The sequence below is a fragment of the Myotis lucifugus genome, unplaced genomic scaffold (genome assembly GCF_000147115.1).
Source record: "Myotis lucifugus unplaced genomic scaffold, Myoluc2.0 scaffold_113, whole genome shotgun sequence".
Classification (NCBI taxonomy): Eukaryota; Metazoa; Chordata; class Mammalia; order Chiroptera; family Vespertilionidae; genus Myotis; species Myotis lucifugus.
In genome coordinates, this window is record NW_005871161.1 from 3,291,811 (window position 1) to 3,350,665 (window position 58,855).

Genomic DNA, 58,855 nt, shown 5'->3' on the forward strand with positions numbered 1-58,855 from the left:
GACGTAACATAAAATAAATGGCGAGATATTAATCTTGAGACCATTTACATAGGTGTTAAGTGCCCCCGTTGGCATTAAGAGCAATGAGCTTCGAATATCACTTGTACAGCAAGCTGCTTAGCTCTGCAGATAACAAGTCACAGCAGGCCTTCTTGGGTTGCAAATGTAGTCACTCCGTTTGCCAATTAACTCTTTCCCACATTGCTTTTTATATAACCAGCCAGGAGGCTCTGCTGAGACAGCACGATCTGCTAGCAAGCAGCGCTGGCCTGGGAGTTGGAAGCGATGGTGCGTTAGACACTGTGTGGTGGGAGCAACAGACCGTATTAATAACAGTAGCGGAACAGCCATGAGTAAGGCAGGGCCCTTGGAGACCCTCTATTTTCTGAACTAAATGTCCATGTTTTCTGAGCTTAATATCAGTCAATGTCATAGGCAAGACATTGCTCTTTCACCCCAAATTTCAATTTGTCCAAGTTGTTCTGAGCTTGCTGGGGTCTTTCCAAGTACACTTCCAATGGTTCTTAGACCATTTTGTAAGCCTAGACTAGATTTCCCCAGGAGCAGGTGGCTTTGTGTCCTAGAGAGAATTATCTCATCCACCGGAACAATGACTTCCAGCAGGTGACCTATAAGGATCTCATGGATGTTCTTTGCGTGCTTGACCTTCTAGCAACATTGGTCATGACTGACCATCTCACTTTCAGCAAACATGTTTTCTTTTGTCTTCATGACACCACTATTTCCTACCTGTGATTATTCTTTCTCAGTTGCTTAGGTTGACTCCTCTCCTTTCCCTCAAACTATAAATGTTGATTCATCCTGGGGCCTTTCTTAAACTCTCTTTACTTTTCTATTTCTTTTCTCTCTATGGAAGGTGCTGATAAAATTGATCATATGAAACAGGACTATCTTGAGAGATTTAAGATGAAAACCAGACAATAAGAACTACAGGACGACAGAAATGTTTCTAGGTGACCACAACCTCTACAGGGCAACGATGCTTTAATCTCTCCAAAGACTCTGTCTCACATACTCAGTGGTCAACTTGTCATTTCTACTTAGCTTCAAACAGGCCCCTCAATTATAACAGGCAAAACAGAATTCTTGAGTTTAGTCTTAATAAAGCTTTTTCATCTTCTCCATTCTAGTAAACAGCTCCGTCATTCATTAAAACCAGGCATTATCTTTGGCTTCTCTTTCCTTTTTCCTCATATCCAATTCGGCAGCAAGTCCCACTGACTCGGCTACCATCTTGGATAAAGTCACCACGATCTCACCGCTGGACACTGCGCTCCATCTTAGCTGGTCTTCCTTCTTACTCATTATTGGCTTTCTAGAAACGATTCCCCACTCTTGGAATAAAATACATGCTCCTAACTTGGATGTACAAGATTCTCCCTGTGTTGGCCCTGTCCTCTCTCCTCTCCTCGCCCCGCCTCTCCCTTGCCCTGCTCTAGTCTTGCTGGCCTTCTCTGGGCTTTGCAGCACCCTTCTTCCTACCTTGCGAGCTCTGATTCTTGCTGGTGAGCTTCCTCTTGACATCCAGAGGCCTGATTACACGATACCTCCTGAGAGAGCCTTTCTCAACTGGGCTTCCTCATCTGAACCACAGAAACAGCAAACGATTTCCGTACCTCCCCCCATCCACTCACTTTTCCTTAGGATTAGTATGATGCTAAATACATAGAAGAGAAGCGAGTTATTCTATCCAATGATATGCCTTGGGACTGTTGGGCTTAATTCTCTAGGGAACCCCTATTGAAAAGGCAAAACATGATCTTTCATCATCTGTTACTCTCATTCTAAAAGGCTTATTACATGCTGGCTTTTTTTCCTCATTTATTTATTTCCTATCTCTTCTCCTAGACCAGTGATGGCGAACCTTTTGAGCTCGGCATGTCAACATTTTGAAAAACCCTAACTTAACTCTGGTGCCGTGTCACATATAGAAATTTTTTGATATTTGCAACCATAGTAAAACAAAGACTTACATTTTTTATATTTATTTTATATATTTAGATGCCATTTAACAAAGAAAAATCAACCAAAAAAATGAGTTCGCGTGTCAGAGGTTTGCCATCACTGTCCTAAGTGTTAAACTCCTTAACAGCAGTGACTGTGTCCACTGTCTTTGCTGGTACACCACACACATTCAGTATTTGTTGGAGGCAAATAATGGAGGGTAAGGAACCAAGATGGAGATCCCAAGAGGATGAGGACTCTCCCAAAGCCTGTCTAAGGTTGACCTTCCCTCCAATTGTATTATTTTTTATGATACCATGCTCTGCAGTTCTTTTATAGTCCTCCTCACAGCCTGCAATTATTTCCTAGTTATATGTGCTTGTTGTCTCTCCCCTCTTCCTAGAATACCAGCTCCATATAATAAGAAACCTTACCTGGTTTGCTGTCCTGTGTGTCCCCAGTGTCTTACCCAATGCCTGGCACATAGCAGTTTTATTGCCTAAATAAATGAGGGGAAAAATGGGGGGCAAAGAGACTTTGGTCCAGGTTGAGCTTAGATCAACCCTGGTTAGGGACCCTTGAGCTTGCCACTAAGCCTGTTTATATGTCAGATTTCCCCATCTGTGAAATGAATATCCATTAAGGTTAGACCCACATTAGCATCATAAGGAATAGATGATCACTTACACCTCAAACATTAAGTTTGAGTCCCCCAGAGGCAGTCTCAGAAACGAGGATTCCAGCGCCAGCTGATTGATTTGACAAAGACAAGAACACTGGTGAGGAGTCAGAAAAGAAGATAGCCACCAGCGTGGGCAACTGAGCTGAATCCCAGTGAGCAAACTGCAAGAGGATCTAGAGCAAATGCCTTGGATTGGCCCCACCAGAGGGAAGGGAGCTGGGGTAGCTACACTCCTCTCAGTCTTTGATCAAGGGCTGTTCCCAGGGGGCATGCATTTCCTGGCTCTTCAGGATGCCTCTAGGGGGTTGAGTCCAGCTCTAAGAGAAAGGCTGAGGTGCAGAAAGGCAGGAACTACAGCGGGCAGTGGGGCTGGTCTGCATGGCAGTGGTGAGGGCAATGGGATGTGGCCTGGCACAGGGAGGGCAGCGTCCAGAAGCATCTGCTCCATCTATATGCTATGCCAGCAACAGTATAGTAACCTACACTTAGCAGGTACTTGCTCTTGTTCATGAATCCTCTGACTTGCTCTACAAACTGTGGATAATTTTACATTTTGTGGGGAGAGGATGCTAAACTGTAATCCAGCACCCAAAAGGATTTGGGACCCCAAGAGTAAGAGTCACTGGTCTATAAATCTATCTGACTCAAGGCTTGTCCCTTTCCTAACCTTCCATTCACAGATATTGTGGAGTGGACCACAGAGTAAGCAGGAGGCTGGACCACTGACAGCCTCACAGCCATGAGGGCTGGGATTTGACCCTCCAAGGGCACCCATCTTCTTCCATGTGAAATGGAGATCATCATCTCTACCCTCTAAGGCTGTTGGGGGAATTAAATGGCAAACATATGTAACAAGTTTAAGCATCGAACAAAGGCCCTGACACCGCAACCCCTAGAGGGCAAGTGCACAGACCACATTCTGACTCTTCATTTAAAACCTAGAATCGTTGGACACCAGACTACACGTTGGACTGCTTTTAGCACAAGAGAAGTGAGTAACGGGGTGAGCAACATCTGGACCAGAGGGATATTTCCAGGGAGGCCATTGATGACACACAGAGGGTGCACTGCATTTCGCAGAGTGGCCACTGGGACTGGATTATCTGAGTGCTTCGCGGGCCCTGGGCTAATAACAACACAGCTGGGAGGTCGAGGATAAGGAGGCGCTTCCGAGGCATTTCCAAATATTTCCTTGATGCAGGAGGCGGGGTCCGATAGAAATTGGTCTCCTGGCATTTGACTACAGGATGCCAAGTCAACATGCTCCGCTGAATATATTTCAATCTCAAGTACATTACCTTTCTTTTAAAAAAAAAAATGGCCTGGCTGGTACATGTTTGCACTGTCTACATGTTGGGCAAAAAGCCACATGGAAAAAGTAAAGGGAATCATAGTCCCATGGCTGTGGGGGTTCGAAGTATTTTCAAACAATTGCTTAGAAGCACAGGTACCGCCTAGAAAAGCATCTGAGCTTTAATTACTAGAAGGCCGGGTGCAAATTCCCACCTACTTGTGACACAGGAGGCGTGAGATCAAATTGTCCCGAGATGCACTGTGCTCACCCAGAAACCAAATCCAGGTTGGGGAGATGAGCAGCGTGTGCGCATGTGTGTGCATGCGTGTGGATGTGCATGTGTGTGTTCAGAGAGCCAAAATATGGTAGCTGTCCTGGGCCAGCCCTGACTTTGAGATTTTACAGATGAATTCAATGAGGATAAAGAAGGAGTTTAGCTAATGGCCTGTCATGCTTGTAAGTAAGCACAACAGAGCCGAGTTCTGCAAACTACTACCCACGGGCCCCATCCGGCCCGCCTGCCTGCTTCTCTAAAGGACGGTTATTAGATGGCAGGCACGCCCGAGCGTTTCTGGGGTGTCTTGTGACTGCGTTTAGGCTGCACCCACGGAGCTGGGTCGTTGTGACAGACACCAGATGGGCCAGAAGCCTGCAACGTTTACCTTCTGAGCCTTTACAGAAACTGTTTGTTGACCGCGAAAGCGAAGGTAAGCGAGCTCCTGTCCCTGCGCCAGTCTTTCCTGCCTGCATCTTCCAGAGCTAAGAACTTCCCCTTCCCATCTGGTGGGAGATGAGATCCTAACAGAACTGACCTTGAAGGAGCCTCGACTCCCATCCCTCCTCCGCACCCCATCCTCCCTTTCCACCCACGGCACCCCCCTCACAGGGACCCCCAGGTCTCCGTGGTCCATTTAGGGAGGTGGAGTGTAGTCCAGGGCGGAGTTGCTCAAACCAGACTGCAACCCCCCTGCAACCACGGTGGGGTGTGAACCCCATTTTGTCTTCCTGAAGTTTCCGTTTTATAGAAAATTATGTAAAACCTGATCATTTTATAATAAACACAAAGAAGGCATTTTGAGGAGGAACCATGGGGTTGCGAAGAAAATTCCCCTGCGCTGTTGGCCCCCTAATAGCCTCTCCCCTGAGAACACGCCTGCCTCCTCTGTGCTGGGTTTTCGGGAGGAATTCTGCAAGAATTCTGTGTTGGCCAAAACCGGTTTGGCTCAGTGGATAGAGCGTCGGCCTGCGGACTGAAGGGTCCCGGGTTCGATTCCGGTCAAGGGCATGTACCTGGGTTGCGGGCACATCCCCAGTGGGAGATGTGCAGGAGGCGGCTGATCGATGTTTCTCTCTCATCGATGTTTCTAACTCTCTGTCTCTCTCCCTTCCTCTCTGTAAAAAATCAATAAAATATATATTAAAAAAAAAAAAAGAATTCTGTGTTGGAGCCTGATGTTTCAGAGGCGGGCAGACCTGCATTCGCCTCTTTGGTCCATTGCTAACCAGCTGTGTCCTCAGTGCTCCAACGCACTCACTGCTTCCCATTCAACAAAGTGGGGGGTGGAGGGGAGGGGGCGAATATCTTCCTGGGAAGGTCAGGGTGAGAGTGAAAAGAGACAATTAGCATCCATGGCTCTCAAACCTGACTGCACAGGAAAGCTGACCCAGGAACTTTCTAGATGCCCAAGCCCCGCCCTGCGACCCAGGAAACGGAATGGAGAGTGGGGACTAGCACTGGCACCGTCCACGTTGCTCCCGGTGCTTCTGGGTTAGGACAAGGCTGATGGGCATCGCAGTGTTTGCGTGACGATGACTCATCACTGATCATCAGTAAGCGGCAGCTTCCAGTGGGGGTGGGACAGGGCGCTCACCGAGGACCGCCTCCTCGCAGCAAGCTCCGACTCACCCTGGCGTGGCAGACAGCCCGAGGCTAGCGTGTCACCCGCCCATGTCATGTATTTGCATTGCAGGGCCTAATGGCGCCCTTAAATCACAGCGCGGAGACAGCTGCTGGCTCCGCCTGATGCGGGCCCAGGTCTCCGGTGGTGGCTGCTGTCAGGGCGCCTGGGCCGACTGCTCAGTGCCCATCGTGCCCAGCAGCCCGTGTCCATGTCCGTTAGAGGCCCGGAGAACACACACTTTCTGCTCTTTGGGGCCCTCCCCACCCCAACAATTTAGGAGATGCTCTGCAACCACTCCAGCGCTCCCCCCCCCTGCTCGGACATGGACATGGACCAAAGCATGTGCATGTGCGTGTGCATGCATGTGCGTGTGCATGTGTGTGTCTATTAACCGAAGCACTCCTGACCTCCAGTCAGCATTCCGGCTTCTTCCCCATCTTGTCCCAGCCTGGGCTCCCAAATGAAACCCCTGAGTCAGAGCTTGTACCAGAGTAGCCTATTGGGGAGGTGATCCCAGGGACCATGAGCAAAACAGGGAGGAAGAACAGGAACGTAAAACTATGCTCCCCATTCGGTCGCAAGTGGTTGTGGCTCACTCTCCCCCGTATGTGTAACATGTCTCAGAACCATTCCCATGGGGGAGCGAAAGGGGGCAGCATTTACCCAGCAGCCCCGGTCCCCTTTGGGGCAGGAGTGCCCCTCCAGCATGAACCCCTCAGATAACCCACCCCCAAAAGCTGAGGGAGTTTCTACAGCGTGAAGAGTCACCCGGACAGGGAGACCAGCCGGGCGCAAACGCTGGAGAAGCTGCCTGGAGCCCTCTGCAGGGATTTGGGGCGGGGAGGGGCGGACACGGGGTGAAAAGGTGCTTGATCCACAGCTCCCCACTGACTCCCGACGCAGCAGGTGTCCCTGGCATCACCGCATCGGGTCCTCTCCCACCCCCCGAGGCCGCAGGTGAGGAGCCTGGACCTCAGACACCTCGGGTGATGACAGCGGCTGGAGGGACATCCAACCCGGGTGTCCCACCTCGGAGCCCCCTGCTCCTCACCGCTGAGCTGGGAACGGGGGTCCTGACACGTCGGTGCCTCTTTCTGATCCTCGGTGTCCCTGTGTGTCACATCACTCACTAGCCGCTGCCTCCTCATCGAGCTGTGATGAAGCCAAGATGAAAACTGCCTATAAACTGTCCAGAAAAGCGCAGGGGCAAGGAACGGGTTTGGGTTTTTCAAAAGGCAAAGAGAACAAAGCAGAGCCGCCCATCCCAGCGGCTGCGATGGGAAGAACAGGTTTCAAAGCCCCTTCCGTGACCAGGGCGGCTCTGCTGCGTGAACAGACAGGCTGCCTCGGGGTTCTTCCTGGTGTGGGGACAGCCTCTCTCTGGGGTTCAAAGAAACCTCTAAGTGACTGGGGGCAGGAGGACAGTTGCTGGGTGTGCCTCTGCTTGTCCTGCAGAAACAAAGGCTCAGAAACACACACAGGTCCTCTCCTAGGAGGTGAAGCGGCTTTGCAATTGAAAGGCAGAGAGCGATCCGCCCGGAGCAATTATGTTTTCATTATTATTCCCAAGCTGCTGTGTCACAAATCACACTTTCCATCGGGGCATGTTGCTGCACAGCCGCCGGTTGCCCTTCGCTCGTTCCCAGCATCCCGCCAGCTGACTGCTGCAGCCTGGCCCTGGGAGCAGCCAGCCGGTGGCTCATTACCTGCAATACCTGCCCACGGCTGCAGACCGGCCGCTGAGCCGAGGCGGTGTGTCTAAGGAAATTCTCCCCACCTGAAAATGACTACCAAGTCCTTTGGACGATCAAACTGTTGGGATTTTTTTTTTTTTCTAGAAAGAAAAACCGTGAAACCCTTGAAGGTTCCCGTGTTCGCCTGCATTACAACTCAGCTGACAGAGCTGAAGCTGGGCAAAGCTTTGACTCACAGGCACAAAACACAACACACCCAGGCGCCCCGGGCTTCAAAGGAAGGGCATTTAAAGGGACAGGCTGGCGAGCGCCTGAGCGCGGCAATGCTCATGCCGCCATCATGTGGCCGCAGGTGGTACTGCACCAGGAATGGGTTCTGCCGGATTTGTCTTTTCTTCCCCCTTTCTCTCCCTCCTTTCTTCCTCCTCACCCTTCCTTATTCCCTCCGTTCCTTCCTCCTTTCTTACACTGTGACAAACACTGGGATACAAAAAGGCTTTGGAGAAAGAGAAGAAGAAACACGGGATGCAAATAATTAAGTTCCACTGTTTGCACCCCCTTCCTGGCTCCTGGGACTCTGCCTGTACAGAATTGTCACACTAATTCTCACCTCCACCCCTGGGAGAAGGTGCTACTGACGAATAGTCTGGAATGAATGTGAGTGGTCATTCAACACATCCTTGAAAACACTGTTGTTAAAAAATATATAGGTTAGGTGACTTCAATGTCAAAACTGTAGCTTATCTATCTCTCTATATAAAAGCCTAGTATGCAAATTGTCCCCTCAGGAGTTCAACCGGGAGACTGGGAGTTGGATTGCTCACTATGACGTGCGCTGACCACCAGGGTGTGGCGTGGAACAAAGGAAGGCCGGCCAGGCCTAGGGACACTACCCGTGCAAGAATTTCATGCACCAGGCCTCTAGTCCTATATAATAAAGAGGTAATATGCAAATTAACACTCACGCCCTCACAAGATGGCTGCCTACAACCAGGCCGGCAGGGGGGTTAGTGAGGAACGACCAAACGACTGAACAAGCAGGCTGCGTGGGGCGACCAGGCTGACGGGGGGACAGTTGGGGGCAACCAGGCCAGCAGGGGGGGCAGTTAGGGGTGACCAGGCAGGTAGGCAAGTGAGCAATTAGGAGCCAGTGGTCCAGGATTGTGGATCGGGCCTAAACCGGCAGTCAGATATCCCCCAAGGGGTCCTGGATTGGAGAGGGTGCAGGCTGGGCTGAGGGGACACCCTCCCCATGCACAAATTTTGTGTACCAGGCCGCTAGTATATATATAAAAGGCTAATATGCTAAGTGTCCAACCGGTCTCTATGACATGCACTGACCACCAGGGTGCAGATGCTCAACGCAAGAGCTGCCGAGCTGCAGTGACTTGGCAGTGGTGGTTCTCGGGGTGATGCACCCCAAAGCAGAGAGAAGGGAGCCCAATTCCTCACGGGGCCATGCAATTCCACCTTCGGCCGTGGGTTATATGTTGCTGGGGCACTGTTGGCCCCAAGTCTGGTTTACTGCACACTTACATTTGTGTTCCACACCCTGTACGACAGCAACTTTGCAGAGTGCCCTCTCACACTCCAGGACCACTCGGGGATGTTGGAGAGCCGGGTTTGGTCCAATCCCTGCTGGCCAAGCTGAGGGACCCCACCTGCTGAAGGGACTCCGCTCCATCCGCAGACGCCAGGGAGGGACTGTGGGAGGTTGGCTCCAGAGCGTGTCCGGCCCATTTCACCCAGTCCCTCCCCAATGGGCACCTTTTAATTATATTTCCTTCCATGTGCACGAATCCATGCACCGGGTCACTAGTATTTAAGAAAAGCGGATTCCCACAGAAGGATTTAGGAAGCAAGGAGCTCAGGCACAACCATTGCTTCCATCTCCCCTCCCCTTTTGCTTACCTACTGCTTTGGGGGAAAATTATAGTATTTAAAAAAATCCTTAAGACTATGCCCTTACCCTTTGTTTTGTAAGAGTGTTTGTCTTCCAATTCCTAATGTGCAGATGCTGCTTGTACCCTGGAGTTCTTATCCTTTTGTGTGTTGTTTTAGTTGCAAATACTTTCTCATCATCAGCTATTGGCCTCCTTTCTTTATGGAGTTTGACATTTAGAGTTGGTTTTTTAATTATTAATATTGATTTTTAATGTAACCAAGGATGCTAAATTTGGTTTGCCTCTACAGCTTACTATTTTTCCTTTACAAAATATTCTTAGCCATTCGTAAACAGTAACTTTTATATAAGTATGTGTATATTGTTTGAATTCTTTACAGTAAATAAACATAACTTTATGAATAAAAAAAAAATCTTCATTTCTGTCCCATCTCCCGAGCGTACATTGTTTCTTAGGGCACCTTGCGGAGAGCACCACCTCCCCTCTCAGTTCCTGCCTCCAGGAAGGCTGCCCACTATAACCTGCTAGAGGGAATCTGATTGGCCCAAACTGAGTCCAGGTCTCCCACCGTTGCCAGGGTCCACCCTATTAGTGAGCAGGGGTTGTTGGCAGGAAATGGGAGATACCCTCATGGCATTTACCATCTTCCTTAGCCCCAATTCCTGAGCTGATTGCTGTGTATATGCCAGGGTTTAGGACCAGGGAATCAAAAATAAAGTGGTTACAGGCCTTGAATTTCAAAGAGCTCATGAACTAGAAAGGATAGACATATGTGAAGAAAAAATAAGTGTCCTACTAGGCAAAAAGGTGTAATGGACACATGTGTATCGTGCTGTGATGGCTTTAAGGGAGGAGCAGATGCATCCCCCAGTGAGACAAGGATGTGGTCGGGACAAGTGGACACTGTGTGAGGGTGATGCACCACACTGTCCCTTCGTCCTCAGGGGATTTTTGTCCTCCCTCAGCTCATTGCTAGAAAGATGTGTGATTACTCTTATGAATGCGTGTGCATGTGTGTGTGTGTATGTGCATGCACATGTGTGTAAGTGCAGGGTCACCCTGCCCTGGAGCCCGGCCAGAAGCCAAGGAGGTTGCGGACCTGGGTTGAGGAAAGGGACTGCAGGATTTCAGAAGGAAGGATCTCAGACACATCCATCCCATTCTTCTCCCCTGTCCTCAAGCGACAACCCAGGCAAACACTTCAGGCAGGCTTTCCAAAGAAGACAAAGTTCTCCCTGTCCCGGAAACGGGAGCTTATGCCCTGAATAAAGACTCTGCTTCATACAGCACCACCTTCACCCGCCTCCCTCCTGACACACAAATGCTGTTTGTTTGAAAGTCTATCTCAGCGGGACGTTCCGAGGAAGGGCCCCTGACATCGCCGCCTCCCTCCGTAGATCCTGTGTTATGCTTCAGCTGTTCGGTGATGTTTGTTCACACAGACGAAGTTATGAAGATCACAATCTAGGGAAAGACGATACTTTTCTGCGGTAATTATTGTTCTTGGAAACAGGGGAGCGCAGTCTGAGGGACTGCGAGGGAAGGAAGGGATGCAGGCGGTCATCCAACGGGCCACCGCGTTAACACCTGAGGGAGAGGGGACCGGACAGGGGACAGGACTGGGCCACATTACACAGCTCGTCCGCTCTGCAGAGATGTAGCTAAAGAAAACTTCTCTAGGAATGTTTCCTCATCACCTCGTTATGCAATTAAGTCAAGGTCTCCTTTGGATGGAACCCACCCCTTCTTTTCTACCCAAACATCAAGGTCAGGGTTATTTACCATTTTTTGTAGGTGAGAGTTTGCAAATATAAGATTCCATGCAAGAGTTTATGATATATATATATATATATATTCACCACCCCCAATATAATTTTCCCTGAAGACAAATTTCTCTAAACTCTCCTGTCCTTCCAGCTACTGCCCCCCACAGAGAGCCTCAAAGTCATCATCTGGGAGTTTGGGACAAAGCAGGGGCTAACAGCACCACTTTCCGCTTCCCTTGCCCAGCCCACCACTGCTTGTAGAGGCTGTCCTCTCATCTGCCACGAAGAATAAGGTCTTACCCTCAAAAGAAAAATGTCTTTTTTTTTTAGCCCAGTCGGTGGCTGGGCTAAAAGGCAGCCTAATTCTGGGGGACACACTTAGAAAGCTCACTGCCGCCTTCATCTCCAGGATTCCCTCTGTTAGTGAGGAAGCTGGCATTTCGTCCTCCCTCCCTCAACCCCAGGGGTCTCCCTCTGATTCAGAGCTGGACAGGGAGAGGGGGCGTGCCAAGCACCCTCCATCAGAGCAGGTCAATATGCCTTAGCAGGATTCAAGAACTAGAGCAGCCTCCTCGCGGCTTCTACAAATGTCACACAGATCCACAATTTCATGGGAATTTCTTCGGACAGAAGCAGAGCAGGAAGTCTGAGTGATGAGCACTTAACTCGGCCATCAGAAGCAGCCACTCCAAAGAGAATAGTCTGAGCGCCAAGCACAACCTACAAGGGCCAGGGAATCTCCTGGGCTCCCCTGCCAGACGCCCGTTTGCCTCCTCTGTCCTCGGCGTCTCACAGAATCTCCGAGCCAGGAAGGCAAGGCCCTCCAAGGTCATTTCATGCACACCACTCTGCAGACTCTGACATCCTGCTACGCTACCCCCAGACAGCATGCACCCAGGCTCGGCTTCCCCACTGCCAGAGCACTGACGTCGGTTAAAACCAAAGGTAGCCCATCCCATCTTTACAAACCTACTCGTGGGGAAGTTCTCTTTTGGGGGGTTTTCTCACAGCATCCTGAGAGTGGCCTCCCCGAACTCCATGTAAATTCTTCTCTTTATGGGCCAGGCCAGCATGGCTCAATGGTTGAGCGTTGACCTATGAACAAGGAGGTCACAGCTCGATTCCAGGTCAGGGCACATGCCTGGGTTGTGAGCTCGATCTCGTGTCGGGCTTGCAGGAGGCAGCTGATCAATGAGTCTCTCTCATCATTGATGTTTCTATCTCTCTCTCCCTCCCTTTCTGAAATCAATAAAAATATATTTAAAAAAATAAAATAAATTCTCTTCGTGGGATAATAGTGCCATTCTTCAGTCCTAAGATGCCAATTTGTTAACATTTTCTCTCTGAACTTGGAGTTGGCCTTCACCCTTGGAGGCATCTTATGACTGTGCTTGCCCTGCCGTGGAGGTGACTTGTTGCTTGTGCAGGTGTGAGCGTGGCTGTTCCGGCGATGTGGTGTCAAAGGCAACCTCTCAACATGTCAGTCACCCCACCATTTAGGTGCCTTAGGAATAAGGAACATAACTCCTCCTGAGGACCTAAAAAGTCTGAACAGTGAGAACTTTCTGGAAATCCAAAAAACACCAGCATAAAAATGTTCAGAAGGCATCTGAGGGGGGAAAAGCCCTGAAGATAATAGTGGGGCCTATTGAACAAGGTTGTATTACTATGTTCTTATAAAGAGAATAAAATGGATGGCACAATACAACTAATATGCCTAATGCAACGCGTGCAATAATTATTTAGGAAATGAACTATTCGTTGTTGATTTACGATGTGCTAGGAACTTGGCTAAACCCTTCCCATATTTTATTCCACTTAATCCACCGAGAAACCTAATGAGGTAGTTAGCACAGCTACACCACCCCTTGCCCAAAACTCTCGAGGCAAGATGCATTTTGAAATTCATAACTATTTTTCTACTTTTAGAAAGGTAATATGGTATGTGCACTGTACTTAACCTGATACCATCAGCAGGGCTGGGACCATGTGGTTTAATCAAACACATGACTATTTTGTAGGGAATCATCGCTAATCGTATGCGCATTCACCCAGAGCTGGGTAAAGAGACCATAGCCAGCCTTGCACCAGCTCAGGTTGGGTTTAGCTGACAAACCAGTTTGCCAAGGGCTCATGAAAATGGGTTCCCTTTTCAGATAGATTTGGATTTTAGCAATGCAGATGAGGCGCTTTGGATGGGTGTTACCATTTCCACTTTGCAAATAAAGAGAGGTGGTTTTTCTAAGTCCCTCCCTTGAGGTACCAGCTCAGAAGCATGGAGCTGGGTGTGAGACTCAGGTCATCCTCACTCCCCAGCACACCAGCACCAGGACCATAACCATGGTGCTCAGCGGCCTCATGGGACATCCCTCTGTCAGGTGGTTGAGGGCCCAACCCCAGGCCTTGGTCTTCTCTTCTGCACACTATCCAACCACCTGTGGAGAACCACTGTGGTGGCTACTGTCCTTCGAATGCACAGCAGGAAGCTTCGTCCCTCTCTGACCACAGCCTCACACCACACAGAGGGAGACGTGTCTGCTCAGAGAGGAATGGAAAGGTGTGGTGAGGAAATCCACTCCCAGCAACACCAGCCACCTGCTCAGTGGATTTTTTTTAAGAATCAAAAAGAATTCAATAACAGATGAAGTGGCTCATAATTTCAGTAGAAGACAAAAGCAGAGCCATCCTGGGTTCCAAATTCAGCTGTGAGCAGCTCCCATCCTCATTATACTGAAAGGACAATTCTTCATATAAGCCCCCCAAGGAACTCACAAATATCGTAGGAACTTTAATAACAATAAAGCACAGGCTCGGTAGCCAGCTCATCAGATTTGAATCACTTGCTGGCTGTGCAACTGTGCAACCTTGAGAACATTCCTTAACCTCTCCATGCCTCCGTTTTCCCATCTAACCAATGAGGATCATGAGGACACATAACTTTGAGAGCTGGTGTGAGAATGAAATGATCTGACACGTACAAGTTCTAGAATGAGCATCTGGCCATAGTGGGGACTCAAGGAATGTAAATCTCTCATCATTACCATCATAAGCATCATCATTCCCGTGATGGGTATATTTTAACCTGGGAGCCAGGGTCTCGCAGAAAGGAAAAGTGGCAGAAGCCAACTGAGGAGCCAGACCGCTCCCTGCCTCTGAAGCTCAGGATCTTAAACATTAGTCTGGGAAGAAGGGGGAGGGACGGAATCAGCCAAGGACCTTGTATGCATATTTGCATAACCTGTGGCGCAGACAGTGGAGTGGGAACCTGTGGCGCAGACAGTGGAGTGGGGGGTGGGGTGGGCTAGATGGGGTCAATGGGGGAGGGGGACATATGTAATACTTTCAACAATAAAGATTTAAAAATAAATAAACAAACATTAGTCTATCCCGCTCCCCATGCCCAGGAGCTGTGATGGCTGGAAACCAAGCTACCCCTGAAATCCTAGGGCCCCTCAAAAACCACTCCAACAAGCAACTCTACAACTTTTCCCATCTCAGAATTACGACTCCCGTGCAAAGCAAAACAAATATGCACAGCCACCCCTGCAGGGTCTCCGTGGTGGGTTACAGCGGCTCCCACCTGCCCCCACTCTCATTATTCGGCTCCACTGGGGGTAAGAATTAATGGGGTGCTTCCCAAGCAAAGGTGGTCCTAACAGTCCTTGTCTTCTCATCTCAGGAGAAGGTGCAACATATGTACAAATACATTAGAAAACAGTGCTATATAGGCTACAGACAGACTCCTGACTCTCTGTGCTTAATGTTCATTGACTGCACCTGAGTCTGGATTTGTGTGTTCAGAGGGAATGATTTGTATTTATTTTCTCCTCTGGATTCTTAGATCTTTAAAAGAAGGGGCCATGACTTGCTCATTTTTATATACAGGGTGTCCCCCCAAAAATGTATACACACTTTAACAGCTGATAACTGACTTAATTATGAAAATGAACTATAAGTTAATAAACACTGACTTCATAGCCATTCAACGTGTGTATACATTTTGGGGAGACACCCTGTACACATTGCCCCCCCGCCCCCCCACACACACAAATGCTGGGTAAGGAGCAAATGAATGAGTAAATAAATGACTTATGTGGTCTGCCAAGTCCCTACTGGGATACAAGCCATTTCCACCTCTTAGCCAGTTGTCCCCCCTTATCCAAAGGGGATACGTTCCATGACCCCCAGTGGATGCCTGAACCCACAGATAGTGCCCAACCCCATATACGCTGTTTTTCCCCGATACATCCATACCTACGGTGATGTTCAATTTATAAATTAGGCACAGTAAGAGATTAACAATAACTAAAGATAAAATAGAACAATTATAACAAGATACTGCTACAAACGTTGTGTGAATGTCGTCTCCTCTCTCAAAATACCTAATTGTACTGTACTCACTTTTCACTTCAGGGGAATCCTCTCGGGCGTCTCTTCGATGTGTCGAATTGCCAGCATCACTACGCTTGCGCTTTGGGGCCATTAGTAAGTAAACTAGGGTCCCTTGAACACAGGACGGTCCGTGTCCTAAAGGAGCTGGCTGCTGACTGAGGGCAGGAGCGTGGGCCGCGTGGAGACGCAGGGGCAGGTTTAAGGGCCAATTCACCTTCCAGTGGGTGCAGGTGACACAGCCCGAGGCTGCATCACGAGGCTCAGCAAGGTGTGCTCATTGTGACACTAATGAGTTGTTTATCTCTGACATTTCCCATTTATTATGTTTCCACTTTCAAGTGGACTCCTGCACTGACCCCTGCTCCCTAAAGTGGCCTTGCGAGCCCACAGGGAGCAGAGTCCAGACTCTGGAGTGGCCTTGCGAGCCCACAGGGAGCAGAGTCCAGACTCTGGAACCCCCACCCGTACCCCCATCCTTCCCCAGCACCACCAAGCCCTCATCTAGCCATGCCAATGCTTCCTCAAGAGGGGCCAGGCAGAGGCCAATCTAAGACCTAAAGCAGTGGTTCTCAACCTTGGCTGCACATTGGAATCACCTGGGCATCTTTTTAAAATCCTGATTTCTGGGCCTCATCCTCTGGAAATTCTGTTTCTTTGTTATGGAGTGGGGCCACAACATTCGTAACAAAGGAACAGAATTTCCAGAGGATGAGGCCCAGAAATCAGGATTATAAAAAGATTCCCAGGTGATTCTAATGTGCAGGCAAGGTTGAGAACCACTGAAAGAAAACAAGGGTGTTTTTGACGTTAACTGCCTGGCCCAGGTGGGAATGAGAAGTTGGAATGAAAGGAATAAGGTTCACAAATGCACGTTGTTTCGCGGGGAGCTCAGGCAAGCCCTGGGGCGAATATGTTTTGAAAGCTGAATTTTTAAGGGATTCCCCTTGAGCACCTTTGATTGATTGATTGATGTGAAAGTTTATTTTAATGATAGAAAGTGGGGCTTAAGCTGAACTCTTTTTTTTCATTGTATTTATTGGGGTGACATTGGTTAATAAAAGTGTATGGGTTTCAGGTGTACCATCCTACCCTCCATCATCTGTATATTGTATAGTGTGTGCACCACCCCATCTCCTCCCATCACCTTTCATCCCTTTTACCTTCTCATCGAGCAACGTTTAAATGTGTGTTCACATATCATCCCCTCTGAGAAGTACCTCTTAGCTCTGTCATGCCTCACTCTAAATGGGCCCCTCCTCTGAACTCCCTGCTGGTTGAGTTTGAGCAATGGCATCCAACCCAGGTTCAAATCCCTCCACTCCGTGTACTCTCTGTGTGCACTTTTGCAATGCGTACGCCTCTTTAAGCCCCCTATTTCCACTGGAAATGTGAATAGCAATACCACCACCTCATAGAGCTGTTTTGGAAATTAAGAGTCTGCATGGAGAGCACTTGGCTTATTGTTTGACACGGTTGTCTTCAAAATATTTAACATCATTTATTATTATTTAGTGCACTGATGACATGGCTGTATTTAATAATAGTTCCTCCTTGTGCTGTAATTTAAATTTGTAATGCATGTTTGTTCTGTCTTTTCGATGGCACTAGCTACATATTAAATTTTGGTTGTAGTCTCAGAGTGATGAATATGTTTACAGCAAGATATGATGATTCTTGGCAAAATTGTGATGTAGGTGAAAGCAAACCACGCAGTTTTATGGCAAGAATGTGTCTTAAGCCTTGTGTGTCTTCTCTAAACAATTACCTGCCCAAGATACCTCCTGTCCGTCTCTGGGAAGAATCTTCTCCAAGGGCCAGGAACAAACTGAATCCTGTGAGTCGGGTGTATTGTGTGGAATTGAGGTTGCAGATGAAATAAAGGTTGCTAGCCAGCTGTATTTATGACTGGAAGGTTCTCCTGGAATCACAGGGTCCTTAAATGGGGAAGAGGGAGGCAGAAGCAGAGAAATGGCCCAGCCTGCATGGCTCAGTGGTTGAGTGTCAACCTAGGAACCAGGAGATCATGGTTCGATTCCCGGTCAGGGCACATGCCTGGGTTGCAGGCTTGACCCCAGCAGGAGGCAGCTGATCTATGATCCTCTCTCATCATTGATGATTGAATCTCTCTCTACCTCTCCCTTCTTCTCTGAAATCAATGATAGAGCGCAGCCTGCAGACTGAAGGGTCCCAAGTTCGATTCCAGTCAAGAGCACATGCCCAGGTTGCAGGCTCAATCCCCAGTGGGAGACATGCAGGAGGCAGCCAATCAACGATTCTCTCTCATCATTGATAATTCAATCTCTCCCTCTCCCTTCCTCTCTGAAATCAATAAAAATATTTTTTAAAAAGAAAAAGGGAGCCATGAGTCAAGGAGCAGAGCCAGCCTCTAGAAGCTGGAAAAGGCAAGAAAACAGAATCTCCCCTCGAGCCTTCCGAAGCAACCCAGCCCTGTTGACACCTTGACTGGAGCCCAATGAGATCCACTTGGACTTCGGGTCTCCACACTGTAAGGTGATTAACTTGTGTTGGAAGCCACTGAGGTGGTGGTCATTTGTTCTAGCGGCCGTAAGAAATAGATACACGGGCCCACGAGGTTATACAATGTGGGAGCTCCTGGGGACAATGTTGATTTATAGTTTATTCAGATGACCCGGAGTCGTGCAGCCAGAAGGAGAATGTGACCTGACACGTCAAGGAGAAAGACGAGAAGAGCCTGAACAGTTGCCCTCGGCACTAAGACGAATGCCAGGATGAAGCCAACAGCAGGGTAAGGAGCTGGGAGGAGCAGAGGCAGGGTGAGATCCAATGTAAGGAGAGAGGGTTCTGAGGCCCAGGAGGGGTGGGAGGGGGACATGCCTGGCTGCACAGTGACAAGGCAAGGAGATGCCTGATGTTTACAGTTCTGGCAGCTCTCTCATAGGAGACAATTCACCATGCTCGGAGCCAGGGTTCCATGTTCACTGTGCATGTGTACCTCCTATGACAACCTCTATGGCCCCTGATACCAAATCAGCTCTGAGTAGTATATGCTGACCCACACTCTATCCAAAGAAGCCAACGACAGCTGTCAATGTGATCATCTCACCAGGAGACGTGGACTCTAGGAGAAGGCACAGCTTTCTGTTCAGATTATCGCCATACCACACTCCATGGGAAGAAGTCCAACGCCAGTCATAGTCTACGATAATGCATGTGTTCATAACGTTTTCACAAGCACAGAGAAACAGTAAGCTTTTCTTCCTCTGACTCTTCCCCCTCCCTCCTTCCTTCCTTCTCTCTTTCTTAAGGTTCATAATAATATTCTCAAAGCTCTGGATGTGCCAGAGAATGCAAACTCCATGCAAAGTGTGGGACCCAGGAAGATGGGAAGCATGAATGATCACGAGTGTATTTTAGAGTTCTCCATGATGCCACGAGCCGTGGTAGAGTCTCTCTCTCTTTCCGTGTTTTTGTCTTCTTTTCTGTCTCTCCTTGATCTCACCTGGCTGGCTAGCACTTCTCAGTGTTCAGTGTCCTTGGAGTAAGTGACAGCCCCGGTCCCTGGGAACCAGGCCTAATTCTCCCCCCAGATGATTGGAGAGGGAAGGCAGCTCTCCAAGCCAGGGTCGTCAATGACGCCAACATTCCACCCTGCGATCGGTATTAGGGAGTTTATTTTTAAACTGCATGGCCTGAATAAATAAATAAACTAACACCTTCAGGAGCAGCTGGAATATGCAGATAGTGTTCCTCACGCTGGAGTATCATTTTACTTTATGGCAGGCACCTAAGGGCAACCAGGGCATATTATAAAAACCTGCAGGTTGCATTAATTTCACTGCCAGGAAAACGCAGGGCTGGCAGGAGGCCAACTCTGGGCCCAAATCTCTTTCCAGCTGACTGTTTGTCCTTGGATAAGTCTCCTCCTCTCTCTGAAATAAGGACTTTTGACTCTATGGCATCCAAACTTCATTCCAGCTCTGAAAGTTCATGACCATATCGCTCTTGCTAAAGGTCACTATCATTTTTCCAAGGTTGCCTTCATGGTCAGGAAATTTTAGGACCAAATACCAGTGGATCATGGTGACGAAATGCTCTTGGCTACCTGCTGGAGTGGTCATTGACCACAGAGGAGCAGAAAGGGACAAACAAGTTGCATCACGGACAGGGGTCTCAGTGGCAATGACCTGTGGCATTGACCGGTGCACAAGGCTACTGCTTAGAAGTCTCTTTTGCAGGATTCCAAGCCTCAAACCCCTCCTCCCCCAACTCTCTTCTTTAAAATAAAAATGTCAACTTCAATACGGGCATTAGAATGAGTCAGGCAGTCATGCAATCTTAGAACTGAAAGGAGGCCTAGAGATCATTTGCATCAGCCCATTGTTCCTTCCCCAGGCTCAGCACACCCATTTATATGTGAGGACACCCAAATTTGGCCCCGGGCCCGCTCCCACTAAGTGGCAGAGCTGGAGCTGAATACACGCGATTCCCCAAGCAGATGCCTGCTCTTGCTGTGATTGCAAAAGCCATCCTTTCACTGGAGTCCCTGTGTTTGGCTAGAACACAGCCCAAGGAAGTCCCAGAAACCTTGCTTCGCCAAGGGTGGCTGGCCATCCTGCGGGATCCACTGGAAACTCGTTAGAAATGCAGAAGCTCAGGCCCCTCCCCAGATCTACACAACTGGAATCTGCCTTGTGATAAGGACCCCCCCCTTCCCCCCCCCCCGCCCCGCAGGGGATTTATGTGCATATTAATGTCTGAGAAGCACCAGCATCAACAGTCCTTAATTTAGTACAAAGAGTCACAGTTCCCCAACAGTCTTCCAGCTTAGCAGTCCCACACGGGAAATTACTGCAGGTCGCAGCGGCCCCAGTGGACCATAATGGTCACTTATAAATCAGCATTAGCAAGTGGTTCTTTAGTCCTCTATAAAGAAAGCTGTGACCTCCGTGGAAAGGCCTTAATGATTTTCCATCTCCACTCAGGAATCAACATGAATCTGGGTACCTAGGAAAGAAGGAGGAGATGTCTTTAAAAAAAAAAAAAAAGATCAGATGACTATGACTCTTTTATTAACTTCTGCTTACTTTGCTTTGGCATTGGCTTCATGAAACCAGAACCTCCTATTTACATGCGGTTTATATGAGGTTCATTGTTTTTTTGTGCCACAACGAGGCAGCCTGGGGGAGAGAAAGGAGCAAGAGGAGTGGGTCCAGAGTCCCCCCAGAGCTGGGTTCCATTACGGCCTCAACTCTTTACCAAGGCAGAGCAGGTCACCTCTCTGAACCTTATTTTAAACATTGGTAAAAAAAAAAAAAAAAGTTATGCCAATAATAACTTACAAGAGTCAGGAGAGATTATACATATGAAAATTCCCAGCACACAGCAAGTATTCTGTAGAATCAGAGCTGAGTCACTCAGAAAGGGAGTAATTAGACTACGCAGCAAGCACTTCTTGAGTATCGACAAGGTGGGTAGACACTGGGAACACAAGAGTAAATGAGACAGATATAGTGTCTGTTCCAATAGAACTACTGTCCGTTGAGAAAGTAAGACAAGGTAATGATCGCTAGCAATGACTGAGTGCTTGCTACATTCTGTTCTAAGGATTTTACGTGGATTCACTGATTTAATCATTACTGCTATCCAGTGAATACTAGGTACTATCATGAGCCCATTTTACAGATGAGGAAACTGATACATGCAGAGGTTAAGTAACCTGGCCGAGAGCTATACTGCTAGTAAATAGGAGAACCTAGGTTATGAACCCAGACAGGTTGGCTCTATAGTCTACTAACTTAAACTCCATGCTACCCTGCCTCACCAATTGCAGCAACGAAATATATATAAATACATGTTCAAAAGGGAGATATCTAGAAAGCTAGCAGAGTATACCAGGGAGCCTAACCTGGTCTGAGGCAGAGAAGGCTCTGTGAGGAGGTGACGAGAAGGAGGTGATCAGATCCCAGATTAAGAAGAGGAAGAGTCCTTGCAGCCGGGCAAGGATAGGATTGAAGACTGGAATGAACTTAATGCTAGGTGACAGAATCCTGCTTGATTCCCGAAGAAGATTGCAGCAAAAAAAATAAACAAACGAACAAATACGCTCACAAATAAAACCTCTGGGCTGCTACTTCTGTCATGTGCACATTCCCAATTTTTAGTCTTGGCCATTCTTAATACCTATCATTTTAGGGCTAACGATGAAGGACGGGTGATGGCAATGAGGAGGAAAAGGGAGGGTTTCCGCATCAAGTCTGGCCAGGGACCTACTGGTTTCTCCTTTTGGTGTGATCTTGAGAAGACATTTTAAACCTGTTTTCTAAACCTCCGTTTTCTTATCTGGAAAATGGGAATAATAATACTTCTTATAGTTGTGAAGATGAAATAAAGCTATGCATTCATGGTGCCTGGCCCATGGCCCTTCCCCTTCTAGTGATCAAAGTTAGAAGCTGGCATTTGTGTAGGAAAATAGAACCAATATCCAAACACCCAGGTCCCTTCCATCTTTGAAGGCATTTGGTTTTTCTGATATCTTAACCAGTATCAAGTAATCACAGGGCATCCATAAGGCATTTTTTGAATGTGTTAATTTGTTTCAGATTCATTAGAGGAAGCAAAACTCCAATTTGGATGAAGTCACTAAAATGCCCTAATCTTCTCTTATATACAAAAAAAGAAAATGAGCAATAAAATCATAATATAAAAAGACAGCTACTCGAATTAATGGGATTTTTTTCACCTAGCAGTGTGCACTAAAGGAATATGTATGACCTCAATCCCTACCAAAGGCCAGAGAGAGAGATTTGGAACCAACAATGTCAGATTTTTTCATGGCTACTTGGACTTCAGAACCAGAAAACATTTTAAAGAATATCTGGGCAAGCCCAGCCATTTTTCAGCAAATATGTATGATTATTTTTTTCAATACATTTTTATTGATTTCAGAGAGGAAGGGAGAGGAAGAGAGATATAAACTTCAATGATGAGAGAGAATCATTGATCAGCTGCCTCCTGCACATACCACTCTGTGGATTGAGCCCAAAATCCATGCATGTGGAACTGAACCGTGACCTTCTGGTTCATAGGTGGATGCTCAACAACTGAGCCACACCGGCCAGGCTATGATTATTTTTAACACTCACATGGAATTATTGGCAGAATTAGGATTTGAACTTGGGACTTCTGGGACGATGGGGGGGCAGCATACACACTGATTGGCTAAGGAGATTTGCTGCTCAACATAAATAATGTCAATTTTAACATTTAAGCAAAAAGCTGTGGATAAGTGGCTAAAATCCTTTTGTGGAGAGGGAAAATAGAGTTAAAATTGTGATAAGCCACCAAAGCCTCGATTTAACACATTTAAGAACATATTCTCTTTTCTGAGAATGTCCTAATCCCCATGCTTGTCACTTCTCATTGAGGCCTTTGTGGGAAGTTAGTGAAGTCTGCTTAGATTTGCATGTGATTTCCATACTGGTCCCCAACCCCAAACTGACGTCAATGAGGAATCACAGGATTGTTTCTGTTCTGGTTGTTGGTCATTTAGCAAGAATGCTGAGTGCCTTGGCCTATCAGGCAAAGCCGTCACCCAAGGAAAGCAAGGCCGAGGGTCAGGCAGCCCTCCTGATTCCGATGCCCTTCAGATGCCTTTCAAAAAGCCACAAAAGACGCCCAGTGCAGTGTTGCTGTGTGTGGTCTGAGCAAATTAGCTATGAAAGAAATGTCTGGGGCAGCTGAGGACATCTGAGTTTGGACTGGGCATACACGGCACTAGAAAATCACAATTATTTTGGATGGGTAAGATAATTCTGTTAGTGTTATGTTAGACAATAGTCTCGCTTTTTAGAGATGCATTCTGGAATATTTGGCAGTAAAATGTCAAGACATCTGTAATTTCCTTAAAATATAAACTACCTTAAAATACTAAGCCAAAAAAAGTACAGGATAAAACAAATACAGCAAGTATGAATATTCATTGTAATATTCTGTCTACTTTCATGTATGTAAAAGTTACATACTAAACATTTTAAAAAGAAAATAAAGTTATTCTGTTAGAATTAGAGCTATGAAACATCATCTCTTGATACTCTATTTGACCAGCCAAATCTCAACCAATATGGATAGACGCTATGATGAACAAAACAAGAACTTTTTTTATGTAAAAAGTGCACACAGGTAACTAATACAGAAATGCCTTTCACTCATTGCAAGAAATTCCAACTATCAAAAAATGTGAGGAGTAACAAGTGAACACCCCTCTCTGTGGGTTGCCTTTTCCCTGTCAACTCCCCCAAGAGCTCCTGCCCCCATTCGTCCCGTCATTAACAGTTTAGTGTGAGTGGGAGAACAGATTTGTGTTCTTCAATGCTCAAATCACTCAGTAAAAAAATAATAAAAGCAGAGTAGGGGCAGGGGGGAGGGGAGAGGTAGAATGAGAGGAAAGCAGCTTTCTGAATTGCTGGAAAGGTGGTTGCAGGTATATTATTTTTGGAAAGACACCTAGATGTTCACTCTTATTCTCCCCATGAGGAGAATATGACCTTGATACTGAGTTCAGTTTATCATCCAGCAGAACCTAAAGTTTGCAAACGTGCCCTTAAACCCCAACCCAGGTTGGTAAAGGTAGTCTCTCCAGGAGTGTAATGTTGTATACACTTTCCCCCACAGCCCACATTCTGGAAACTGCTTCCTCAACATGGCAGGGCTCAATCTGGGGAGAGAATGCCACCATCAGCTCCGAGCCCTGACGACTTCCCAGGGCTTCAGAGTGGCAGCCATGGCAAGGCCAGCTGCCTGGGGTCATGCTGCCTCCCTTTCATTGCATATCCTTAGTTATAGGAAACAGGAACTCATGATCAATGAGTAGGTGTCAACTCTTTTGACTATTCAGCAAGCATGGGCAGCGTGTTATACCGAATACATGGCGGTTTTATAAAAATACACAATGTTGGTCTGACTCATACTCTTTACTCCCTAAAACCTGATAGAAGCCAATTGTGCACGAATAGCCGTGCACAACAGGCACACATATAGCAGCTTGGACCGGAAGGGGCCAAGCAGCCACCTACCTCTAGAAAATGTGGCCTCCATCTACTCACAGTGTTATGAAGTCAAGTTAAAGGATCGTCCAACCAAGGGTAAGACCTCACTCTACGTGCAAGCACGTGATGTTCCCAAGGCACAGTCAACAGTGATCTTTCAGGCAGTGTGATACAGTGGACTCACTTTGGACCTGAGTCTAACAGAGTTGGCATGTGAGGTCCAACAATTGTGTGTAGGAGCATAAGCTAATGCCTTTAACTATCTGAGCCTCAATACCCTCAATTACAAGAAGAATAAATTAAAACCATCTGCTTCAAATGGCCGAGATAATCAACATGGTAGCCTGCAAATAATTGTAAACAACCACCTAGTCCTGTTTGTTCCCTGAGCAAAAGCCACTCAGTTCAACCATCTAAGGGTTAAGAAAGCCAGCTTGAGTGCAATCAGGGGTGGAAATATTTTATTTCTCAACAACGGTTCTGTCATTTCAGCCTCGCTCTGCCTCCCCCCAGCTCCTCGCCCGGCCCAATCCCTGCAGCTGCCAGTGGGACTTGTAAGCAGACCCAGGGCTCCGCAGTAATGCTCTTTGAAAAAGCATTGTGCTTTCATAAGTCACTTTTCTCTCCTCGGGCTAAGTTCACATGAATTAGATTGCAAGGCACTTTATGCAAAACGCCTGACCTTCACTGGCTCTGATTTGCATTGTCATCGTTTCTTTATTCTTCTAAAGTGCCTTCATTTTGCATAATGTTATTCAGGCTCTGCAGTTAGCACTATCTCATTTCTCTAATTATAACCATTTTAGGCAAAGCTATAGATAACCTTCAGGAACCCGTGCCTGTGTGATATTTCATTCACAAGGAAGAAGCAATGGAACTGGACTTAAAGGAAATAAAACTAAAACAGCTCATTTAGGGTGGAAATTTAACACTCTAAGACTAGATTTTCTTTCCCTTTTTGGCAATTAAGAGAGTATTGTCTGTGTCCCCCATGAAAATTTCTGCATACAGGCAGTGCTTACTGAAGCAGGGACACTCATCTAAGCAGGACACTGGACATCAACCCGTGCCCTTGATGTCTAACTTGAAGTCTCTCTTTCAACTGTCCCCAGGGGTCCCACCCCACTGCAGGAATGACATCCCAGGCCAAGGCCTGGAATCATTTAAGGAACCAATGTCTACAAGAGACATGACATAGGACATCTTTATCTGCCATCTATTAGTCTAGATGAGATTCTGATCCTTCCTTCCATTTTAAAATTGGTTGGAAAAGACCCAGAAAAAGATTCTGAGAGATGGGAGTGGAGACGGGAGTGAGGCGATGACCCCAAACCAAATGTCAGCCCTTTCACTCTTTTGCAAAGACCCCTGATTACCATGTGGATGTGCTAAAGAGTAGAAAGGAGCATTCATTTTTCATACTACTTATTAAATACCTACTATTCCCCAGACATCAAGTGACAGGCCCTCATTACCTCTCTGGGGTCCTGCCATCGGGATAGGGATATGGGCTCACCTCTCATCTTAATATCCTGGCATCCTAGATGCTTCCATACTTGGCCCCACAGCTCTTCTTCCATGCCCTGCACTCCTACACGTTCTCCACAGGCCTGCTGAAGCCGCCGGCCGCTCATTCTCCTTGAACATGGGCCTCCCTGTCACTGTATGGCAGCTAACCTTTTTATTCTGTCTTGAATGAGCTTATTAAGTCACTCTACTTATCGCAACTTACTATGATTGTCAAGGTCCATTTTATTTTTTGCATTTTTTTTCAGTTACAGTTCACTTTCATGCCCCCACACTGGGGATCAAGCCCACAACCAGAGCATGTACCCTGACCTGGATTGGAACTGTGACCTCCTGGTTCATAGGTTGATGCCCAACCACTGAGCCACGCCATCCAGGCTACTTTCAATTATTTTGTGTTGGTTTTCAGGTGTATAGCATAGTGGGTAGACAGTCATACTATACTTTACAAAGGGTTCTCCTTGGTATTTCCAATCTCCACCTGCACCATACATAGTTATTACGATATTATTGACTATATTCCCTATGCTGTACTTTATATCCCCATGACTATGTTGTAACTACCAATTAGTACTTCTTAATCCCTTCGCCAAAGTTCCTTTCAGACACTACGTCTTTGTGAATCATTCTTCGTGGCTGTCTTTCCTGCAACCCGGTAACACCCCGTTTTCTCACCTACACAACTCCTCCTCGAGCTGTGGGAATGGAGAAACTTTCTTTGACCCTCCAGTCCAGTTTAGGTTAGGTTTTCTTTGTGGGTTAGCCCACAGTTTTAGAGAAGAACCTTCATCTGTATCTGGCTCCGTCCTTCCTATGAAGACACCAGTGGGAAAGAAAGACAACTGGCTTCTCTCTCTCAGTTCCTCACTCATTTCATCTCATGGAAGGAAGAGTGAGGTATCAGATTCCTGGGTTTGGGAGGAGGGGCTGAGGAAATGTGTCATGACGTCCTCGTTTGTTCTCTCCCTCCCTGTTCTTCTACCCCTGGAAGCTGGACTGTCGGCAGGATACTTGCTTTCTGGCCTGTTCGCCGCCAGGTGGTAAGCGCTTCTTTCTATGGGGGAAGCTTCGCTGTCCCATTACACCAATGTGGTGGGTAAGTTCAGCTCTGGCCTGAAGTGTTCTTAGTGAGACCTCTGGGTGACACATCTGGTACCACATCCTTCAATCAGTTTTTTAAAAATATATTTTTATTGATTTCAGAGATAGAAACATCAATGATGAGAGAAAATCATTGACCAGCTGCCTCCTGCACACCCCACACTGGGTATCTAGCCCACAACACGGCATGTGTCCTGACTGGGAATTGAACTGTGACCTCCTGGTTCATAGGCTGACACTCAACCACTGAGCCAAGATGGCTGGGCCCTTCAAAACAGTTTTTATCACAAATAGCACCCACCTGTTGCTGTGTGTTTCTCCCCTGTGACTCTCAGCTGACTCAGAACTAGACAGAGCAAAAGGCCATGCTTCAAACCTCCTTCAAGATGGTTTTCAGTATAGTCAGAACCAGTTTCTTGCTGTCTCTTCTCCTTCGCCTGTAAATTCCTAGAAGACAGGGACCGTATTCTTTTCCATGTTTGTATCTTGAGTTTATCACGTTATCTGGTTCAATATCTTCTGTGAACAGATGGATGAATGGAAACTTTATACCATATGCATGGCTCGTAATATGTCTGAGAACAGAACTACATGCGTAAATAGAGAATGATGCATTCTTGTATAATGCAGGATGCACACTTGTTTGCTCTCTGTAACTAACTCTGATTCAGTGTCACTGGTTGCCTGCCCATTTGCACAACCTGCACCTCACAATGGTGCTGCAGGCCCGCGGTTGAGGAGCACTTTCTCCACTGCTTGGATTTTCCAACGCTGAGGACATTGCTAAGGGATTGGCATTGCCAGTGTTCTGGCCTGGGAGGTGCAGAGCTGTTCAACCCTATCACCCAGAGTTGAATCATCCACAAAGCACAGCATCAAAGCTAGGTGATAGCTTCCCGCTCGCCCATGATCTTCTCTTTATGTGTTTCCACTCTGCCCTTTCTAAACCAATTCTGGCCCTTGAGATACGTTAAACCATAACGGCATCTTCCTCAGCCTTCCTTATCGCGAACGAGCTGACACCGGCATCCAGGAAGCCCGGGATGGCTCTAGAGAAAGAAAACCAATTATTTTTTTCTGAATAGTTTTTCCTCCGAATTCTTATGCTCCTTCCCAGAAATGTAGCTGTGTTATTTTTATCCTGAATTACCAGTAGGTGTGTCTCTTTCCAGGAGACTTCCTCTGAAAGCAGTGGGAAATACGTCAGAATGCATCCTCAATTTCGACACATTAAAAATCATTTTTATTTATTTATTTACTTATTTTAATCTTCACCAAGGGTATGTTTTTGATTTTTAGAGAGAGAGGAAGGGAGAGAGAGAGAGAGAGAGAGAGAGACATCTATCAGTTGCCTCCTGTAACCACCCCAACTGAGGATTGAACCCACAACCTGGGTATGTGCTCTGACCAGGAATCGAACCTATAACCTTTTTGGTATAGGACTACATTCCAACCAACTGAGCCATCCGGGCAGGACAAAAACATGTTATTTATTAATTAGCCATCTCTATTGTCTTCACAAAGGAAACAGACACTAATTTGAAGATGATCCCTTACTAGGATGCTGTCCTCAGAACCCTAGTGTCCACACGAGGGCACTCTTGAGACTAATCCCTTCCCAGGGTGCTGTTCTCAGAATGTCCACACGATGGCACTATTGTTATTTCTGAGCAATAATGTGAGAGGAGCAAGAGAGATTCCAGTGGCCTAAGTTCTTGGCACAAAATGATTTGTGAGCCATTATTGAGAAATGACCCCTGAGTTATATTTTTCATTGCACCTTTAAATTTTATACATGCTTGTATATTCACACACTCTTTGGCCATTCAAATAATTTGTAATATAAGGAGGGATGTGGTGCATAAACTTTCACCAAAAAGTTTTTACAGGGAGACGAGAACAACGTACAGCAAAAGGCCATCATCATGATAGGTGTTCCTATCGGAGACATAAATTCAAACCTGCTTTTACAGGAAGACTGGCCTCACGCTTAAGCTTACAGGGTTTGGAGTTAAAAGACCTGGCTTGAAATAATAATAGCATCTACTTTATATAGTTGTTCTATGAATTAAATAAGAATATTTATTAACCCAGAAAACTCAAAATGGATAAAAGACTTAAAACGTAAGATGGGAAATCATAAAAATCTTAGAAGAATCCATAGGCAGCAAAATATCAGACATATCTCATAGCAATATGTTTACGGATACATCTCCTAGGACAGTGATGGCAAACCTATGACACGCGTGTCAGAGGTGACACGCGAACTCATTTTTTTGGTTGATTTTTCTTTGTTAAATGGCATTTAAATATATAAAATAAATATCAAAAATATAAATCTGTAATACCTTAACTAATAAAGAATTAAAAAATATATATATAAATCTTTGTTTTACTATGGTTGCAAATATCAAAAAATTTCTATATGTGACACGGCACCAGAGTTAAGTTAGGGTTTTTCAAAATGCTGACACGCCGAGCTCAAAAGGTTCGCCATCACTGGCCTAGGACAATGGAAACTGAGGAGAAAATAAACAAATGGGACTACATCAAAATAAAAAGCTTCTGCACAGCAAAAGAAACCATCAACAAAACAACAAGAGAGTCCACTGTATAGGAGAACATATTTGCCAATGTTACATCACATAAGGGTTTAATCTCCAAAATTTATAGGGAACTCATACAATTTAACAAAAAGAAGATAAATAATCCAATCAAAAAATGGGCAAAGGACCTAAATATACTTTTTGAAGGTGGACATACAGAAGGACAAGAGACATATGAAAATGCTCAAAGTCACTAATTATCCGAGAGATGCAAATCAAAATGACAATGAGGTGCCATCTCACACCTGTCAGAATGGCTGTCATCAACAAATCAACAAACGACAAGTGCTGGTGAGGATGTGGAGAAAAAGGAACCCTCCTTCACTGCTGGTGGGAATGCAGACTGGTGCAGTCACTGTGGAAACCAGTATGGAGTTTCCTCAAAAAATTAAAAACAGAACTCCCATTTGACCCAGTAATCCCACTTCTAGAAATGTGTCCCAAGAAGTCAGAAACATCAACCAAAAGGAATATATGCACCCCTATGTTCATAGCAGCACAATTTACCATAGCTAAGATTTAAAAACAGCCTAAGAGCCCATCAGGAGATGAGTGGATTAGAAAACTGTGGTACATCTACACAATGGAATACTACGTTGCTATAAAAAGGAAGAACTCTTACCATTTGCAACAGCATGGATGGACCTGGAGAGCATTGTGCTAGGGGAAATAAGCCAGTCGGAGAAAGATAAATATCGTATGATCTCACTCATGTGTGAAATATAATGAACAACATAAACTGATGAACAAAAATAGATCCAAAGTCATAGAAGCATCGAAGGGACCATCAAACCTCACAGGGAAGGCAAGGGAGGGTAGGGGAGGGGAGGTAAGGAGGGCTGGGGAGAGGGAGTAAGTGATCAACCAAAGGACTTGGATGCATGCATATAAGCATAACCAATGGACACAGACAAAGGGGGGCGGGTGAGGGCCTGTGCTGGGGAACAGGAGCGGGTGGGGAGAGGTTAATGGGGAAAAATGAGACATATGCAATACTTTCAACAATAAGGAACTTTTTTTTTTAAATATATTTTATTGATTTTTTACAGAGAGGAAGGGAGAGAGATAGAGAGTCAGAAACATCGATGAGAGAGAAACATCGATCAGCCGCCTCCTGCATATCTCCTACTGGAGATGTGCCCGCAACCCAGGTACATGCCCTTGACCGGAATCGAACCTGGGACCTTCCAGTCCGCAGGCCGACGCTCTATCCACTGAGCCAAACCGGTTTCGGCAATAAGGAACTTTTTTAAAAAGGAAGTTATTTATAGGCTAAGCACACTGGTTGGTGGTCCATGAAGCCTATTTGTTGTAGTCATTGATGTTGTCCTTGACAATGATGTTATTTCCATCAGTGGTTAAATTAGGTAGGGTGTACAGTCAGAAGGAGAGTTTGGAAAACGATAAGCCAGTATTGCACTGATGGGCCCGCTTAATGGGTTCTCCTTCTTCATGCCCTTATCCTGTAACTTAAAGCCCCTTCCCCACCTCTGACTTTGGACGAAGAGTGTATTTTGCTTTGGCCATTAGGGTGTTAGCAAACATGTCATTAGGATGTTAGCAAACATGTCATTAGGATGTTAGCAAACATGTCATTAGGATGTTAGCAAACATGGCCATTAGGATGTTTGGCCATTAGGATGTTAGCAAACTCAAGGGTTTAAGAAGCCCTTGAGTGTCTCTACTTATCTTGCATGATTGAGTTTTCTTGAACATGAAATCCTACCAGCTCCATGGAAGCAAGCCTGACTTAGCCTGCTGGAGGCTGAGAGATTGGGCAGAGCTGAGTTGTCACAGCCAAAGTCTTCTTGGACCAGTCCTCACTCTAACATGTGATATCGAAGCTCACCCAAGATCAGCAGAGCTGTCACCTAACTCAGCTGACCACAGAAGCATAAGTGAGCCCAGTCATGATTCACCAAGCTCAGCCAGGATCAGCTGGAATTTAAAACTAAATTTAATCAAAGTTATAAGGACCCTGGGTTTTATTACCAAAAAGTCATAGGCCTCGGACGGTGACTACCTACCATGACCTGCCCAGTTAGAAATTTATGATCAGAACACCCTGTAGGTTTACTAAGATCAAATACCTGGAGATGATGGTTCTCCTTGTAACAGGGCACATTTGGAAACCTTGGCTATTACTACGGTTCGGACAGAAATGTGATATTTGAGAGAGAGACGCATAGACTCAGACAGCTTTAAGGGACCGATGGAAACCACCTGGTTTCCTGACCCCAGAGGCACCCAAGAGCGCCATCTGAGATTCCTTACAAAACGTCCCAGCAAAGCAGTCTTAAAAATAGTTTGTGGGGTCAAACACTATTCTCGCTACACTTATGTAAATAATCAGGCAAGTTTAATGCAAACACATTAGTTTTACCGTGATTATCTTTGATACAATGTGGGGTAATTATAGAGAGAAAAATCATGTTTGCACCTTTTAATATAATAATTTATAATCATGTTCATTCTCTTCGAGGTTTTATTGAATTTGAATGTGTACTATATCCTCAATTCTAGTTTCCTCAAATACCTGACTTTAATTCTGCTAATGAACATGTCCAATTTTCTCCCACTCTTCTGATTTGGAATCATTAAGAACAAAGAATGTCCTTGAATCTCCTTGGAAGGGACTCTACCAGGTCCTACTCAGTACCCAGATGGCAGCCAAACCAGTAACCTGAACCTGGGATATACATCTCACGATGAAAAAAGGCTCCGTCTGCCATCTGGTTCAGTTCAAATTAAATGGACTAGGAAGAAAGTCACCAGCACCAAGACAGACTGCTTCTTCCCGGGACGCCACATCAAGACTTCACACTTGAACTCAACATGAATCCTCTTTTTCAAAAAATTTCTGTTACTCTTGGATTGGCCTGGAAATATAATACCACCAACCATATCTCCTAGGCCAGTGGTCGGCAAACTCATTAGTCAACAGAGCCAAATATCAACAGTACTTCTTCAAAATGGACTCACCCAGGCCGAAAACGACTTCTGCGCATGGGCCACGAAGTTTCAATCGCACTGTACATGCGCCCGCACGTGGTATTTTGTGGAAGAGCCACACTCAAGGGGCCAAAGAGCCGCATGTGGCTGGCGAGCCGCAGTTTGCCGACTACGGTCCTAGACCATTGTTGAAGGGGGTAAACTCTAAAATTTAGAACAACTTATTTCAGGAGAGGAGAAAATCTAACAGGCCCCTTCCTTGAGTGGGCAAATGCAGCAATCCCTGCAGATGAAAACATTAACAGTGCCGCCTTAGCGGAAGTGGTTTGGGTCGGATAGGATTTGTCTTTGTCTGTGGTGGTTACCATTTTCCTTGAATTTATAAGTGCCTACATGGCTAGGTTATCTAACTGAGCCACCAACTGTTCACAAACACACGGGGACGCCTCATTGGTCAGCTGCCTGAGTTTACATTGCTGAGGTAGAAAGTACCTACCAGGAGGCTTTCATGACTCAGGATTCATTTTCTTGGGCAGGTTTCTATTTCCCTGGTTAGGAGTAAATACAAATGAGGCTACAATCCAGAACTTCTTAATTCATTAAAATATTGTAGAATTTGACTCGTATGCATGCTTATAAGCATAGCCAACGGGCACAGACAGTAGAGGGTTAAGAGCCTGTACTGGGGGTGGGGGGGGGGGGGTGGGAGTGGGCTGGGAGAGATCAATGGGAGAAAAAGGAGACATATGTAATACTTTCAACAATAAAGAATTAAGAAAGAAATATTGCAGAATTTGATGTTAAAGCCATAACAGCTACACAACAAAAATACTTAGACAGGCTGCCCATAGTCTCAGCAGTTCTGGAAATGGTCTCCTCCTACAGAAAATACAGCAGGCGAAAGGGGGCTGGCACTCAGGGACCGACCTTGCCGATGCTTTCTTCTCTATCTCAATCTCAGGAAAGAGCCAATCGATCGTAGTTTTCCTTCACATGGAAAGGATTCCCATTAGGTTTACTGCGCGGCCAAAGGTTATCTGAACTCACTGGCCTATTGTCCTAATTTAGTCAGAAGGAATGTGGACACTGATGACATTATGAGACCATTGGAAGCCTAAAAGCAGGCTGGCACTGGTTGGAATGCAGTGGCAATGCGCACGACCACCTAGGCCTGGGTAGTAAATCCAGCGAAGATCCCAGGGCCTGCCAGACAGGAAAGTTCTTAAGAAGAGCCTGGGCAGGAGCCACTCGGGATATTCCACCAGTGACTAAAACTAAGCTGCTGTCATTACACACCCAGAGGACGAAGCAAGAAGGCCAATGTTTGGTGGGTTATGTATCTGGATTTGGGAGAACACGTATTCCACCGTAGGGAAGATTGCTTACTCCTACCCATAAGACTACTTATACATCTAGATAGACATTTCAAAATTTTCCAAACTAGGACCTCCTGACACACAAGTTACCAAACTCATTTTGTTGTCAGTCTAGTCCATTTTAGTCAATGACGTTAGCAGCTGCTCAGATGGAAAGCCTTGCAGTCATTCTTGTTTTTTAAATCTTCTCCCAATGCTAATAAGCATATTTTATCAGTTCTTCCTTTTAAATATGAAATTTTTCATTATCCTTCTTTTCCAAGCTCCTATTGTCTTTCTCTAAGAGATTTGCAATTACTTCCTAACTTATCTACTTGCTTCTACTTTGCCAACTTTACTCTTTATTGTATTGAACAGCTACAAACATTTTTCAAACATGAAAATCAGATATTTCATGCTTCCATTGAAAGTATAAATAGCTATTCTATAAATAAAATATCGATAAATAGGTCCTCATTGTGCTCAAAATAAAACATCAAAGCTCTTACAAGACCTACAAGTGCACATATAAACTGACCTCCACTCACTTCTCTGACTGTACTTCCTATCACCCCTTCCCTTTCTCCATCTCATTCACCTGGTTGAGAGAATCCACAAATGGCTTTTTTTTTTTCCTGTAGCCAAGCTTTGGCCTACCTCAGAGCATTCATACCTACTGCTCTTGTTTGGAATTTTTCTCACACTGATATAATGTATGTTTGCTCCTTCATTCCAAACTCTGCCCAAATGGACCCTTCTCAGAGAAGCTGTTTTTATGACCATATCTAATTTAGATTCCCAGCCCTAACCCTCTTTCTGCTTAGTTATCTTTATTCTATTTGTAGCGTGTTTCCCTACTGGAAATTACATTATTAATGTATTTGCTCACTAGAGTCCACTAGATCAAGGATAATATAGGCCTGGGTATTTAGTACACATTCAAAAAACCCTCTTTGAATGAATAAATTGATTGAGGATCACTACTATCTGTGTGTAAGCAACCCAACTATTCAATAGAATTGAGAATTTAGAGATAGAATATTGGTTTTCACCATACTTACAGAACAACATCCATAAAAAACTAATACTCGTGAATGATAAACAACATTTGAAAATGAACTTATGATTTCAATCCTTACCTTTCCATTCTGTTGTACATAGAGATATTACACTCAGTGAAACTTTAGTATTCTTCATTAGAGTCCACATGATTCTTGGTAATAAAAATAGCAGCACAGCACCTGAAACATAGTCACCACTCTATAAATAACTATTACGTCAATACATGTTGGAACATTTGTTTTCATCTAACTTAGTCTGTCAGCTGATAATGCATGGATCTTTGATTTTTAGATAATAAAATTAGTTCCCCAATATTGTTTCAGGATATGGTAATGATTACCTATAAACTTGATATTAGAACTTTGTATTTTTCCCTCAACTTTTTAAAAAATATACTTTTATTGATTTCAGAGAGAAAGAGAGATAAAAACATCAATGATGACAGAGAATCATTGATCGGTTGCCTCCTGCATGCCCCCCACTGGGGATCAAGTCTGCAATGCGGGCATGTGCCCTTAACCAGAATCAAACTGGGGACCCTTCAGTCCGCAGGCCAATGCTCTATCCAATGAGCCAAACCAACAAGGGCGCCCTCAACTTTTTGAAGGATTTTGTCATATGTGTAAATTACCAGGAAATTAATACTGCTCCCCAAAATGACAGGTGATATTTAAAGTATTGTTGATTCTAAGTAAGCATTTGTAATATATGTTTTGAAGGAAAAAATACTAATGCTTACCAACATTTATGCGTGGTTTTAATTCATGGACATTCCTTATGGTATGTAGCTCTAGAAAGAATTATAAAGTGTTTCATTTTATGATCTCAGTTTTTGATGAAATATTTATATTTCATGAGTCTTAATGAAGGCTTTTGAATTTTGAACAATAAACTTTCATAAATATTCATTGAAATAAAATAAACACTTCATGTCTTGTATGGAAAATGTAATTAACTAAAAGTTAAAACAAACTCTTTGGAGTATTCTCATTAGATATGAAAGAGTGGATTCTGTTATATTTACTTTAAACTCACTACAGACTATATCTCATAAAATAATATCAGAGAATTTACAGTCATAGTATGTGCTAATAGCATAAGTACTGCTAATTTTGTTAGCAATTCTAAATAAAATCTGAAATAAAATATATCATAGTGTAGGACACTTCACAAAAGGTCTACATTTGCCAGAAAAAGCTGCTACAAAGGTGAACTATATTTTAATGATCAAGGGGAGTTAGTTTTAATGAAGTTTGCTGAAGAAAGCCCTTCACATCCTCTACTATTATTATATACTCCAGTAACCCAGCTCCAGTAGACTTATTCTCCTGGGGATCTGCTGAAAAGACTGCAAATGGTTCATGATCTTACACAGATGCCTAATGTACAAGAGATTAATTTTAAAGTAAAAAGAAACCATTAATTTGATTACATTGGTAACAAGTGGTATGATGTGTCATGTTTTTCAAGTGCACACAAGAATGTAAAGATTCCTATATATGATATTTTGGAGAATGCTTACATTTTAAAGGCCCTGTTTGCATAATATAAAATCAAGACATCAAGGAGATGCATGACATCTTACTTACCCCGGCACATTTAGACAAAATCCAGAAATAAATGGATGGCTCCTGAATGTCATTACCAACAGATGCAAATGAAAAGTATGCATGTGGAAAATAAATACAAGGAAATCTGTAGCCCTAGCTGGTTTTGCTCAGTGGATAGAGCGTCAGCCTGCGGACTGAAGGGCCCCAGGTTCGATTCTGGTCAAGGGCATATGCCTAAGTTGCAGGCTTGATCCCAGCAGGGGGCCTGCAGGAGGCAGCCAATCAATGATTCTAAATCATTGATGTTTCTCTCTCTCTTTCCCTCTCCCTTCCTCTCTGAAATTTTAAAAAAAAATGTTTTAAAAAATTTAAAAAAAGAAGAAATCTGTAGTGGTTTGTGTGATTAACTCAAACTCATATATAACTTGGGACCTTTGTTATCCAATTTTCAATTCAGAAATCTGGATTACATTTAGTTTTAATTCTGTGAAATAAACAGTCTTATTAAAAAGACTGACAATTTATAATTAAATGACATAAAATATTAAAATTTGTGATTCTATGATCTATTGTTCAAATTCTGTGTTCAGACATTCTTTGGTTGCTCGGCATCCTCATCTGGAATATGTGAGAGATGAGGACAGTGAAAGATTCCCACGTTAATCAATGCCTATGTCATCTTGGAAACCAAAAGGTAAAAGATCAGCTTCTGAAGGTATTTCATCAATCTTACTGAGCATATTAAATGTGCATTTAAACAAAACTGTTTTAATTACTGCTTAAATGCATTCAGAATACCAAAGACAAAGATTGAAGAATTTTATCTCCCTTAGCTTCATTTTTTACACTTAGCACATTGCTTACAATGGGATATCTAAAAAAAAAAAATTACCTAACTTAGAAAGGTTTTTTCCTCTCTTCATAACAGAAGGGGCCAGAAAAGAAAGACAATGGGTTAGTTTCTGTAACAGAGAGCCTTAAAGAAATCTTAACCTCCCAAATCATCTTACTCCAGAACACTCGCCTGATCCGCTCCAGATCACCATCAATCACATTGTCAGGATAAACCATCTAGACAGCTGGGACAGACGGACTCCAGAACTCTGGAACGCAAAACAGTCTGATGGGACAGAACACTCCGGGAGCTCAGTTCCCAGGAGCCAGCCAAGGTGCAGAGATAAACATAGGCCTTCCTGAGAATGTGCCTTTCCCACACAAACACCCTCAAGTGTAAGAAGGGCATAATGATCACTGGCTCAAAAAAAATCAAGATGAAGATTCAGGTCAGTCCTTCTGATAAAGCACTGGGCCAGCAGTGGTGTGAGCCAAGGGTAAGGGAAAGAGAAGATGCACAGTCAAGGGTGGAGAGGATGGCTATCTGATGGGACACAAGCCCAGCTGCAGTGGCAGGAATTACACTTCATCTCGCGCACCTTCTTCTTGTAAGTTTCCCACGAAAAGAAACTTACTTGAGTCTCCACATAAGTTTCCCAAAACAGGATGGACTTACTGTTCAAAGCATTTGATTTTAGTCATTGCAAGGGGTGGGCTGTGGGGACCTGACTGTGCTGCCAAGATTCCCCTTTGGACAAAGGTGCTCATCCCTGACTATGAGGAATGCTCACTCTTAGAAGGTTGTAGCTGACGTCTAAGAACAAAGGTGCTCATCCCTGACTATGAGGAATGCTCACTCTTAGAAGGTTGTAGCTGACGTCTAAGAACAAAGGTGCTCATCCCTGACTATGAGGAATGCTCACTCTTAGAAGGTTGTAGCTGACGTCTAAGAACAAAGGTGCTCATCCCTGACTATGAGGAATGCTCACTCTTAGAAGGTTGTAGCTGACGTCTAAGAAATCTGTCAGAAGGGGAAGTAGTTGATTTAAGTGACCATGGCCTGATCCCTTGCCTCCTTTCAGACAACTCAGAGGACCATTTTATTTTCAGAGCTCTTTATACAATCCGCTGAGGCAAGTTCATCGCAGTTTAATCTGTCTCAAATTCTTCCCTCACTCTTTTTCTACTTGCCCTTCTCCCTCTACCTCCAGAGAGAAACCTAACAACTATGAAAATTTATCTGTTTCCTAGATAACAGAGAGCCGAGACACCTGCAATCAGATGATCAGATAGACTATGAATTTCAGATTAAGATCTTGAGGAATATCAAAATACGCAACCATTTCATATTTAGACTGAGGATTTATGGGGAAATGGATGTGATTAGATTAAGGGAAAGAAAAATGTTTGGGAGTTTGACCTGACATTTAAAAGCAATCTGAAATTTTTAAAATGAAAATAATTCCATGAATTTTTCTTTGCTTTTATAGGTACTATGGAAGACATGAAGGACAAAATGCATCCATGTTTCCAAACTTTTTCACAGGTCTCCAAATGGTCATTGATCCTTGTCAAAAGTAAGTATCTAACTCAGCAGGCATAAGATTAACAAGCCAGAAACACTATCGTTGATAATTATGAACACTTATCTATGTTTAAAATCATAAAACCAAGAGAAATTTGTAGTAAAATCATTTTGGCTCTAGCATATTTATTACTTTCAATGCACTTGCTTACCTAAATATCTCAGCATTTAAGAAAGAAAATTTATTTGGTGAAATAATTGTTGGGGGTTCCTCACAAGCTCTCCAGACTCTGCCTGCAGGACCTAGAAAATGTGGGATGTCAATTTCATGAGGAGTTCAGCCAGTTACGATGCTAATTTAGATGCTTTGCCAAAAGTAGGAAAACATTAACAGTAACTTAAAAAATGGCAACGGAGAGACTCCTGAAAGGAGAACCTTCTGAGAAATGGTCTTTGCACAGGGAGGGAACCTGTCTTCTCCCCAGTCTATAAATGAGCCTTTTTACTGTTCTTATAGATTTGTCTACCAAAGTTGTTACTCACCTTCATGATGGCTTTCCAGATGGTGTGGAGGTGACCTGTGGGTAAAACCGCAAGAATCAAAACCAGTGCTTGTTACTAGTGATCAAACAATGTTTTATATTGTGATTAATGTTTGGAAACTGGTGAGGGAAGATGTGGGTCAGAGGAGAGAAGATAAAAACTGGGGCTGATTTTTATAATGTTTGACTATTTCCATAGTGGGCAACTGTCTCATTTTTTTTCATTCAAGAGTAATACAGAAATGAGGAAGGCACTGAGCTTAGTTCTTTGCTTCAAAGGGATCAAGAAAGAGAGAAGAGAAAGATGTGTAAGTCAGGTAAACAATGTAAGTAAGGGCACATGGTGGTAGTGACTAAGGACACAAGTTGAAGAAAATGGCTAGACTGTTCACTGAAGCAAAAGGTACATGTCAGAAATCAGGACACTGGAACATGACGGTGACATCAGCTTTTGCTCCTAGCAATCCAGCATCTGGGCACCCATTTTCTTTGGGGGATCCTGCAATTTGCACCTCTCGTTATGGAAGTCAGAGTGATTTTCACGGTCAGAGTGCAGGCTAGGCTGTGTAACCAGATTAGAACACAATGTCTCAAAAGAGAACTTTATTTCATTCTTATGTAAGAACAGCTGTCCCATCCATGAGCTCTGACCACTTACTTCTGGCAGGAAGTTCAGGCAAGTGGATTGGTCTTTAAATATTCATGACCTTAAAGATGAACCACATACTTCACACATTTCACTGGCCCTTGCCAATTCCTAGCTAGAAGGGAGGCTGAGACATGTAGTCTCTGGTTGAATGGACTATGCTCACCAAATTCAAAAGAAAAGGAAAGAATTGATCCTGAAGAACAATTAGCAATAGTTGCTACAAGGATGTGCCCTCTAACTATGTAGCTACATATAAGCTGACTGAGGGTTAGCCAATGAGATCGGTTCCACTGGGAGCTTTGGACTGGAGGATTGGTCATATCTGACAGCAGCATCTTCCTCGTATTCTCCCTGGGTGTGTCCTGAGTGGGTGCCTACCTGCTCGAGCGTACTTGGTTCCTGCTGTATTCTAACTCTGGTTCCTTTTGGGTAGCTCCCCAGAAGCGCAGCAGCTTTCAGGACGGCATGCATAGTACTTCATAGTATCCGCTGAAACACAGGATTTATTGGGAAAGCTTATGAGCCAGAGTTCAACAAAAGAAAGCACTCTAAACCCCAGATTCCCATATTCCCCCAGGAGGCACACAGGGCAGGCTTTTCTGGCAAATGTGCTGTAATACTTCATTCTTATGATTCTCCCTTCTTATAGGGTGATACAACTTTCTCAGTGGAGAACTAAACAGACTGCATGTTAGAAGGCAAACGTAGCCCTGGCTGGTGTGGCTCAGTTGGTTGAGCCTCACCCCATGCACCGAGTGGTCTTTGGTTCAATTCCTGGTCAGGGCACATGCTTGGATTACAGGCTTAATCCCCGGTAGGGGGTGTGCAAGAAGCAGCACAGATGTTTCTCCCCCCCACCCTCTCTAAAATCAATAAGAAGCTGTGTTTTTTTTGTTGTTTGTTTGTTTTTTTAAAAATATATTTTATGGTTTTTTACAGAGAGGAAGAGAGAGGGATAGAGAGTCAGAAACATTGATGAGAGAGAAACATCGATTAGCTGCCTCCTGCACACCCCCCACTGGGGATATGCCCCCAACCAAGGTACATGCCCTTGACCAGAATCAAACCCGGGACCCCTCAGTCCACAGGCCAACACTCTATCCACGGAGCCAAACCGGTTAGGGCTGTGTTTTTTTTTTAAAGGCAGACTATATTTGGGGTGCCGACTTTTTAGAGGAATTGTCCCGGGAAGCCAGTAGCCCAGCTCGTGGAATGTGAGGTTGTGGCGATTTCAGCTCCTTGTGCCACAGGGAAGCTCAGTTTGACTGCACCTCCCCCCAATCACCACTCAAGTGATTGACCAGGCAACTGCATATAGGCTCTTGGGGTCTCATTGGATGATTTTGCTTTTCAGATCGAGCTGTGTTTCCTATTGATTTTATGAACTGTCTGTCCACTCTTCTCTCTCCTTCTGGAGGGAATTGGTTTCTGTTGTATACAACCACGACAATTGACTAATAGACTATTTGTAACCCAAAGAAATTTAAAACTTAAACAAGCAATTGAATTATATATTTTGGGACTGGATTGGATCCCAAATAAAGTAAGATATTATTATTCCCATTTTACATATTGGGTGTAGAGGCCCAGAGATATTCATTGGTAATTTTACCTAAAACAATTATTAAATGAAAGTGGTTTAATGCAGACTGCCATGCCTTTAAAAGCACCTGGTACACAAGTTCATTTGCAGTGTTAGTTACTACAGGTGACCAATCTATACTTAACATGATACTTTTACTGGTCTGGATATTACTACATATTTCAAATACCTGACATCTTGTATTTATAACTATAGATTGAAATTAGATCTAGACAGTTGAAGCCTTCCAGGACAGTAAGAAATTGATCTTCTTATACTGCTCAATCGGCGAATTGTCTATGACAATACAAGGTCATAATGAATTATCTCGAGCTTAACCATTTTTCTTGCCATGAATTTCCATGCTCTACAAAACAGCAACCTGATATGTATTTACTATTTCATTCAATGTCAATAAAATTAAAAAGAGTAACAGTATCTTATATGTGATAAAGAGATCACCTGCCATAAAAGTTGCAGTTGGTTTTACTTAGTACTCACGCCTTCAGTCTGATGTTCTCTCTTGAAGCTACGTGCATACAGGTAATGAGGTGTCACTTGGGAGCATCTTGCAACTTGTCTGATGAGACACGTGAATGATAGCTCCATCTCCCATGATGGCTTGAAGTACGTCATCACAGCTGAGCATTCACTCCCTTCTTGTTATAGTCAAACAGAAATGTTAGCATAACTCAATTCTGGGACAAAAGACACTAAAGATGAGGTTGTAACCGATTCTAACAGTTAGATGTTGAATAAAAAACATGAATCAGAAAACAATCAGGTAAACATTAGCCTCTTCAACTAATCTGCAAATGTGTAAGCACATTCACTGTTTGTACCAACTGATGTAAATGTGCGTTTGTAATGAATTAGAGTAGGAAGATCTCATTAATACTGTGTAAAAGCAACATTTGAAGGAAAAATAACTGAGAATTCTCCAAAGGGAAAAGGAAGATGAGCCTGTGGGTGAAATGTACATTCTGAGTATAATACAGGATTAATAAGGCAAATTCTATACTTAGGCAAATCCAGTACAACTGCAGAATAGACTTATTAAAAGACTTAAAGTTGAGTAGCTATGGTAATAAAAATAAAAATACCCAAAGAATAAAAAAAATAAAAGAAGAAAATACAATATATTATTTCTAGAAGGGAGGAGAAAGGTCTACATAAAAAGAAATGTGGTTACATTGAAACCACAAAATAAGATAATAGAAAAAATTCAAATATATGATTAATTCCAGTAAATGCTAATGGATTAAACCCATATTTTTAAAAAGTGTGTGTTTGCAAGTAACATTAGGAAAAATAATACAGATAAGGGTACTTATAAGTAATTTCTAAAATGAAATAATACAGTGAATTAAAAATAAAGAGATGCAAAATTGTATACCATGTCAGTACTTTTTAAAAAAACTTGTGCACCAGTATTAATATTAAATCTATTAGAATCTAGGGCAAAAGTGTTAATGCTGATAAAAACCTACAGAGAAGGTATGACAATCATTATTTGTACGCACATAGCTTCAAATATAAGATGAAAATTAATAGAATTAGATGATACAATCACACTAGAAACTGGTGGATTAAGCATTATTTAACAAAATTAAGTAATAAGATCTAATGGACCCACATGATTGTATGCAATAAATAAAAGAATATTTATTATTCTCAAACTAGAGGCCCAATGCATAAAATTCGTGGAAGAGTAGGCCTTCCTTCCCCTGGCTTCCTGCACCGGCTTCCCTCTGGCACCTGGGACCGGGGCTTCCCTCACAGCCCTGGCTTCGTTCGGAAGGACGTCTAGTCTAATGAGCATATTATGCTTTTATTATAATAGAAGATATACAGAAAGCCATTGAGGAGGATGTGACCATTGTCTGTCCCAGGAGCTGAACCCGGGACAGAATGGAGGTTGCTTTCTGCAAACCCCTTTAGAGACTGTCTGATCATACTTGATGATCATCCTGACAGAAATCAACACCACTCTTTTGCCTCCTGCTGTGTGCTGGTTCCTGGAACAGGTTATTGTCCTGACCTGGGCAAGCACGTAAAGTACTTTCCATACCTGATAGCATTCACGTACTCATACCCATGACTACCACCCCAATGACCCTTTACACAGTATAATTCTCTGGTGCCTGCCAAGCGGTGTGGGGATCCATTTCATCTTGTAGCTGCCCAAGACATGCCTCAGATGTAAGCTTTCCTTAATAAACTCTATTAATTACCAGACTAGAGTGACCAGTCTCTTTCTTAAAGAGGTAGATTTTTAGTCTAGGGGCTTTCCCCTGGTTTAAGTGTACTAACATCCATTTTTAAAAAAACTATTTCAAAGAATGAATTAAATCTTCTCTCTCTCCCACGAGACCAACTATTTAGGTAAGTTATCAAATGAAAAGGATAGTTCAATCATTTATACATATTGAAAAAAGAAAAGCATGCCTAACTAATCCAACTGCTCCAGAGATGTCATAATGGCAGTTACAAATTATTTTAAAATAAATAACGGTAAGAATAACTCTAAAGTAAGTAAAAGGAAGAATAAAATCAAGACAGGAAATAATGAAATATATAATCAAGAAACGAAAGAAAGGACTAACTAGTTCTTAAAAAGAATTTAATAGCGGGGGTGGGGGGGGGAACTCCTGCTAAACTAATTAAGAAAAAAAAAGGCAGAAGTAAATAACACTGGCAACATAAAGGAGCCATACCAGGTGGAGTAGATGTTTAATGGCATACTGGAAGAAATGTTCTGAATAAATTTGAACTAGCTGACATGGGTAATTTTATAGTAATGCTGCATTACCAGTATTAATTTAAGCTTGGCTAAACTGAGCCACCAAATAAACTGAAAGAGCAATTGAGAATCCCCTCAATGTAAAGAGGAGCCACATTTGATCCACCAGTAAACTAAGTCTATAAAATGGCAGAATAGTTTATATAAGGAAATTAGTAAAATTGGAACATTAGCTTTTGTATCAATAAGTAACATTGATATGTGATAAAGTCATGCAATTTCCCTATACCCATGATTGCCATTTCTTGTATCATCCCCACTAGAATTCTTAACTCATGGTCCGTCAGGTTCTACAGTACATGTCCCTTCCCACAAAGACTTCCGTGTTTCATGTTCTTCACTGTTTTCTGTGATCCTGTGACTCTGTCTTGCATCATGTGTTTGTGGGCATGCCCAATCCCCGAGCTGGCCTGCAGCCTGTCTGTTGTGCCCCATATGGAGCCCAGCAGAATGTGTGATTGTAACTAATGCTGAGAGGATAGGTGGCTACTACCTCCTTCCCTATAGAAAGCAGCAATCATAGCTGTGACCTGACAGAGGGCAAGGGCAAAACAATGTCTGAGCCAAGTCTGTCCACACTGCAGGCAGCCCCACTTGGCACACTGACATGATCAAGAGCAAACAGGACGAGAGCTTCCCCACGCTGCCTCTGGCTGGCTGTGTGCCCACCTTGCCTCCCTTCACCCACAGCTCAGGTTTCATCCTTCTAAATATAAGGTGTGCTCAGGGGTCCCAGACACCCCACAGTGCCCCAGGGCCTTCTGGGGCAACACAGTCTATCATGGATCACTACAAATTGTTTTAAATTATGCATTTTCTGAGAAAACTTTAGAATCACATTTATTTTAAAAGAATAAATTGGATAAAAGAAATAGGTAAGTGACTAGATCATGGCTGTGTTCGTATGTTTTCTTTTACCTTTAGGTTAGGTTTATTTCAGACAAAATTAGTTGTGGGCATTGTTTGTAGTTGGATGCAAACTTTTCTCTTACTTTTCCAAATAAATACCTGCATTGATTACATTTTTTAATTACAGTATATTTGATTATAATTTTGTGTGAACTTTCCATTTTTTAATCAGATATTTATTACATGGTATTAAATTTAAGTTGTTTTGCAAAAAATATTCATGTGGAAAAAAGAAAAAAGAATGTTATTGATGTCAACCTCTCTTTCCCTGTCTCTGTTACTCAGACTGCTGCTCACAGTGTCTGGCGCTTGCTCACGGGGATAGCAATGGCATCGGTACCTTCAGTTGGTTGCCTTCTGGCCAAAAATCAGTATTATCGAAGTAAGTAATATCATCACTAGAGGACCCCTAGAGAATATGGTATGAAGTGATGTCTGAAGGGTATTAGTAACCCATGTATTGTATCCTGGTCATTTTACGGTGAAGGAAGACTGATGTGACAGTGAAGGACAAAGGAGTAGAATTCATTGGAGACTTCTCCAAATCAGTATTATCAAGGAAGGCTCATTTCTTTAACTATGTTATATGGTATCGATAAGGCCACTAACACATAAATAAGTGATCAGCTTATATTTCAAAATAATGTTTAATTTCAATACTTTAAAAACCAATAATTTTTAAAAAATAAAATATTCAGTTTTTAGAATAGAAGGGATATCATAACTATGCTTCGTGGATTTTCTAATTTCTACTTTGCTGCTATGGATAATAGGTTAGCATCTATCATGACAGTTTTATTTTTATCCATCTGTATTTATAGCTCAATAGAAAATTGTAGCTTCTTAAATCCAGAAATTTCATTAAATAAAATGATCACTTTAAAACCAACGTATCGCCCTGGCTGGTTTGGCTCAGTGGATAGAGCGTCAGCCTGTGGACTGAGGGGTCCCAGGTTCGATTCCAGTCAAGGGCACATGCCTGGGTTGTGTGCTCAATCCCCAGCCGGGGGCGTGCAGGAGGCAGCCAATCAATGATTCTCTCTCATCATTGATGTTTCTTTCTCTCTCACTCTCCCTTCCTCTCTGAAATCAATAAAAGTATATTTAATAAAAAACTTATCATTTGTTGAAAAGATGCCAGAAACATGTAAAAAAACAATCTTATTTCCAGATGCTTTTAACTCTGTGTTGGAAATATCTATTGATTTATCCTTTTTACAACAAGATTAAGCTATGCCCATTTATTTTTTGTTATTACAGCCACAGAAGTTATTTTTATATTCAGATATTTTAAAAGACTTATATGTTTCAAATACAAATACTGTTTATTTTTTTAAAAAATAACTCCTTTATTTCTAAATATGATAGCCTTTGTATGCTATTTAAATATATACACATGTAATATTTCTAATGCAATAAAATAACATTCATTCTTGATTTTGTATTTCCTAACATTTTAAATTTTATAGCACTTATATTTTAAATTCTATATCTATATCTGTGGAAAGAGAATGTTCACCACTGAAAGGAATATACCATACTAGTAAAAAATGTAATAAGCCTTATTATTCTGGAAGATTTTGTAATTGATTGATAATTTACTTAATTTTTAAATTCATAAATGTATGAGCTAGAAGTAAATAATGTCAAACCAAATTACTCGAGAGTTTAGAGATAAATATGTATTTGTTTGCTTGTTATGTATTTGTTCATTCATTATTGTTTCTTTTGTAGAGGCCAGTATTTCTTCAGTTAGCTCTGACACTGTTAATTTCATAGATGAAGACAAACCTCTTCAAGGTATTTAGTTTATTTCTTATCAGCATCACTCTCATTATTTTTCTGTTTGTAATCTCTCAAAATTTTGATAAGGTCCTAGCCAGTTTGGCTCAATGGATAGAGTGTTGGACTGAGGACTGAAGGGTCCTGGGTTCGATTCCCATCAAGGGCATACACCTGGGTTGTGGGCTCAATCCCCAGTAGGGGGTGTGCAGGAGGCAGCCCATCAATGACTCTCTTATTGATATTTCTCTCTCTCTCCCTCTCCTTTCCTCTCTGTCTGAAATCAATAAAAATATATATAAAAATTTTGTTGATAAGGAAGTAATATATATTTTATTTGATAGGGTTACCTGAAATGGCAGAATCCACCTGGTGGTTGAAATCCTTTTTTCATTCTGAACCTGTGCTCTCAAGTGAAATAAGAAAAGAACTGTCTGTTAGTGGGTAAGTTACAGCCTTTTCTGATAAGGGTATCTCTTACTTACTAGCAGTGAATGAAACAATGCAGGTAGTAATTCTTAACCAATAAGATAAAATTGTTTCTTGAGGATGGTGTAGGCTTTGATATAAAGCATAATTATGAGATAGAGAGGGAAAATTGCTCCCTATTCTAGTTAATTAACCATAAGTCAGATCATGAGCACTTTCTCTCATTCTATCACTAAAGTGTGATTGAAAAGTCATATACCATATTAGTAAAAAATGTAATTTTTTATTAATGTTTAGGAGGGATAGATTGGGAATCAGAGGCAAGGTTCTAAATGATTTTTTTATTAATACCTTTAGGAAACAAATCACAGTTATCTAGTTGCTGTCTTAAACAACCTAGGTTAGTCCCACTAGTTTTTTAAAAGTATTTATTTTGTCTTTAGACAATGGCTGATACTAACACTGATGACCAGCCACTAAACGGAATAAAAATAAATAATGATGGCGTTCATAGATTCTGATATTAAAACCGAAGTTTTGATCAATTTTCTAATATGAGTTTAAAATAGAATCAAGTATTGATACTTTTTAAAATCAAAGGGAGACAATTTTCAAAAAGATGTATTCTTTACTCTCTTTATCAAGTACATTGATTTGAATGATCTAGGTAAGTGTTTTACTTATTTTTTACTGTACTTGGACTATAAAGACAGCTTAACTTACAGATAAGCTTTTCTCAACTAACCATCTTTGTATTGCAATCTAATGACATAGTTGTAACAACTGTATTTTATACAGCACTAACTGTTGATTCTGACAATCAAAATGACTCCACCTGCTGAGGTGCCTCAAATGTGAACAAGACCCGTCAGCTCTCAAGTTATTCTAGATAACGCTTCTCCATTGCAAAAAGACAAAAACCGGCCAGAGATCTCATTTATTAGGCAAGATTACAGCAGCCACCATACAAGTTCAGGCATTTTCTTCAATACTAAAATTACTGTCGTGAGTAGCATCAGCTTCACAGAGAATATTAGAAAAGCATGGTTTAAAAAATATGTGCCCCTTTAAAGCAGTTAGTCTTTAACTGTAGCAGTCTTTTCATTATCCATATTATGTTTCCAAAAATTTAATTATTTTCAATTAAAAAAAATTTTAGACTCTCTTTATGTTTGTTGAATTATTTATTATACCTTAAAACAGAAGCATTGATACCTAATAAAATGGTTTAAAGGTCACTGGATTCAAATGTGTAGAAGAGGTGCAAAAATTTTATTTTTAATCATGAGCATTGAAAATAGCAAACACACCCATAAATATATTACCTCTTTGACACATTGCTATACATCTCACCAACTGTTCATTGTGTAGACTTTAAAATTTATAATTTTAGCAATATTTAACAACACAGGAAATTATCCACTATGTTAAGTGAAAACTGTAAAATAATCTATATATGGATGATTTTAGTTGTATTAAAAATATATATGGATACGATTGAAAGGCAATATAACAAAACTAGAGGCTCAGTGCATGAAATTCGTGCATGGGTAGGATCCCTAGGCCTGGCTTGTGATCAGGGCCGATCAGGTTCCCTCGCCTCCCTGTGAGCCGCCACCATGCGCTTACACACCCCCCTCGCCTCCCCACCTCCTTCCCTTGCCACCCATGCACCACCACCTCGAGGTTCCTCCCGCCTCCCTGCCTCTCCGCTTCCCCACCTCCTCCTTCCCTCGTTCCCTCAGCTCCCTGCTGCTGCTGCTGGTCGCCCACCATGTTCTGCACCACCCCTGGTGGTCAGCGCATGTTATAGCGAGCAATCAAACTCCTGTTCTCCCTGTTGAACTCCTGAAGGGACACTTTACATAGTAGCCTTTTATATATATAGATAGTAACAGTGGCTATTTTTGGAGGTAGGATTATGGGTGGTTTTCATTTCCTTATTCATATATTTCTGTAATTCTAATTTTCTAATGCAAGCAAATTTTGTGTATAATTAGAAAGTAATGAAATGTATTTAAAAAGGAGCACTGGAATAAATTTTCTGGATGTGAATATATCCTACATTAGTTTGAGTATTTCCTATTTTCCTCAATATTAGGTAATATTTAAGGAGTTTCAATTTAAAAGTTTCTGTATACTGCTTGCAAATATTTTTCAATGTAAGATGATAAATGCTTAGAAATTAGGGATGATGAACTCACTCAGAGGTAGATAACCAATATGGTGTTTCAGGGCTGATGTTGCATTAAACATCCTGTAGAGTATACATGATTGTTTATTGTCCAACTGTCTTCTTATCCCATCACATAACCATGATAAATATCAAGACTGTTTTCAGCAATGGGCACTCCTGACCACTTACTTCTCTTTCTAACTGGGAAATGCATTCCTGCAATGTTGTGACCATCTATCACTTTGTAGTCAATGAAGGAGACTCAAATATCATTGGGCCAAGAGCATATCATTGTTTACACATCATTGTTTGTTTTTTTTTGGTTGTTTGCATTTATAAATTTTATATATTTGTAGAGGCCAGTTAAAGTTTTGGACTATATATTTCACTTGGCTTTAGTCTAACATTAAATTACATTAATTGAAGATGGACTTTTTCTAAATTTAGAGAAAAATATGGTAAAGCAAAATGGTAAATTTTAGTATTATTTGTTTTTGCTTTAAGATTATAAACAAATTCATTTTTATTTAACAACTAGGGGCCCAGGGCACAAATTCGTGCACCTTGAAAGGAACTGTGGGCCGCGAAGCTGCGGTGGGCACAGGGGTGGGTCTCGGCCCATTCTCCACGCCCCCACCAGGCCCTCCTCCTGCTGCGCCCCCTAGTCCCCTCTCTGCCGGCAGCACCGCTCCCGCCACCGCTCCCACGCGCTGACAGTGCTGAGCGATTGAAACCGGTACCAGGAACTGGCAGCGGGTGCAAGCGGTGGTTTCGGCACCGGCTGTGGGTGCGAGCGGGGCCAGTGCTGGCAGTGGGTGCGAGCATGGCCGTTACTGGCAGCGGGTGCGAGAGGCAGCTGCCGGCCCCAATCACCCCTCAGGAGCAGGGGGAGGTAGAGAAGCTCTGAGGGGAGATAGGGGCCAGCAGCTGCCTCTTGCACCCGCTGATGGCGCCAAGCAATCATGGCCAGCGCCGGGCACCAGCAGTGGGTGTGAGCGGTGGCTTCAGTGCTGGCAGCAGGTATGAGCCCCCGGTGGGACTGCGGCGCATGGGAGCAAACAATTTTCAGTAACCACCAGAGACTCGCCCCTTGGTCTGGCACCCCCGCTCACCTGCTCCACCATCCCGCCACAGCCAACGCCTGCCATGTTCTGTGCTCTGCTGCCTGCTGCCAACTCCTGCCAAGTTCTGCGCACGCCCCCCTGGTGGTCAGCGCACGTCACAGCAACTGGTTGTTTGGTTGTTCTGCCGTTTGGTCTATTTGCATATTAGGATTTTATATAGAGAGAAGATTTGGTGTATGTGGGAATAGGTTGCTTGTTTAGGTTATTTGATAAATTTCCCAAAAGTATCAAAATTGTTGCTTTTACCTTTTACAGTTTAGAATAGTGTTACTTTTGCTAAAAGTTACCGGGTAAAGCTGATGAATTTTACAAAGGCTTTGAATTAATATATTATCATGACCATATATAGTTATTAAGCATTTTATGGTGGTTAATACATACACACATAGACATATGAGGATAGATCAATAGATGAGAATATAAGGAATCTTCCTGAAAAGTAATGTTAATGTAAACTCATACAATGATTTAAAAATTGAAAGTATTCCTGTGTGCTATCCCAGAATTTCTACAGAATGGAGATGATTTAAATAAAGAAAACAATGTTTTCTAGGTAAAGTCTAGTTGATTACTTCTAATGCGATTTTCCTACAGTCTTGACACTTTAGCACTGTCTTTAAAAAGTACCTCACACAGAGGTCTCACCATAACTAAACATTGTAACTAAAATAACATAACTGTGTTACTTTAGTTACAATGTCTCCTGAGGTATATTGCTATGACATCTATGTAGCCTTTTTCTGTTGCCTTATTGGGTAGACAATAAACAGTGAAGGCCAAATATGTTAGAGGGATGTTATAACTCTGAATGACTTGAGATGACCATTCTATGATCATTATAATCTGACTAGAGGCCTGGTGCACGAAATTCATGCATGGGTAGGGGCCCTAGTCCTGGCCAGTGATCAGGGCCAATCTGTGGGATGATCAGCAGGGTGATCAGGGGATCCCGGCTGGCACCCGCCTTGGCTGGCCTGGGATCTGTGGGCTGGGGGCAACTCCTGTGTTGAGCGTCTGCCCCCTGGTGGTCAGTGCACATCATAGTGACTGGTCATTCTGCCATTTGGTCTATTTGCATATTAGGCTTTTATTATATAGGATATCATAGAATATTATTTAACTTGGCTAGGATGTCCATATTAAATGTAAAAGGTTTTGACAATTTCTGCTTGGGTTATGTGAAATTATATATTGAGATTTCACCCATTTTTTTCAGATATGGTTTTGATAGCAGGTTCTGAGTTATTGGCCCTATATCCTTTATCTATAAAACCAGCAACAGTCAATTCATTGATTTTCACTAGAGTAAAATTCCTCTAGCTAGAATTTAGGGCTACTTGTTGCTTCATACCTAATGTAGAAGTCAGGGTTATAGGAAACAAAACTGCAGAATTCTATTTTGGTATTAAAAATAAATGATGGGAAATAACTGTTCAGATTGAATGGAGTACAGATAAACTTCTAACTTATAGAAATTCAAGAAATATAAAGAGTCATAGTTTATACAAACTCCCAATGACATCTTTCAACTGAATACATCAATGCCAAGTTCATCATCTACTACCTCACAATATCTCCTTGTAGTTCCTCCTCTCTCAGAGAATGGCTACACCATTTATCAGCTCACAAAGTAGCCATTTCAACATGAAGTCCTTTCAATTTTAGTTTTTTATATTTCTTGGATCTGTATTTTCTTTCCCACCAGCCACCAGCACTACCTGAATCAAAACTTTCATATTTTCTCCTGAGGGATACTGCTATGGCATCTACATTGACTTTTTCTGAACTCCTTGTTTGAATGTCCTCTGCAGATTAGTCACAATCATCTCTACTAACCACAAATCTGATGATTACTCTCCTATGAACACACTCACAAACACACTCATACACCCACATTATTCAATGATTTTATTTTGCTCAGCATAAAGTCATAACCCTCCAACCCTCACATATTCTAGCCCATGCAGATCTCAATAACTGTTCTTATATCTTGCTACCCCCAGCTCCTGTGTTTCAGCTACACAGACTTCTTTCCGTCCCTCCTCTACATCATCTTCCCTCTTGTCACATGGTCTTTCTACAGAGCTGTTCTCTCAGCTTAGACTCTTCCCTTAGTATCTACTCTAGTTTTAAATCTTAGCTCAAGTCTCTTCCTCAGAGGTTTCAATCTGTTTAACTAAATTAGATTTTTCATTACAAGCTCTCATCGCCTAGGTTTCTCTCCTTTCTAGCACTTATCAGTTATAATTTTACATCTCTTTGCCTAACTAGTTGTTTTCCCCACTGCACCATAAAATACCCGAGGGCAAGGGTCTTATCTGTTCTACCCAACAGTTAATACCCAGATTCAGACACATCAGCAGGTATTTGTCACATGAAGGACAATGGTTCTTTAGAGAGAGCTGGCTCCTCTCTTAAGAAGTAAAAAGAGCCCTAGCCGGTTTGGCTCAGTGAATAGAATGTCGGCCTGCAGACTGAAGGGTCCTGGGTTCGATTCCCGTCAGGGGCATGTACCTTGGTTGCGGGCACATCCCCAGTGGGGGGTGTGCGGGAGGCAGCTGATCGATGTTACTCTCTCATCGATGTTTCTCTCTATCCCTCTCCCTTCCTCTCTGCAAAAAATCAATAAAATATATTTAAAAAAAGAAGTAAAAAAGAGTAAATACTAAATTAATAAAGAAAATATTTTTCAAGTAGTGATAATGCTGTAAAGCAAACAAAAGGTATTCTGTTGAAGAGTGATTGCGATAGGACAGAGCTTGAGGGAAGGCTGCTTTACTTGGTGTAGTTAGGACAGAAATCATTGAGAAGATGACAGGGGGACTGAGTCCTAAAGAAGGGGAAACAGCCAATTTTGTGAAAAGTACTCTAGGCAGATAAAATAGCCAGTGCAATTTACCATCACTGTTGTCAAGTGACAGCTGCTTTGAAAGAATCTGGCAGTCTGATCCGACTGAAAGGCATTTTAGAGACAAAACAGGCAGGTTTTAGGGAATAAAGAGGGTCCAAGCTGCCAAAATGCTTAACATATTTTCACAGAGGATAGAGAAATGTCAACAGATACCTGGAGGAGGGAGACGTATTTTCACAGGAGATAGAGGAATGTTGCAAGATAAGGGGGAGATAAAGAAAGGAGCACCATGTGGGTTTTGGACTTTGAAACTGGTATCCTGCAAAAGAGTGACCAATTAGGAAAGCACAGGGTCATAAAATGGGGAAGGGGTCCAATTAGAAGGAAGCATAGATAAAGAACTTCCAGCCTTTAAGACCTTAGAAAAAGGGGCTTAGTCGGTTACCCCCTTGGGAACCCCTCCCTATGCGGGAGTTTGTATTTGCTTCCAATAAATGTCCACCCTTTTAGTCTGACAATTTTATTCTTCAAACTCTGTGAGGCAAGAACCTGCAAGGGGGGAGATCCGCTCCCCAAACCCCATGTTTCACAACTACTTACGCTTTTTGGACTGCCTCTATCATTTAGCCATGACCTTCAAATTAGGCAACAGGGAACACTTTTCCAGAGTGTTTGGCGTGAATCAGGCTCTGTAAATATCTCTTTGAAAAGACAGAGAATTTAAATCACACTTATCCAGCATTTCTGCTAAAAGGAATTGTGTTGATTATTTAGGCCGATGTTTTGTTTTAGGATTTTTCATTTAAAAGTCTCTGCCCTAATAATGGATTTGTTGTCACAGTTTTTAATATTTTAATATTTTCAGCAAACTGTTCATGTTAGTGGGATTTTTAAAAACACTCTCTTTGAAAACCAGTTGATTCTAGCCAATTTCTCATAATTACTGTGTTCAAGATTATCAACCTATTTAGAGCATGAAGAATCTATAAATACTATAGTTGTTACTTCAATGCCTGGTTACATCCACAATCGTGACTAGCATCTTTGAACGAGAACAATGACAGCAAGAAAACATCACTTTATAGATAAAGGACTGAGAAAGGTTCACAGAGGAATAAATATTAAGGTAGGTTCATGAACAATGAGTATAATTTTCTTAGATAGGACATAATATTATAGAAATTGGAAATACCAGGAATGGAGTATTTTCTCCAAAAGAAGCCTATTTTCTACCCAATGTTATATCTACAAATTACATGTATTTTGGAAAAGAAATTATTTCGTGATTTAAACCAAACCTTAGCATTCATCAGAATTGCCCAGAGGACTTGTTAATTTGGGGTGAGGCCTCACGAGTTTGCACTCCCAGAAAAATTTTTTTAGAACAATTGGTTTAAACAGAGTCTTTTTCACTTTTCTCTAGAGCCGTGGTCGGCAAACTGCGGCTCTCGAGTCACATGCGGCTCTTTGGCCTCTTGAGTGTGGCTCTTCCTAAGCCTTAGGAGTACCCTAATTAAGTTAATAACAATGTACCTACCTATATAGTTTAAGTTACCTATATAGTTTAAGTTTAAAAAATTTGGCTTTCAAAAGAAATTTCAATCGTTGTACTGTTTATATTTGGCTCTGTTGACTAATGAGTTTGCCGACCACTGCTCTAGAGGATACTTTAATGTTATCATAGAGCTCTTGATCCTTAATTTTGACAATACTGTTTAATATGTAAAGTAATCATAAGTGGCAACAGAGGAACACAATACAAGGAGATATCTTGTAAAAAAAAACAACTGCTAATGGCTTTGGATAAAGGTTGTAAGTTAGAACACCTCTGTCATCTCTAAGACTGCTCTATATTTTCTCAATTTGTAAATTATATAGATATCACTTCTCTGGAATCTAGGGTCTTAAGCTTTCTCCTTCATTTTCAAATTCCAGTCCTATTCCAGAAAACATTTCCATATTCCTAACAAACTAAGTTTGTTTTTTAAAGTCAATAAGGAAATGCTGATGTGTTGTTTCTGTTTTTCAAACAGAGAAAAATAAGTACAGTGAAACGAATTCACTTTGAGAAAGGAAGTATTTGTTTTTTTCATGGGGGAGGGCAGGAGATGATGGTCTTATAGCTGTACTGACAATAGCATAAGGAAATAAAATTGCAGAACAAAACAGTTCCATATTGACTAGAATTTAGTTCTGAGTTTCCCCTAGACATTGCAGGTCAAATAAAAGATATAAAGAAATTCTTTCAGGCCTCACAGGCCAGACCTGGCACCATAAACCATAATCAAGGCTTACTATGCAACACACTTGTTTTCAGGTAACTAGATAATTTAAGATTAATCTGGGCAATACATGCAGACTTCCAATTCTGAGGCTGAAGAAAACATGCAACAACTCTAGCATGCTTCTGGGAAATGTGAACTCCAAGGATGGTGAGAGTAGTTTGTATGCTGAATTTGATTTACTTTAATCAGCATGTGTTGAATGTGTTATGTATTAAAATAATAGAACATTTCCACTTTACAAGGCTCCTGCCTACACAGTTTTCTATATGCATGAAGTATTCACTTTGGGTATTTTCTGATTAATAATAAATTAATGAAATTTGGTAGTGAAGAAGTTATTATAGCAAGTTGTATTATTGCTGTTGCAAGGACCAGACTTGCTGCAACAATGGACCAATAATTACAGGAATAAATGGTCTGTGGGCTATCTAAATTAATCAAAGTCTAAATAAATCTCTAAGTAATTCTAGGTTATGGAATAATTCCCATTCAACAAATGCAAAGTAACAACATGTGGCAGACACTGTACTACGCACTGGAGAGCATCAGTGAACACAATGGGCATGGCCAGACTTTGTGGGTTACAAATTAGTAGGAGACACGCAATCACCAGAAGTAAATTATACATGAAAGATGCTAACTGGAGGCATAATCATAACTGGTCAGAAGGTGGAGATGGGATGGCACCATGGGGTGTATGGTCACTGGAAGATACATGGACTTTTTTGCTATTCAACTACTTCCACACAAGAACAGTACTTGGTCCTGTTTATTAACAAAGTACTTATTAAAAGTCTTATTAAAAATGATCTGTGGTCAACTTTAATGCTATAGAGGAAGAAGAGGGGGGAAAAAAGCCTTAGAACTCTGGAAAATTCCTATAGCAGAATGGGGAAATTAAATACATTAAGAAATGAAGAAAACTGGGAAAAGGCTGTAGCAGTTCAGTTTAGCTATTTTCCTCATTCAACCATTTCTACTCATTGTGCTTATGGCAAGATATTTTCATGTGTTAAAATTTCTGCTTGGAATAGCAGAAAGCTAATCCTATAAAATTGTTATATGAGCACATCACAGTTAGGAGTGCCCTGGACCAGGCCAAGGGATAAAGAATCCATGACCACCCGCTCTAATCCACAAGATTTTGCAGTTAGCAGCAACTCTGTCTTGTTTGCAAGTTATTCTGTGATTTCAGCTTTGATGTAGCTTGCATGTGCTTTTATGAATATATTAATTAAACGCTTGCAAATAACCAACTATGGTGGGAAACAGTAACTGGGTATCAAGGATGTGGTTACCAATTCTAATTTACCTTACATAACCTATTAAGTGCAGCTAGCCTACAATCACTGCTAACACATCTGAAAACCAAAACCAAATACTATTCAAGTAATGCAACCCTACTAGTGGGCTGGAGAGGCGCACACACAGGAAGACTAGTGAATAGGAGAGCCAGCATACTGGCCCCAAGTCACAGTACTTACGGGAAGACACGCTGCTTTTTATGCATACTACCACCCACTCTTAAAAGGATGAACAGCCTGTTTACCGACTAGGTCAGGGGTGGGCAACCTTTTTGTGAGTGCGTGCCAAAACCAGCAAAATCTCTGACTCAAAATTCTTCTGCGTGCCAACCCTAATTTTTTGAGTACATGTTACGCCTACTTGATATTTCTTAAGGTGTACGTATGTGAAGAACCTTGAAGAAATAATAAAATTCATTCGAGCGACAAAAACACAGTATATGATGATGAAAAATACATTTATTTTTAATGTATACATGTACACTGATAGTCTGACAGAAAACTTTATGACTCCGTTTGATATTAACAGTGGGACTTTTGATGCTGCATCACTGATGACAGAGATTTTACATCAGGTTTATATTTCGTGACCTTCAGAGATATGCACGAGCTACTACTTTCATCCGTCAGGCTACTCCTATTATGAGACTTAACAAAATTCATCCCTGAGAACAAAGATTCACAAGCGTATGTGGATGAAACCAAAACACTGGTCGGATCTAGGAAGGCAGGGAGAGTTAAGGCAGAGGCATAGAAATTGCTCTTCCCCTCTCTCGTCAATCCATGTCTATGGTCTTTAAGATAACTTGCTATGTAAAATTATTTATTTATCTAAGATGCACCTACACTGAATTTATCTGAAAAATAAAAAAGTCGATATTAAGAAAAAAATTGTAAATGGAAGACTATAAGAGGGTTTTGCGTGTCAGCAAAAGTTACTGGTGTGCCATGTTTGGCACGCGTGCCAGGGGTTGCCCACCCCTGGACTAGGTTCATTGGCGCAGCATTTTCCCAGCTCTCCTAACCCCATGTCTCCATTCCTCTTCTCATCTTTCTATCCCTCTTCCTCAAAAATCTTTCCTTCTGGTCACGGTCAATGGGATGTTTAAGCAAGCCAAGAGAAACTCACTCAGTACACACCACCTTCGTGGATCATAAGTACTCAATTTATTGAATCAAGAACACACATTAGCCGGGAGACCAAAAGGGCCAAGTCCCAAGCCAGAACCTGGGCTTGGTGGCTACTCAGAACGGCTGTGAAGAAGCTGAGCCACGCAGGAAGA

The 58,855-nt window shown here is 42.9% G+C and overlaps 1 protein-coding gene and 1 long non-coding RNA gene across 2 annotated transcripts; one reads left to right on the forward strand and one right to left on the reverse strand.

The window, feature by feature from the left end:
• Positions 1-27,367: 27,367 nt before the first annotated feature.
• On the reverse strand, positions 27,368-54,686 carry LOC111826951. Its single transcript, XR_002830397.1, has 6 exons — positions 54,584-54,686; positions 42,411-42,565; positions 40,706-40,816; positions 39,680-39,714; positions 35,305-35,406; positions 27,368-28,301 (listed from the first exon to the last, which is right to left on the reverse strand). It is a non-coding gene; the product is annotated as an uncharacterized LOC111826951 (long non-coding RNA).
• On the forward strand, positions 45,428-48,997 carry PPDPFL (pancreatic progenitor cell differentiation and proliferation factor like). Its single transcript, XM_006093303.3, has 5 exons — positions 45,428-45,587; positions 45,907-46,003; positions 47,356-47,421; positions 47,748-47,847; positions 48,631-48,997. The coding sequence occupies exons 2-5, from the start codon at positions 45,949-45,951 to the stop codon at positions 48,641-48,643; spliced, it is 234 nt and encodes a 77-aa protein (XP_006093365.1). The 5' UTR covers positions 45,428-45,587; positions 45,907-45,948; the 3' UTR covers positions 48,644-48,997.
• Positions 54,687-58,855: the final 4,169 nt, after the last annotated feature.

Coding starts and splice junctions, on each gene's coding strand:
- PPDPFL (XM_006093303.3), top strand. CDS start 45,949: ATGGCATCGGTACCTTCAGTTGGTTGCCTTCTGGCCAAAAATCAGTAT. Junction 46,004..47,355: donor CAAAAATCAGTATTATCGAA/GTAAGTAATATC, acceptor TTTCTTTTGTAG/AGGCCAGTATTTCTTCAGTT. Junction 47,422..47,747: donor TGAAGACAAACCTCTTCAAG/GTATTTAGTTTA, acceptor TTTATTTGATAG/GGTTACCTGAAATGGCAGAA.